The 61,442-nt window shown below is 40.5% G+C and overlaps 1 long non-coding RNA gene across 1 annotated transcript; it reads left to right on the top strand.

Annotated features, from left to right (window-relative positions):
- The first annotated feature begins 9,657 nt into the window (after positions 1–9,657).
- Positions 9,658–48,575, top strand: LOC113971821. Its single transcript, XR_003535666.1, has 6 exons — positions 9,658–9,753; positions 33,759–33,871; positions 35,625–35,732; positions 37,340–37,962; positions 39,812–39,854; positions 48,091–48,575. It is a non-coding gene; the product is annotated as an uncharacterized LOC113971821 (long non-coding RNA).
- Positions 48,576–61,442: the final 12,867 nt, after the last annotated feature.

Here is a 61,442-nt window from a genome sequence, read left to right as displayed (position 1 = left end):
GATAGCTGTGAATTATTGCATTTTTCACTCAACTACTCTTGTGGTTTTGTACAATTTTGGGAAATACGCGAAGAAATCATTCTGGAGACGGTTTTAATGGGATAGTATAGAAGTTTGGATTCATCTGACTGCCAGATGCTGAGTCATAAAGAGAGAGAGAGATGGTTCAGAGGTAATGGATTATGGATAGAGTTTGTAGGATTCAGTATTTATTATTCTTCAAAATCATTGATTTACATCAACAGTGATTTTGCTTGTCCAAGATCACTGTCAGTTATAATTTCTGATCAATGTGGGAGAGTATCTGACCCTGGCACAGCAGCAGCACGAGCTGTACAGCTGCTGGTGCAGGTCTGAGGGCAAGAGGGAGAGAGACAGAAAAAGCAGCCAATGCGTGTAGGAAAAAAACAGCCTGTGCTGTGAGTCTGGAGAGTGAATAAGGGGGAAAATGGATAGTTTTTTAACATTTATTGATTAAATCCTGCCCAGTCTCTTCATGGGGCACAGCTGTCTGCTATAAAAGTAAAAAGCCAGCACAGATCAACAGCAGAACCGTGCAGGGAGGAGTGCAGCTGCATGGCTTCAACAAATCTGGTGGTAAATGTGCGTGTCAGAGCAAAAGCTCTGGGCTCTCCCAGGTGCTGCCGGGGCTGTGAGCTTGGTCTTTATCACTGAGCTACGGCTGTTGGTCTTCAGGGAGGTAGCTGCTGTAAGGAGAGATGGAGCGTATGACTCCACCTCCCATTAGTGTAGGATTCAAACCATGTCACTAGGCTGGCTGGATTTCTCTCACACTCACATGCATGCACACAAACAAAATGATGATGATGGCAAAACACAAGATGGGAAGTGCAGCTGTCAGGAATTTCTTGGTTCACATGAGGAAGATGGAGAGTAGCCAAGAGAATTGAGAGAGGGTGGGTAAATCCCTCATAAAGAAAAACAAAGTAGACAGAAATCCTAAAAACAGGAGGTCTTTTAAGGCTTGAGAAAGGGGAAAGAAAAGAAAATGGTGTGGAGGCAGAGGATGAGAAAAAGGAGAGGAAAATGAGAGAGAAGCTGGAGAGTTATTGATGCTGCAGGATCACAGACCTGATGGCTGTGTGCTAATTGTGCTCAGTTTATAATAAGCCTCTAACTTCAGCCCCAGCTGCATTCAGATGAGCAGAGAGCACGTTCCATAGCACTTGTTAGGGAATGTTGTTGTGCTACTGAGACATAGGAAATGAGCTAGTGGTCTCTGTGTCCACCTTCTAGCAGGAGTGAGCTGCCACAAAACCAGAAGTCATGAAGTTCCCAAATGATCTGGTCTGCTCAAGCTCCATTTTAATTTCTGCTGGAGAGCTGTGAAACCAAGCCCTCAGATAAAGATGAGAGTGAATCTGGGTGAGGCAAGTACCTGTGGGCAACTGGAGGGATATGATGGAGAAAATCACTCTGGTTGCTAAATCTGTGCACATGCAAAGGAAATAATTTACAACTGCAAAGTGTCACAGTGGCCTCTAAAATATGTGCTTGACAAAAGGGCTACTTAAAATAAAAGGCATTTGTTAGTTCTGGAACAAAGCAGCAGTATAAGTTCAGAGACACTTCTGAGGACCACAGAAGATTTCCTTTGCTGTGCTTCCATTTGTAATAGAGACACATAAGGAAAAGAGGACTGAGAGAGCTACAGTCTTAATTGCTGTATGAGGTTGCTGGAGCTGCATTCCTGAAGGAAGAAAGGTTCAGGAGAAGTCAAGAGTGGAAGAGAAGCAGTTTGTCTTAAGCAAGAGCATGAAGAGCTGACTTGGAGGGAGCCCCTTGGAGTTGGTCTCAACCCACCTGGTCTTTGACTGCCAGGTTGAACCTGAAGGCCAGTCACCTGATGGAGGATGCTGGGTTCACTTTGCAGCAGTGCCTGGTAGACCACCAAAGTGGGACCACAGGACAGAGAAGTCAGTGCCAAGCACATGTTTTTCAGTGTGCCTCGGTTTCTCTTTTGCAAGTCTTCAATTTGACAGCTGAGAACTTAATTAACACTTCACTGTGCTAGAGTACTTTTGTCTCTAAGCTTGGCTAGGCATATGCCTGAGCCCAGACCAGTCCAAGGCTTGCTGCTCCTCTGGAAGTAATGATTCCATATAAGGTGGTGTGTGCAGATTGCAAACCAGTATATGTTAGGAGATGGCCATGATATGGCTCATCCACCAGCCTGAAAGAGCCAGCCTGGGGTTAGTATCATCAATGACAATTCACACACAGGAATTCCTCCAGTTTACTTTCATAGCTGTCCTGGACTATGGATAAGCTAGTGGGAGATAGCTCAGTATGCCCTTTTATCCCAAAATGTCTCACCTAACAGAGATAACCTAACAAGTTAAGTAGTGGCACCATTATTGGGAAAAAAGCAGGGACATTTTATAATGGAACCTGTCTCCAGCCTGGTATTTCAAGATCTGTTTTGAAGAGTAAAATGTGTCCAAATATGTCCTCTACAAGGTGAACCATTTCCGTCCCTGCCTTTTGCATGAGCATGATAATTGGAACTCCTTATCTGTACTGAAATGCACCTGTCTCCCTCTTGTCCTCTCTCCCTCTCCTGAGTTTTCAGTCCAAGACACCAAGTTCTTTCAGTCACTTATCAGGCAGGTACGTATGAAGTGCAGCATTAGTTCAAGGACATGTACTAATAAAATAAACATATCACAAAAGGCACCACCTGGTCAATATGCTTAACGTTTTCTGCAGCAGATAAACTCAGAAGGAACTGATGAAGCAACAACTATTGTAATTTTTACATATTCATCCACTCAGTTGAACAGGATTCATCCCTGGTCAGTCCTCCCTTGCTGTTATATCACTCCAGGGAAGTGTGTTTTATTCAACTGCCTGTGAAACCTGACTGTTAATGGGGGCCTAAAGTGCACCAAATTGGCCATTGTCAGTCCTATAAAGATGCATAAGTGCATATTACTAATTTTATAGTTTGTGTGTAATTTGAGCCTTTCAAATTTCCCTTGGAAGCCTCAGCTTAGTTATGTATCCTCTCCTTAAGCAAAGGTGATGAAGGTCAGAGAAGTGCTGTTGGATTGATTACTGTAGGGTGTTGTTGGGGCTGCAACTGTACTTGAGTTCAGGACACAAACTACCAGAGGCTGTGAAGGTGTGTTGATGAAATATCATGGCTGTTGCTGGTGACAGTCTGCTGTGTTAGATGGGCTATTTTTCCAACTCGGTTCGGCTTGCAGCCCACGAGATGACAGCACCTGGCAGCTTTGATCTGTACTTTTAACAGGGCAGCTGGAGAGGACTCCAGGCTAACCTAGGCCATTTTGAGGGCTTACTCTCAAGCCTCTACCACGTGCTAAAAGATACAGTCTTATCAACCATGTCTCCAGCTCATCAAATATTGCTGGTTCAAGAAGGAACCATCAGAAGACAATGTGCCTCCCTGTCTTGTGTTCTGCCTGACCACACTGGGATTGCCTATACCAATGAGTGGGTGGTTCTAGCCTGGCTGAGCATTTTCCCAAGCAGCAGATCTGGGTAAGTACATGCTAGCAATATGAAAATCACTTTTCAGAACAAAACTGTGTCTTCAGGGAGGGAAAATCATGGTCTTTTATGGGAACATTGGTACCTAAAATATATGTACTTGGACTATGATGTTCATAGCATGCTACAACACTCCTCATTTCTGGGCACAGAAATTCTGAGAACCCTGATCATCTTGGCATGAATTATTGAAATAAACAGAATGAATGCTTAAAAACAAGAAAATGTGTCTGTGATCCAAGGTGCTTTTCGAGCATCTCATTGTTTCCTTCTTTACCGTATTGCCTGCTGTGTCCCGAACACTGCAGATAGTCTTTAGTTCCATTAGCTCTGTACATGAATGCTTAAGCTGACCACCAGCATCCTGTCACTAGGAACAAACTTCCTGAAGGTGAATTATTACACAATTATGGAACCTTTTCTGAGGCATTCAGTGCTGATCACTGTGTGCAGACAGGACTTTGGCTGATAGGGACTACTGGCAGGGCAATGTGAAGAAGAATCTTTTCTTGGAGCTGTCTTGAGTAGGAAAGCAATAGTATTAAGTTGTTCATACTGAAATAAAGTCACAGATTTTGCTTTTTATCTTGAAGAAACTGCAATTCAATATCAATTCGGATGTAGCATGGGAAGGTAATGAAGAGATCAGAGAGAGCGGTAGTATCTGAACAAGGTTGGAGCAAAGAGGCATTGGATAAATTCTCTTTTCTATTTTCTGGAGAATGTGTGTCATGTCAACCTGTTTTATGTTTCCTAACAATATTATGATTAATGTTACTGATACTGTAATCATATATATGATGTGTGGGACTAACAGAAAGAAAAGGGGTTTCCTGTAGTAATAAATATGTTACCAGACCAGAAATGGTCTTGGATTATGGAATCCAAGAAACACTTTGTTTCTTGCTACTTGTCTTTTTGATCTAGTATTAAAATAGGTCATGGCTGTGCCACACAAACTGCTGTGCAAACATACCACAGCAGACCTTCAGCTAAGATGTCACAGAGCCATCATTTTCATTGGAAAATCAATTTAATGTCTTTCTGTCGGCTTTTTGATACTTTTTACCTGGGACAGACTTCTCAAACTACATGAAGGAATGGTTTAGTGGGATGTGGGGAGAAGTGATGTGTGATGTGGGGAGATGATGACTCATGGACATTTTTTACTTTGTCAAAAACAAGTTATGCACTTCACTTCATTAGGAAATGTCATTTCTCCTCGGGGATTTGAGGGAATTGAGTAATTTGGATATCTTTGTGGAAAGATGGGCTAGTAGCTGATAGTGGTTTTGCTGTAGGAAAAGAGGAAGGTTGTGTATGTGTGTGAGTGAGATTATTATCTCAGATAATTCTGGGTTCATTGACCATCAGTGTTGTTAATATTGACCACTTTTAGCATTGGGAAAAAGGGAGGGAAGGCCAAGCTTTAAAAAAATAAGAGGAAAAATAATTGGAGATATAAACTAGTTACATGCAATTGAGCCCTTCATCTCCTGTCATATAATGTATCACAAAGCCTTCTTTATGGATGTTGAGAGATTTATGAAAGGGAGTGAGTTGGAAACAGAGGAGAAAGTTGCAGATTGTGAAGTCCACCATCTGAGGGAAGCTGTGTCTTCATCCCTCACTCCTGCCAGAGAGCAGGCTGCTACATGTGAGTCAGATCTATTCTGGTAAGTCAGCCTGGATCAGATATGGGACAGAAAAAAGCTGCTCCTCCTGGAGCACAGTGTTATCTGGTGGGTACAGCTACATAAAAGAGATATAGCCATTCTGGTCAAGAGATATATTAACTCTTCATCTTCCCAGGCTTCATTTAATGGAATTTGTACAAGGGCTGTGCTCACTTCCCGGACAGCCTGCTTGTGAAGGAACTCAAGAAGCCAGGGCAGAAAATGCCCTCTCTAAGTCTTACAGCCCAGGTTAGTCCAGGAGGCAGCAAATATGAAAAAGTCTTGTGGACCTCTTCACTGTGTAGATGTGGAGACCTGCAAATGATAGCTGTGGGCAAATGAGGTCATCAAGGTGTACCCCTGAAATCTGGGTCAGAAGCCACATCAGCATGAAGACCACAGCCAAGGTCAGGGCTTCCCTCTTGCTTACCTCCCCATTTCTACTAGGCAGAGTGCTCTGAATTAAGGGAGAAATGGAACTTTTTGGTATTGGAGATATCCTGCAAGCCAAACCAAAATAAAATGATACAATGGGTTTAATAGAGAATAAGCTTCTGCACAGCTGCAGACTCCATCAATCATTATGTTCTTGGCTCTCATTTTGTAGTCAGACCTTCAAAGTCAGCTTTGGTTTATTTGACATAATTACTATAATAGTACCCATCAGCTTGTTAATGTAGAAGGCTCAGGTATTTGGCATTCAGGTCAATATGTCATACATAGATATTCCCTGTATTTGCACAGTGCTTGTTAGTGTAATGGCTCAGGAATGGACTAATGTCATATGAATAATTTCATCAGGGCAAGATTATTTAGATCTGCTCACCCCCAAACTCACATTATTTTTAAAAGCCATATTTAAATTCATAGGAAGCAGAGAAGGCTGCCCATATGAAAGGCTGCCTCACAGCAATCTGGGGTTTTAAAGAAAGTAACCCTTTGAGAAGGTCTAACTTCATTTGTAATTTCTTTATCTCCAACTCAGTGGAGCATGAAAAAGATCCACTTCCTCTCTCAAACCCAAGTACATGGGTGAAAGATAACTCAGAGAAAAGCAGCAATAATAGTCTCACAGACCTGTGTGCTGAAAAGTGTGGTCATATCTTGGTGTCTACATTAACAATTCAATCCCTACCAAGAATTTAATATGCTAGTCAATACTCATCTCAGGTTTATAGAGCTATAGAGAATTATAATGGGCCCATAAATACCCTTCCCTAAGTCACTATTAAGACTCTTACTGGTTAGGAAAATATTTGAATTTTCTGTTTCAGGCCTTTGCCACTAGGTTCATGTCATTTTTGTTTGCCTTTATAGATATAAATAAAAAAATGTGTGTAATTGTGACTAGCAATAAACTTACATAATGAGAGTTCCTTTTCTCCAGAATAATTTCCATTTTGCCACAGAAATAATTTTTTTTTGCATAAACATTTGAGTGGGAGTTTTTTTGTTATTCTGGAAGAGACAACAATACCATTGCCTTTTCTATGCAAAGGAAAATCAGTCAAGGAAGAAGTTAAATGATTTATTGGTTTCTGTTAGAGTAGTGATGAAAGGTATATGCTGGCAGATGTGACCTTGGAGGCCAATGTTCTGGGCATGCTGGAGTCCCACAGGACAGAGGAATAGGACCAAGCATGAGAGAACAGGCTGTCCTTTGGGCTTTGGACTGTCTCGGGTCACAGGCTGCCCTATGCCTGCAATGTGCTGTGCACACTAAAATGTACTTAAATATCCCTGTGTTTCAGACTGCAGGGTAAGGTACCTTTGTAGTGCCTTGATTTATTCGGAATGAGTTATAAACCTGCTCCAGAACAATGCCTTGAAATTGAATTCACTTCCACTGGGAGGAGACAAGAAGTTGAAGAAGTACAGTCACCTATGTGTATTACAACTAAATATTAATTTATTTATGTATTAATTTTTTGACTGAATTTCTCAATGAGTCTTTTTGGGCTTTCTCTGTTCCTTTGTAGGTGTGTCCGTCAGCTCAGGGCATGGTCACAGGAGTGCTGTTTAATAGTCTGTACATGTGAAATGATCAGAAACTTGGAGAGTGGTAAACAAGCAATAAGAAGTCAAGGTAAACACTTCACTGCCTTTTGAAGGGTCCTTATTGAAAACTAGCACGTAGGGTGAGAACTTTATCAAAGAGCAGATCATCACCATTAAACTTCAATTCAAAATACAGTAGTGCTTCAGTGTTTTCAGCTCCCCTTAGCTGCATGTGTGACGAGATGATGGCTGTCTATTTTAAAGTGACTTGAAAGGCTTTTTTGATATATTTGGGACTGAAAACTTTGGCAGAGTTTTCTTCTGATATGGACATGGTTACAAGGCTTCATAGCCTGCCTTACTTCAAGATCTGTCTAATACCCTCATAATTACTTTAAATGGGCTAGGAAGAAGACTGAAGTAGGGGATGTGAAGACCTGCCCACTATGCACGATCCCGGATGGGAGCCTGACTGATTCCAAGTTTACAATAGTTTCATTGCATTTTCAATATGGAACAAAGGTACTTCTGTATTTTAATGTTTGTTTTTTTATAGCTCTAATTCTAATTGTGTAAGGGGAAGTTTTATGATGCGGACATGTTATATTACCATTTGTATAACACCAGACTAGTAAGAACTGTTAACCATAATAATACAAACATAGTGAGCAAAGGGTAGAAAATGGGGAAAGGAACAGATACAGCCATAGTTGCCTGCTCTGCTTCAGAGAGCATCCAACTGTCCCAAATCTAAGGATCAAACAAAAATTTTTCACATTCACTGAGATTTTATATAGGCTAAATTCACTCTAGGCTTAGATGCCCATCAGATTGCATCAGCTTTTTCCTCTCTGCTGCAACAGGAAACTTTGATTTGATTTCCAAGGGACTCGAGTTTGGGTTTCTTCTAAATTAAGTTGTTTGAGTATTAAGGTTACTGAAAACTGTGACTGTAACTCTTCCAGGCTCCTCCATTCAATTTTGTGCTTCCAATTTCTGTGTTTCTAATGGAAGGGGTGTTTACTACCAGGCATCTAACTCGAACTGATTGGCAAGATTCTGAGAAATGTAAGTTGCAAAACATTTGATATGAATGATTTTTTTCTCCATCAAAAAGGTCTTATGTCAAACGTGAAGACAAGTCTCTGCTTTTGCTCTTCCTAAGTACTGGATGTTAGACATTAAACATTGAACTGGAAATCCAATTACATGATTATTAATCAAATGCATTTTTTCAACTTGGGGAAAAAAAGGCCAAATGAAACATGAAACTCCACTGGGAAACACTGCCAATTAAAGCAATTAAAAAAGGATGTGGAATTCTTAATTCTTACGCTTGGCTAGAAAGTTGATTGACTGGGCTTGACTCTCCTGGGAGTGGGTGTGCTGGGCAGTTTTTTATTTGCTTCTTGATATCAAATGCTTCTGTTTCCTTATGAGGAATAATTAATTTTCTTTGCAGGAAAATTTACTTATTATGATATGGGTAGCAGATCAAGTTTAAAATAGTTGATCTGGTTAAGCAATGCCTGTCTTAACATTTCCGCTCAAAGAGAGAAACACATATTCCTTTCACTTCTATTCTGCAGACAGACTTTCTGACAGCTGAAGTGTAGCCAGTAAATTTCTTTTCCATTAGTTGCAAATTGTACAACAATATACTAAAGTAATTACACCATAAATCTTCTTGCCTTGAAGTTAGGCTCTGCAGTACACACTCATAAAATAGTGCAGTAGCAAATAAAATCACTGCATCTGTGTATATTTTTCTTGCAATAATTTTTCTGAGGGTGGTCTAAAACATTGACAAATGTGAATTGGGAGGAACTGGAAAGAATTCAGTGTTTTTTGGTTTGTATAAGAGAGGATCTATAGTTCTTCAATAATGAGTGCTTCCTCGAAACCGCACATGGGTCAAAGAAAAGATTATTGCGAACTCTCCTTAGATGTGGATTATGAACTGAATATAATATTCCCTGGATCATCTTGGGTACAGTGAGTCTTTGTGAAGATCTGAGTCCAAGACAGACTGTGTGGAAGCACCTAAGGAGTCTGCCTAATGTAGACGATGTTTCTAGGATAAATCTAACCATTGCATGGCTCTAAAAAGCTTTGAAGATCAGAGAAACACAGGTTTCCCTGATCTCAACAGGTGAGAATATTTGTACTTAAAGAAGTAACTGCCAATACATCTATTTTTCTGAGGTCTCTAGATAAGAACAGACAGGTACTGTACTAAGCACCTGAACGTGAACAGTCATCATTTAGCACTCAACACTGTATTGAAATCTGTGGCAATAAAATTAAGGCCTCTTGGCAGTTTTGTTCCCAAAGCCAAGGGCTGCCATGGAGATAAAGCTGCCTGCAACCCTTCTGATACTCCTTGTGCAATAGGAAAGTTCCTTCCTTTTTCGGCAGCAACTGTTCCTTTTGGCAGCAACAATCCTGTCCCACCCCATTCTCCTCCTCCAGGTGGGCTACCAGATTCACAGGAAGTCATATATTGCTGAAGAGCTCTGGATCCACTTCTTCCATTGCCAAGGTGAGATAAGAACCCCAGGCTGGATTTATACGAGAGCACATAAATTTTAATTTGCTACAGTGTGTACAGATCAGCAGTCAGAACGTGTGAGCTTTGCTCTCTCCCCAGAGCAATGTCGATGCAGCCACTCACTCCTCCCAAATAAGGGACAGCATTTATAGAGTTATTTCCAGGGTTATGTCCAGGTTATGTGTGGATCATTTCCAGGACCATCTACTTCTTGTGGTTTGGTGGCACAGAGGGACAGGTGGATTCATGGCTGATTGCTGGAGAAAAGAGTGCAGGAAAAACTTATGCTGAAAAAAACAACATTGGGGCTTCTGATCCTGTAAAACACTGCAGCCACAGACCTCTGCCAAGGATCAGCCATGGCAGAAAGAGCCCAGACAACCCCCAAGTGAATGGGCTTTGCCATTCTGTGAATAATTACCCTCATATAGGCAGCAGCTTTAACTGAGTCTTGAAAACTTGAAACAGGCATCTGACTGATTCATCTGGAAACTGGGGATGTTCAGGAGCACCGGAGAAATATTTTCCCTGCACACCAAGGTCCAGGAAGTACATTTGATTATATTCACTATATTTGGTGTGATTTGCTGCACTCAGATATTGAGCTGCAATTAGGTGTTTAGAGACTCATCATTAATCTTAACTCTGTGCTGCCTATCAATCTCTTCCCTTACCTAGCTTATGGCATTATTCTGAACATTTTGATGAGGAAATATCCCTGCTTTGTAGTGGTTGCTGGTGGCAGAATTTCTGTGTGCATCTCTTGTCAATATCTAAATCTCTTTTATTCAAGGCTCTTTAGAGCACTTGTCTCTCAAATAATAATTATTATGCCTCTTGTCTGATTCAGAGATCTGATCCCTGCCGAGTTGGTGTCCTGACATTAGACCACTTCCAAAATTGCTTGTTCCTTGATACCTGAGCATATTCTTTGATGAAATCTCTCTTCCAGCTCATAGAATAGTTTCGTTTGGAAGGGATCTTAAAGATCACCTAGTTCCAAACCCCCTGCCATGGGCAGGGACACCTTCATTAGACCAGGCCAGAATACTTAAATGTGGCTTTTGATTTTCAATGCTTTTAAGCATCCAGTAACTGGATGTACTTCTTCCTGCCTGCATCCTTCTCTCTGGAAGCTTTAATCTCGTTTAGCCCTGTTCTTACATGGACACATGGTGATATCTCCTACTAGGGAGGAAGACCTCAGTATGTCACAGGTAAAGCTGATCTTTATCCATGTTGTGCTCAGCCAGCCTGAAGAAATGACACTCTAGAGGTTTATGGGAAATATTTTACATACATCTAATAATCCTGTTGTATTCTGTATCACAGGTGACACTCCTTTTGAAACCCCCAGGATAGTTTCAGGGCTATGAACCTGAGGATTGTTTACAAGAACTAGTAAGAACAAATTCACCCAAGATAAGAGCTATAACCCAATCCTTATGCTATACCATGCTGAATATCACCATGAAAGAGAATGGGGAAGTGACAGGCAGAATCCAAGCAGTTCAATTATTTCTGTCCATGCACAAATCACAAGCACTCAAGTACTTTTTCATTCAAACCCCATTTTCCCCCCTCTCTAGAGTCAACATATATTTTTCCTGGTAGTAGAGCTGTCCAATCACTGGAGGTACTATTGTCACTCTTCTACTTCCAAAATTAGAGGCCTTCCTCAAAAAAAAGAAGAAAAAGTTGCTATTTTGTTATTCAGTCAGAGTATGGGATATACTGGGGAATGTGATGTGAATGGAGTTATGGAGAGATCACTTGACAATCCTAATGTTTTTGAAATCTGTGGATCTACCTCATAAGTTAGACCCTCTTGTGGATGAAAAAGCTTTGAATGAAGTTGTAGGCCAGCATATTTTGTGCAGTTTAACATAAATGAGTTCTGAACTTTTCTTTCCCTGGAAGTATCTCTAGGACATTTCTTAAGCTTACCTGAAGTTCAAAAGTTTTTGTGTCTCTGTTTAAACAAATGTGGGTTGTGCTCTACTATGTTTTTGTATAGATATAGGAGAGATGGGAAACTAAGCTGAGTTATGAATATTTCTCCCCTCCTTCTTTGATGAGATGTTGTATCAGATTGATTATAGTTGTCCCCTATACATTAAAGTTGAAAAATATCCATATTAATAACTCCAATCACTTGCACAGAACACTGCCACAACTTTTAACCAACAAACTAAATCCTGTGGACATCTACAGTATAAAGAATAAGAAAAAAAAAGAAATAAATGTTTCAGGCAAGTATGAATTTCCTATTATAAGCATTTGCAGTTACTTTGGCAATAGCCAGACTTATTATAAATGCTATAACTATATTATGGAAAATAAATAGTTGGAAGAGAACAACACAAAACTAGCATCCAAAACCATCATGAGAAGAAAAGAGTTTTAGAAAGGATCAGAAACCCCTCACTGTCTAAAGTCTCTGCTGTGCTTTACTTTCCACTGCTGGATACAGAGAAGCAAATCCAAAGTATTCACTGCATGTCTTGCCTTGGTTTTATTTATGTTTGGCATCAGGATGTAGCTGTACTAGCTCCTCCCGAGTGAGATAAGGTCATATTCATCATTCAGTGTTTAAACAATCCTTGTGTTTTAAATGTCTTGTACTACACATACTACTAGACACTTAAACTGTAATCTCTGTTGGGTTTCTATGAAATTTTTCATTTTTCCTGCAGCTGATGAAATGAATGATGATGATGTATTTCTTACCAAAAGCATCTGTCATTTAAACCCCACACCTCCCTGAGCTTTCAGTTGTGTTCAAAGTCAAAAAAAAGCCTTTCCCCCCTCAGTTCATGAAGAATGACAGCAGTGTTTAAATGGAGTCCAAAGAGTACCTGCAGATATGTGTTATTTGGGTTAAAACCTGGACTGCTTTGTCAGATGTTCAGTTTCCTGTAGAGTTCAGGCTTTATGGTAAGCTAGGTCAATTCTATGTAATTTTGGACACAACTTTTTCCAATAGCTCCTAGGAAAAAAGGCTTATTGGGCATGGAAGCTAGGAATTTTTGCTCTATGAAATTATGTTTTCTCTGTCTTGCTCTCTTTTTAAGTAATGCAGAGATATTAAACACAAAATTCAATTTGTTTTCTAGTTCCATGGTGGAATTCAACTAATTTAAAAAGTATGAAGCAAGTTTAGATTGGCCAGTTCTTGAAAACTCCAAAAGACTAAGGTGTTACCTGAAATATTGCTGATATTTATAATGCAGGTAAATAGATTTTGTACTATCCAGTTGATTATCAAAGCTGGGAAAACCCATGGAAAAAGACTGGCTGTCTGGGAAAGGTAGAACTAACAGTTATAGGCAGAGGTTTTTCTAGTGTTGATTCATAGTCTCCAAAGAGTTGCCAGCCTTACCAGATGCTTTCAGAAGGTTATTCTATTTTTTTTGTTGGCCCTTTTTACCCTCTTGATGTCATACTTTATGTCTCCTGGTTGTTCCCACAGGGAGAGTAGAGGGACCTTCCAGTGGAAGGTGGCACTTTGGCAAGGATTGAGAGAGATGAAGTTGATTCATGCTAATAGACTCTAATAATTAATGGCATTAAGAGCTGGAATAAACACATTCATCCTTATCGTGCCTTGATCCAAAGGACCTACTTACCCATTTCTCATGTAAATCAGCATGTCAGGACATTTCACAGAGGGATGTTTGTGACAAGTACTGAGCATCATTCAGGAGGGAGATGCTGATTTTTCCAGAAGAGGCTTCCCTAGCATTTTTGTTTGACTCTTGAAAATGACCATCCACTAAAAGGAATCCCAGGAGGACAACAGCTGCTTGTTTCAATGTAGTTTGTACAGTCTCATTCTCCGTGGATGTGTATTTATGTCATACTTCTGAGCATATTAACCAATTTCAGCTAAATCAGATGAAAGGGCCCAGATGAAAGAGCAAAATTTGCTTCTTCCACCTTCTTCATGACACAAGAACTGATTGAGGAAAGCTCTGACATGCTGGGAGGAGCCTTTGCCTTCCCTCCCCCCAAGATGTTCCTCATAATTAGCTCAGTTGTTGCCTGTCAAGGTCTGGAATTCCATCTGATGCTGAAAATGTCGAGGCATTTCTTGTGTTCTTCAGTATAAGAAACCACAAGCAACAAATCTAACCATCAGCCATCTTTTATCATTATGCAGCATTATGAAAATCATTTCTCCATTTCGATAGGCCAATGGTGCCATTGATTGCTCTATTCTCTGGCAGTCGGCGCCAGACTTATCCTTTAAACCACATAAAGATTATCTCGGTCTCCTTTCAGCTCTGTGATTTCTTTCTTGTCATTCACTGCAAGAACACAATTTGGACTACCTGGTTTTCTGCTCTCAAGTATTCTGTCAGGCTTATGTTTTTATAGGAACTCAAGACATTCTTTTGTTGTGGCAGTGAACAGTAGGGGTTCAAATGGCTAAGATGAAACATGAAAATCTCCTAAAAAATATCCCCCATTCTTCTCTACTGTAATGCTGGATCCTGCCCTAGATGTAAAGAAGATCAGAAAAGAGACCATTCCTATTTGCTGGAGGTTTCAGGGATCTCTCAGCAGACTCCTTGGGGCTTTGTTGTGGTTAAGCAAACATATTTACTGCCAGAAGGCAATAAAATTAAAAAAGTCCATAGCAAATAGTGACAACTGTTTATCATATTTGAGGCCTACAAAGCAACTACAACTGAAATTATCTCCAAGCAGACACCAAATAGAGTTTGTGCACCAAAGCTCCTTGTGGATCCCAAATCAACATCTCTTCCTGTTGGTTGGAACAGCAAGAGCCTGGAATTAACTTGGTTATGTGGCATATTATACCAGATTTAGAACGGCGTAACCCAGTTCAGAAAATTATCAGACCAACTATGGAAAACATTTAAAAATATGGCCTAATCCAAGGATTTAAAACCTACACTTGAATTTAAGCACATTGCAGAATTGTTAGAAATTAGAAGTTTCCCTTTTTAGTTGCTGGGTGCTGAAAACTCTGGAGTATCTATCTCACAATGGCAGATAGTGAATAAGACAATTTTCTTGAATTGGTGCCTGAAACTACTAAGTCTGTGAGCACTCCCAGGAAACCCATCCAAGGATTGATTTGAGAATCAGCACATCATGAGACCCTCTGGGAGCCTTGTTTCAGTCCTTCATAGATTGTAAGGCTCCAGGCAGCCAAATGTAAGTCATTAAAGCTCCTTATTCTATCCATTAGTACACTCATTAATATTTCTCTGTAACTTGGGACACAACATTTCTCATGACAAGCTTAGAAAAGTTTTCTCTTCCATCTAATTTTGACCTAGAGACAGCTGTAAGGATGAAAAGCTCACCACTGAGTGGAAGAAAAACTTTTTTGTAAAATTTGTGTTTGCAGAATCTGTCCTTCTGGGCAAAGCAGTAGAGGCGTTTTACTTTGGAGATTAAAATCTTCCTTGACTGTAGGGACAGTTAACTTTGTCATTGGGCTCAGTACTTCAGTTGGGAACTTATTGAACTGCTAAGAGTAACACAATGAACTTTTCACAGCAGGTCTCAAAAGAAAAAACAAAGAAATACAAAGAAAAACTTCTTCTGGGACCTTAGGAACTGGATAAACATGCTGCTAAATTGTTCGTAAGCTCTAGAAATGTGTGCCATTAGAAGACAGCCAACTTGAATAATTCCTTTTGGGAAGAGAAACAGAATTGCGGGATCACAGAACATCCACCCCCTTGCTCAAGCAGGGCCACCTAGAACCAGTTGCCCAGGGCCATATCCAGATTAATTTTTAATGTCTACAAGATGGGATCAAAGTTGTCTTCCACTGCATGTGTATATTCATACACACATAGACGTATTTATACACTTTTTGAACTTACATTAATATAGATTATATATGCACACATACATACAGATAAACTATCATATATGTATATATGACCATGTCTTTTAACAGCAACATCTGGATGCTTGGCAGGAATTTGATGATTTACATTTACAGACATATTTTGTAAACTTCAGGGAAAAAACCCTGAACTATTTTATTCCACTGAGAAAAAACACTTCAGTGCTGAACACAGCAGGAGTGTTAATTGCTACCTGAAAATGGTGGCGTTGTTCGTGTTTTAAAACAAACAGTAAGCAGCGGGTCCTCATCACTTATCATGCTGTAATTTAGCCTTGAGGTCAGAGGTTAAACATTTGCATTTTTGCTCTTGGCCATACATGAGAAAACTCATTAAGCAGATTTTTTTTATTATTATTACAAAGTTCATTCCTTCCTAAGAGGATTTTATGGGAGAAAAGAAGTAGGGGCAGTGGGAAGAGGCTTGGAGCCCTAGAGGATGTACACTGTGCTGCCAAAGTCAATATTTCCTTTCTGGAAAAGTCAATATTTCCTTTCGGAGCCCTCAGGCTCCAAAAACAAGTATAAGAACTCACTTTCTGCAGGTTTTTGAGTTAACTTCTCATCTGGGATGTAGGGCTTTGGTTTTTGCTTGCATATCAACACTACTGGAATTTGACTTTCTCTTCGGTGTTCTCTACCAACTTGGATAGTTATGGTGCATCCCTAATGATCATAGGTTAGTTATTTCTCCTCTTTCTTGTTCCCTTGTGTTGACAGGCGTTGGAAGCTCAGCAGCACTCTTCTTGTCAAAGTCTGGATGGGGCAAGGCTAGAGCAGTGTTGTAGTGTATCTGCTGAGTAGAGCAATCTAATTAAAGAAGACAGAGCAATATGGTCAGAGGGGTGGGACGGAGAGGGCCTGTGGAGACAGTACAGGCTGGAGAGTGTGCATTGAATACCACATGTTTTGAGCTTTTTGCTTGGAGGACTCTCTTGGGGTACTTGTGGTGCCCTGTTGCTGCAGGTGTGGAGGACAGCTGGGCCCAAGGCAATCCTGTGCATAGCAGCACTGGGAAGGGTGAGCAGAGCCTCTTCCCCTTGATGTCTCCCTTCCTGCTGCATCCACTCACAGCCTGCCAGCCCTGGCAAGTGTGTGCTCACCAAGTGTGCTTGAGGCCAACAGTGGCTGACAGAGAGGCTTCTGACGATGCTGGGAGGCCAGGACAAGGACTTTCCTGGCATTCCAAGACAAATTCTCCCTATGGATTCAATGAGACTCTTGGCACAAGCAAAACTCACAGGATTAAAATGCACAGGTCTTCTGTCTCTGCTTCCATGCAGTTCTACTCCTCCAACACTTGTAGGCACCTTTCTGCCTCTGCCTCAGCTCAGAACTCCTTGTTCTGCTGGGACTTCTTCACAGCTGAGGACTTCAAAGCCTTTGCTTAATTTGTGTTTGCACTTCTAAGTACTGAATGAAGGTGTTAGGCAGAGGCAGGTTCTTTCGGAGCATTTGTGTATAAACATGAAAGTTACAACCTTCTGCTCCTTGCTCCTTTCATCTTTTCAGGCTCACAGATAAAATGCAGTTGGGTTTTTGAACTTTACAGAAAGTTTTAGTAAAGAGTGACTCAGACTCAGAAGTTCTTCCACTGAGCTCCTTTTCTTTTTCTCCATTCTATTGTTTTGTTGTTTTCTTTTTTTCCCCTTTTTCTTCAGCCTCCCTTCTTACTTTCCCCTTTTAATCCTTTTCAGTACAAGTTTCAGATGGTTTTGATGGACATCTTGTTGCACTGTTGCTTTGCAATGCATTAGGATCCTGCACCTGGGGGCCTCAATTGTTACAGCCTCCAAATCTGTCCACTGCAAAGTCCCTGTCACCTCTGCTGTGGGCAAAATTTGTGGAAAAGAGATTTTTTCAGTATTGTGTTGCCAGTTTAGCTACAGATAGCCATGGGGAGAGGTACTAAGGATATTTCTTCATCGACAACAGATAGAGTACAGAAGATTAAATTTCCCCCTTTTCAGATTCCCCTCACTCCTGATGTTTGGGAGGGTATTCAAGGTTAAGAAATATTTCAATCAAAAGGTGAGAATTGGAACAGGATTGGCGATGATCTATCTCAAAGGGGGATTCCTTTGAATGCTGCCATATCATCTAGCAACACAGAAACAACTTCTGCTCTCTCAGGTTCCCAGAAGTTTTTGGCTGCCTTTTTTTGTCACTTTTCAGGTAGTTTGGTCTATTTACACTAGGTTTCATATATTGCTACCAACTCGAAAGCAGCTTTGGCATATAAAATGGCACCAATAATTTAAACTGCTGACACATATATGTCTCGGTTACAGTACCTGGGTAACTACAAGAAATATGTTAATATCAAAACCAGAGGTAGGATCAAGGAGTCCTGAGATATTTTGTACTTTACCCACTAGATCAAAGGTATAGAGCAGCTCTAAATATGTAGGTCAGTGAAACATGTTATTTATTTTGCTGAGCCTTATGTTAGTCCCAATTTTCTTTTAGCTTTCTGACCCAAATCTGAGCAATGAACACCCTAGTTACAAATATCTTCTTGCACATATTTAGGCATGAGGACTTCCATGAGTGAATCGCTCTGGTGAATTTCAGGATGAACCCCATAGGCATAAAGCTCCTCTTGGAAGTTTTAATGATTTGCTGTACTTGACTTTTGTGTCAGCTGCAATCTCATAATTTAACTGACAATAATGTGTACTGCTGCAGCTGTTTGTATTCCAGTACTTACTCTATGAAATATTGTCAAAAATTTGCTTTTTCAAAGGTTATAAAAAGCTTAGGTCCTGGAGGTATGCTTTTATATTTTTTTTCCTAATGTTGGGAGCAGTAGCTTTAATTTAACTCTTCTGTGCCTGAAACACAGCTTCCTGAACTCCATTATAATTACTTCAATGGCTTGACTTACAGTGCTCAGCCTGTATGTGGAGACAAAAATATCCTAGTATGCTGCAAAGTGATTAACTCTTCTATGTGATTGCCAATGTGACATTCACTCCCAGAGATCTCTACAGTTTCCTGAGATTCAGATACTGGCCACATTGATTAGACTGGGCCAAGGATACAGGATGTTACGTGGAATTTTTATATTCTTTTAAAAAGTATTTCAATGAGGATTTTCCTTGTTCAGATTGTATCCACTGCCTTGGCATAAAAGTACAATGCAAGCTTTCTTTTGAGGTCCACAAAGAATTCCTTAAAATTATGGTCAGATAGTTGCAAGCAATGAAATTATCATCTCTCAGGTGAGGGGATGCAACTTTTTGCGTACATTTTTGCTGACCATTTCCAGAAAAGGTTGTTTAATATAATCCATTTTATGCTGCATTGCAGGATGTTGGAAGCGCTATAGCTTTCAATTTCTGTGGCTCAGCTAAGGGAAAGTAAATTATTTAAATATGTATTAGTATCAATATAAATTCAATATATATTAGTATTGAAAATCATTGTTGGTTGCTGGGGATGTGTGACCATACCTTTGCTAATGAATGATAAAGAAACCTTAGAAATCTGAATTTGTTGCTGAAAGGAATGCCCTTCAGATGCTTTTTCCCCCATTAATTTTTTTTTAATTCCTCTTGTTACACTTTGCTGAAAATCTTCTCTGTGATCTCAGGGGGTTGGTGGAGGGACAACGTGATGATGCTTAGCTGAAGAAGTCCCATGTCTCATGAAGCTCACCTCCTCCCCAGCCTCACTTGGCATCTGGACAGCAGCCACCCACATGTGGCACATTAAAGGATTAAGACCTTAATGACAATTTTAAAATGCTGTTATTAAATGGGGACTTCCATCCTGTAGAACACTTGAAAAATAACATTTATAAAACTGCTTCCTGAGCAGTATATTCCCTTTTCCATTATCTCATCTATTTATGTGCTAATAGTAATTCTTCTACCTTTCTGCTCAGTCTCTACTTGAGCAGTTCAACATTGAACTCATGGTTCTGTGTTTTGTGCTGTAAGATTTTACTTATATTTTAAAAAAACGCTATCTCAATAATTAATTAGAGATAAATTATTGAGAAAGCAGCAGTAGCTGCAAAGGGAGAGTGCTCTGTATATAAGAGAGACTTTTAAAACAGATATCTTTGCAATATCATAGATACATATATATATTTCATATTCAGTTACCAGAAGGAAACCTATGTTTGTCCAGAATTTGATGCTTCATGTGATAACACAAACTACTGAAAAAAGAGCATTTCCTCTCAAATCATATCTATAACCAACATCTGTTAAAAATACCTCCTAAGTGAAAAATATACTAGTGTATCTAGACTACACTTCTGTGAAGGAATTCTTGCAAATCTAGGAAGAACAGCTTTGCTATCAGGGAAACTAAGAGAAGAGCAGATATACTTTTGAAATTTTCTGCTAATTTGAAAATATTTATAGAATCTGAATGTTCACATGTATTAGTAACAGACTTGGAGTTATTACAAGAAAGTTAGTGAAACTTCAATGCCTGCTGATAGAATCTTTAACCAAAGTTTTCAGTATGTTTTCTGATGCAAACAGGACTCCTACTGAGCTTAGTATCTTTTTGTGCATCTCTAAACTGCACTAAGGGTTTGGATATCTTGTCTTAGCCCAAGATAATGGAAGCTCTGCTACATCCCTTCCAAGCCACTGACTCAAGGAATGGTTCAGGCTGGAAGGGGCGCCTGGAGGTTGCCTGGCCCAAGCTCCAGCCCAAAGCAGGGCCAACTCCAAAGGCAGGTCAGGTTGCTCAGGACTTTGGGCTGAGCATGGAGAGTCCACAAACTCACTGGCCCTGTGTTTCAGTGGTTAAAGTCTTCCACAGTGAAGATTTATTTCTTTGTATCCTTGTGGTCTTTGTCCCTCATCATATCATTGTGCTTCTACAAGAGGAGCCTGGCTGCTTTTTCATAAAATCCTTACAGGTAGAAGAAAACAGCTACCAAATTCCTCCTTAAGCTTGTCCCCCCAGAGTTAACATCCCCTGTGCTTTCAGCTCCCAACCACACTCATGGGCCCTTCCCAGGATGCCAGCAAACCATGTTACTTCTTGTATGTTACTTCTCACAGTGATGAGAGTGGACTGTTTCTGCAGCTCCAGTGACACACCAGGTATGTCTGAGCTCTGAGTAATGTTGGCCAAATCCAGAAACATACGTAATTTTGTTTCTAGATCTCTGAACAAGTCTGCATTAGTAATATATGTTGTCTACTCTCTCACATCTCTGAAGAGAACTGGCTTTGAAGGGCTAAGTGTGGGAGGAAGAGTCTTCCTCTTTAATGTGACTGTAAAATATTTCAGAGTTTAGACTATGGAAGTAATTTCAGGGCCTAGTTCATCACTGCTTCTCTCTCCCAGAAAACCCATCTTCAAAGAGCTGCTCCAGGGCCCGGAGATGCCAAAAAGAATATTTCCATTGAATTTTGTCCTCTTTGCTTTCTATTCTGAAGGAAATCCAATTTTCAACTAAGCTATCAACTACATTTGGCATAAAACATGGGCCAATTTCACTTCTCAGCCACTTCAAGGAGAGATGATGCCAAGGCTGAGCTTCTGTTTTCATGGAGAACGACATAAAAACCAGGCTCCTTGTTAGCAACACAAAAAGCTCCGTATGGGGAAATGAGCTGTCTTTGGAATGGCACAACTGATATTTTAGCCTCAGGATCCTTTTCTAAAGGTCACAGCACAATTTTATACCCAGAATATTGCAATGCATTTAAATATCTGAGATTGAGGGTAAACAAGATCTACTAATGTAAAACAGAAATGAAGAAATCACATCTACCTTCCTCATGCCAGAATTGACTCATCCAAGGACTAACAATTCCAAGCAGTGGGAAAATAAAACTGGCCTTTCACTGCCATGACCTTGGATTTCAGACCTTCCTCACTACATAGATGGATGATGATAGCCTCTACAGGGAGATGACTGGCTTAGTGGATGGGAGGAGAGGGGTGGATGTTGCTTATCTTAACTTTAGGAAGTGTCTTTCAACACTGTTCCCCATTAGGTCCTCAGAGACAAGCTGATGAACTAGGGGGCCAATAAATAGAAATGACATGGGGTGAAACTGGCTCAATGGCTGGACCCCAAGCGGTGACACCAGCAGTAAAAAGACCCGCTGGAGATCAGCACTAGTAGTGCACTCTAGGGGTTGAACCTGGGTCCTATATACTGTTTAATATTTTCATTAATTGCCTTTGTGATGGGACAAAGTGTACTCTCAGCAAGTGTACATGATACAGAACTGGCAGCAGTGGATACCCTGGGTGAGTGTATCCCTGTTGTTCAGAGGCACTGAAGAAATAGGGGAAAAAATGAGCCAACAGCCATCTCTTGAAGTTCAATACAGGAAAAGGCCGTGGTGGGATTGGTTGACACCAAGTTTAATGTGGGGCAGCAATGTGCTCTTGAGGCAAATAAAGCCAATGGCATCCTGGGCTTTATTAAAAAGCATATTTCCAACAGGTGAAGGGAGGTGATTCTTTCCCTTTATTCAGCACTGTTAAGACACATCTGGGGTCCTGGTTCGAGTTCTAGGCTCCCCAGTGCAAGAGAAATGGACGTGCTGGATCAAGTCCAGCAGAGGGTGATGAAGATGATCAGGTGATTGGAGAATCTGTCACATGAGGAGAGGCTGAGAGACCTGGTGTTGTTCAGCTTGGAGGTGAGAAGGCTCAGGGAGGTCTTATCCATGTGTACAAACACCTAGGGAGGAGTGAAGAAGATGGAGTCAGAGTTTTCTCAGCGATGTTCATGGACAGGATGAGAAACAAAGGGCACAAACTGAAATATAGAAAATTTCATTTAAACATAAGAAAAATCACTTTTACTGTGGGGCTGGTTCAACACTGGCACAGGCTTTCCAGAGAGGCTGTGGAAGATTCATTCTTAGAATTGTGAAATACCCAACTAGACACCCCTGAACAACCTATGGCAGCTGACCCTACTCTGAGTAGGGCTCTGGAGGATCTCCAGAGGTGCCCACCCACCTCACCCATTCTATGATGCTTTGATTGGAGTATGCAACCAACTTCTTTTTGCAACGAAGAAAACAGGATGTTATCTAATGTCAAGTATCATCAAGGCCACTAGGAATTGATAAATCCTGAATACTGCTTTGAGACAAATTCAAAGCAAGACTTCACTGTAGCTGAGAATATGTGTTTATAGCACAAAATTATGATGGGCTCATCATCATTTAATTGTTCCTTGTTTTACAGCAAAATGCAGGCTTTTTTTGCAAACATTTTTGTCCTAGGAAAAACATCTTTGTTAAAGTATTTGAATCTTCAAAACATGCCAATCAATTTATCTGTAAGATGGTAAACCCTGCAAATCCCTCTCATGACTATTTCTTACTAAAGAATCAATGAAATTGAAACTATCTCAGTGTGCATGTATTGACTTTTATTCCTAACACTGATTTAACTGTAGAGGCCTATTAAAGTAGAGATCAAAACATCTACCAAGGAGTTCACTTAGCTCTTTAAAAAGCATACAGTACTTAGAAGAGAATATAGGAAAGTGATAGAAAATACAGGTTTACAATGTAAATGTAAGGGTAATAGGTGTTCATTGTACTAAATCTTACTGAATAGAGAATGCCTTGAGTGAGAATAGGATGAAAGACAAAGTTTTATTGCACTTTTGCCTAATAGAAGATGAATAACTGAGTTCCACCAGAAGTTTGAATCAGTATTGAATGTGAAAGCTGGATATGAGTCCTAATCTGATGTCTTCATCATAAAACAGTCCTTCCTTGTGCTATACAGAGAGGGGGATAAGCTGTTCCAAATAAACTCTGGACTGTGCACTTGAATTAAGGAGCATAAAGGAGGGGAAACCACTGTGCAAGCAGCCATAGAGTGGCATGAAGATAGATGGTGTCTGGGATGAGATGGGGCTAAAAGAGGAGAAGCAGCATTATGTTTTCTTCCATTGCAATGAGTCATGTAAAGCAGGAATACACACATAAACTGAAGATTTTTTTTGCTTTCCACTGCCACAAAGAAGGCATGTAGCAGCTGCACAATTAAAGCAACCTGGCTCCTCTCATGAACAGGGAGCAATTTCCTTGCTGAGGGAAATGCACTCACGTGTGCACACACACACTTTAAAATGGTTTAAAAATGTTGTATTTGACTTCCTGGCCAGTTTGAAAATTCTCTTCAAAAATAGCTCTCATGACTGCAGGCTGGCAGAGCTGTTTCTGCCTTGATTTAAATGGGAAAACTCAATTAGAGTTTGAATCTGTTGCACTGAAATGGAATTGTCTCTTGCAGGCGGAGCTCAGTCACGGACACAGAGAAGCATGAATGAGAGGAGAGGGAGAGAAGGAGGTTGTGCCTTTGTGGAGGGCAGGTTGTGGAAGGCTCTGGCCTAGGATTTTCCATGTGTTGTCACTCTGGAAAGGAAACTTCATTGCCTTTCTCCAAACATGTTCAAGGAACAGTTGCTACTTCTAGGCTTTTGCTCTCCAAACCCCTCCATGGCTGAAGTATCACTGCTGGGTCTGGGGGTGGCAGGAACTGGGCACTGAGCAGCTCACAGGCACAGAGCAGTGACTTAGCTAATGAGGATGACCTCCCTTTGCTTTACCCCTCTGGCTTTCAACCAGTCTCCACCCTTTCCCAGGCTCTTTCCATCAGGATGCTATTTGTATTTCAGTAGTCTAGAAATGTTTGTGAGGATCTTAGCAAGGCTGAAGTTTGGGCACTGACAAAATGGCTTTTGAGTGGCAGGTTCACCACAAGATCACCCCCTCCATCCCTCCTTGCCCCTCAATGTCTCCCACTGCAGTCCCATGTCTCTCCCTGTGGTCTCCACAGCAGGCTCTTTCCAGCTGTGAGGGAAGACCCTTCAATATTGCCTCTGCTCTTGGGAGCCCTGAGCTGGCCCCAACGTTTTTCTAATCATTGTGCATTGAGATATATGACGAGAAATGGTCTGCTCCCCCTTGCCTCTCTTATCTGGGATCTCAGCCTGAGCACTGGTTTCCACTTTCTCTCTGAGTCATTTATGTTAAACTGCTCCTTGTAAATAGCAACTTCCAGCACAACTTCTTTCATCCGTGGCTCGTATTTGTGTGTGTGAGAGAGGAAACAGGTTCATTTACATCAGAGCAGCTGGCTCCTCTGATCTGCCACCTGGAGACTTGGCTGACAGGGATGTGTGTCTGCAGGTGGGCAAGACCCTTGCTCCCCTGGCCATGCCTGTCTCTGCCCTTGTCACCCTGCTGTCAGGGAGAATAGGTATCCCTTGTCCCAATCCTTTGGGACTTGCTGGACGCTGTCAGTGGATGTTATGGATTGGGAAGAGGATGCACAAGTCCTAGCAGTGCAGCAGGCTCCAGGGGTCTTCTTGCAAAACCTGCAGTGAAGAGATTCAAGTGTGTTCATTGAAACAAACCAGGAAAAAGGCTTGTGCATGGGTGAGATGGGGCAGTGGGCAGGCAGGGTTCAGGCCTGCTCCTATCCCATACCCTACCCCGACTCTGCCATTTGGTACCCAGTTATGGACACCCAGCTGGAGGTGTGGGCTGTATTGCCCTCTGTGGGGGGAGAAGGACAATAGTGATAGCAGGTTTTTACTGAATAACTGTTCTGCAATAAGCTGTTGCAGAAGAGGTGTTTAGGCCTTCCTTTGGGTATGTTGTGCAGGTGAGACCAGATGGAGATGAAGGAGTTCTGACAATCACACACTCAGAGGAGCCCTGTATAAGGGTCAGTGCCCTGCACTGACATGTGGTTACAGCCTGTCTGTCCTTTAAGCAAATGCCAGTTAATGCTGAAAACTTCCCCACTGCAGGCTCTTGCTGCTCTTGCCTGCACAGATGGATGCACCTGCATGGTCTGAACAGAGATGGTGCTGCATGTGCTCGGGTTACACTGTCTTTGGGGCTGTTGAAATGCTCACACTGAGGCAGCCCAGGGATGTTTGACCAACTGCGACAGAACTCTCCACAGTCCAGAGAGACATTCCATGGACTTTTGGCTTCTACCTGATTATTTTTTTTCCTATCAATAGGTTGGGATTTTCACTGGTGTCAGTTTCAAAAGAGCAAAGGAGAGAGTTTGGAAACAATGCCATATATGATTTTGATGTTTGGAAAAGGCAAGGTCAGTTAGCAAGACAGGAGCCCTTGTTCTGTGCTACAAGGGAATTTTCTAAGGAGGGCTTTCACAGGTGTCTGTGACACTTTTGCAGGAACAGGGAGGAACCCATCAATACCAAAGCTGGGATCAGGCCAGCAACTACCTGATGTTCCCAGGACTGAGTAGGGTCCTCAGCAAATGTCAGAGCTTGTCAGTGAGAAGGGCAGATGGTTCTCTCTGTAACAAATCCCATAGATTTGTGAAACAGGTAGGGAAATTTTCCAGAAAGGTCTCCTGAGAAAAATTAAATGAGCTGTGGGGGCAAAACGGTGAGGATAAAGAACCACCTCACAGCTCAGGCTATGGCTCCTGCGGAAAGAATAGTGACTGCAATACCAGGGAGAAACCCCAGGATGGAGATGGGGATGAGATGGGAATGGGGAGGCTTGAGAGGGAACTGTTCCCAGCCTGCAGCTGAAGTTTTAATGATCTCAGAAGAGAAAGAGCTAAAATGAAACAAAGAGCTTTGCCTGCCTTGATCTTATATAGAAAGAGACACAGAAGAGAGGGCAGGCACTTCCAGCACGGCTTGTCTGCAAAGCCCATCACCCCCCAGGGCAGGTCTGCTGTCTGCTCTGCTGCTGGGTCACTTCCCCAGCTAATGCTGCGGAGAGGAATCCCAGTCCCCCAGCCAAAGTGAGCGAAGCGCTGGGGCCAGCTGGAGGCAGCAGAAGGGAAGTTTCGTTCTCCCACTGTGCCCATGGAGACGGGCTGCCAGCAGCCAGCAGTGACCGGTTCAGAAGGACCAGGTGAGGAAAAATCCATCGCTGAGCGGAGTGGCAAGTGGTGGGGCTAGCTCTGTGCAGCCACAGAGCCCTCTTGTGTTGTCTGCTGGGTTGCAGCCCAGGCAGATCAGTCTGTTCCCTTCACAAGACCCAGCAGGGTAAAAAATGGGTGTCTGAGGGTTTTTCCACCTCTTTTAGGAGTTTTCAGCTTGTGGGTGTTTCTATAAGTCAAGAATGGGATGAATGAAATGATCTGGGTCCCCCTTGTCTGTAGTTCACAACTTCTGAAGAGTCATACAGCAGGATGAGGAATTTACTCTGGAGCTGTTCCCATGGTGTTAACCATTATTAATTGATTGACTTTCCAAACAATACTATGGCTTCTTGCAGAAACCCAAGCCCCAAGAACTTATTGTTTCAGCCTAAAGAAATCTATAAAAATTGTTTTTCTTACAAAAACTCGTGTTCATTTCTTTTTTCCTGTGGAAAATAGCTACTTTTTTCTTTTTTTCTTCTTTTTAAAGTAAAGTCTAAAAAACACCCTTTGGCTGAACTGTCGAGTCTCTGAAGACTTAAAATTCAGGCAACCTTCCTTCAGACAATATTAGAACCAAAATGGGCTGCTTTACCCCAAGTTTTTTCTTCTGACCTGTGTGATCATTGCTATGGAAGGAAAAATTTTTAGAGGAGAAGAAAAAGGAGAAAAGGTTTTACCAGCCATCTTTTCCTTTTATAAAATAGGGCTTATAGTCCCTTCCGTAGTGCTTTATGCTTTCCTGGTGCTGCTGTGGAACACCTAAGTCTCTGCCTCAGTTTAAGGCAGCGAATAACCCCCTTCACTGCAGTCTCTCTTTAAGGGAAGCCACCTCAGGCACAAGGACTTTGTGCAGTGGAGGCTAAGGAAGTACCAGGAAGCCCTGCTCCAGTGGAGTCCCCAGGGAGACAGTACCGTCTTCCCCTGGCACTCATACATCATTGGACGGGTTCCCAGAAATTACAAGCAGATTAAACATTGCAGGATCTTTTCCCTTGCAATGGCACAGGTATGCTTGCCTCTTTAAAGGTTTCAGGAAGTATAAAGTCAGGAAGGACTATTAGATCATTTTAATTTGCTCACTGATGGTTTTGTGTAAAGTCTTAACTATACATTAATCACCAGCAGGTACCACCAGCAAGGAAAAAAGATGCCATCAAAGCTAAGAATGTTTTAAAACTACTGTGGGAGGAAAAAAAGGGTGGAAAATGCTTGTGAAAATATGTACCATGCTGCAGAAAAATGCAAAAACTGTCCTTACCTCTGTCTGTACTAAATTACAATCAATCTGAACAGGGAGAAAATTATTTCCTGCGTTCAGAACCAATGGTCTCCAAAACCTTGATAATGCAAACAAGGACTGTATGAGTCAATCATCCAAATACAGTGCAAGGGAGGTCTTGTTTTCAATCACATCCATAAACAGCAAACAGAGCTGTGTGTCAGAATCTGTTTTTTTCCTATTTACAGTCAGTTGAATAGACTCTTTTTGTATATGTCTAATATGCTCCTGAGGTTAGGAGGAGGTTATGAGAGTTTAGGAAGCTGATGTGTGTTTTGAAATTTCCTATACACTCAGCTTTTCCTAATGTTTCAAGATGTTGTTACATTAAATTAAATGATTCCAGTGATGATGCTATGTATGTGTCATCTTCTATTTCAATAATGAATCTTATGTTTTGGCTGCTTAGGATTAGTTTTTGGATAACTATTTTTCTCTACATTGTTGCCAGCATGATCCTATTTGATCTCAGTGTTGGAAACAGAAATATAAGAATGTGGACTTAGTGTTCCCTTTAGTTTACACTGGTGCCACTTTTAACCTGAGCTGTTGCATTAGCACCTTACTAAAATATTTGGATTTTTTTTAAGATCTTCCCTTCAAAATTTAAGTAAGTTAAATCATGAAAATATTTTTACTCATTACAGATTTGGGAAATACTGCATTATTTCAGAACAAAGATCCTGGGTCTCGTTTTTTCCCCATCCTCAGAAAATGTGTTCATAAAATATCAGAAAGTATATAGATTTGAAAAACAATCAAAAGAGCTGACTATTACAGCATGATTTTTTGCTGTTGTGTTGTTGTGTCAAGACAAATAAGGTGCTGCCCAGGGTATTCCCTGGTATAGCTCTAGTAGTGCTTTTTTGGTGGGAGACAGATCCTTAGCCTGGTCCATGATAAATAAAGTTAATATTTCATCTGTTTACTGATTCTTTTTCTCATTGTCTTCTTGCAAATCCACACCTTCTCCCACCAACTGTAATTGAATTGGCTCTCTGTATTAGGTTCTTAGATTCTCCCACCAAATGTTCTCTGTCTAATGTTATTTCAAAACACCAAGAGCAAGCAAAAGCAAAGCCTGTATAGGAGAGGTCACAGAATATCTTCTCGTGCCAGATTGTGTTATAGCTATCCTGAAAGCTACCAGGTGGGTGTTGCAGACACACATATTCTTCATCTTTTGAATTTGAGGAAAATTTAAGGAACTGCTACAAGGTGATCCCTAAAACCTTCCAGACCAGAGGACAAGAGAAGTCTCATTTAAACGGATAGTCAGGGAAAGGAGCTGAAGTGCCTATGTTGATTCTCACCTCTAGGGAAGTCTGTAAAATTGGCACAGATTTTCAGGATTTGCATCTGAAACATGAATTTTGCTTCTCTAATCCTACTTAACTCTTGGCATTGGGTATGTGTTCATGGATTACTTAAAAAAGCTATTATTTGGAAACTGTCTGTGTGTGTTTCATGTTACCCTTGCCAGAAGGTGTCTCACTTGCATGATCATTGCAAGAAACTAGGTTCATTTACACTCTAGGAGGTATCTTTAGGTGCACTACATATTACTAGTTTGGTTTAAGATGATGTATTGCAGCCAGTCAGTAAGATAATTAAGAGAATATATTAACCTAACCGGGGTATTGTGAGTACAAGGCTTGAATAAGCACAGTACATCTCACAAATTCTAGTTAGCAGCAGAAATATTTTTTCCAGGGTAGATTGTATTGAAAAGAGAGAAAACAAATAAGGAAAAGGGGAAAATAAAGTAGGAGGATGAAATAAAAAACTGACTAGTAAAGGGAGAGAAGTTATTCAAGTACTGCAGTGATTGGAGGAGGTGAAGGAGATGGGAGAGGATGGGAGTTTGTGTATAAGGGAGAAATAGAGCAGTGGGGGAACACACTCTTGATGGAAGAGGAGATGGTAGTAGAAGGAGGAGATCTGAAGGAGAAGATCTCTGGTTAGAGGAAAGGGTGTAACTAGAAAGGGGGACCAAGTGTCTCAGGCTCGTGCTAACAGCTCTGCCAGTTGTCACATCCCTGGGTTGCACTGGTCCCCTACCCAGCTGAATCCCATCCTTGAGAGATGTTGGGCCCTGCCCTGGCAGGAGGCTTTGTAGCTCCAACTATCAAGTAATTAGCTCACTTGAGAACAGGAGATATGATGGAACAAGGGGGAGAGAGAAAAGCATAGTGAAGAGGTTGCTTTAATGAATTTGGCTTTCCTCATTGAAAGTTTGAAGACATGAAAGGTGTTTTAAAGGAAGCAGGAAAGCTTGCTTAAGGAATGGATTATTCAGAGCTTAAAAAGTGCTGATTACAAATTGCTCTGTGTGTGCTTTAGGTTGTTAAGTGTAAAGAGCTCTTAATAACTAAGCTAATAAACTCCTCACTGTTTCACCTTGATATTTTTATTTATGTCTTTAGAAATGTGCTAACTTGCTGCATAAATAGCAAGGCATATTTTGTCTTGGAGCAAATGATAAACACACAAAAAAGTTTCTTTAACATAGCAAGAAGTGAAGATTTATTTCATTTATTTTATTGGCCTTTGGTATCTTTTATGTTTCCCATTGTCCACAAGGGAACACAAACTTTACCAGCATGATTTTTGTGGAGTATGTAGCAGATCCCTATTTGCATCCAAGCGACACATGAAATCTGCCAACACTCATGTAGGAGTAGGGAGGTATTTTAAAATGTGAATTAATTTAAAATGCTTTAGGATTTAAGAATTTTTTAAAAAACCTCAGCCAGTTAACTTGATTCCCTAATTCCAAATGAAAGGTCTTGTCATCTTCTGTTTCAAAACCAGTTCACAGACTGACTTGCAAATAAGATCTTTTCCCGAGAAGGTGAGAGTTTGCAATAAGTTCCCTTTGTTTGGCAGGCAGAAAGGTCTCTTGAAAAAGCTGTTATCCACATACTTTAAATGCCTTCCCCCTGAGGCAGGCAGAGCCTATTTTGACTCTACTTATTGATCTGTTTTATGAAAACAATTACAGTAGCATTCATAAGCTTTGAAAGCCATAAGCAAAGATAATGCACATACTTCACTTAATTCAATAAGTTTGGTAGGGGGTGTAATATGCCTCTTGGAGCGTAGCTTGAGGAAATCATCTTGATTAACACTGCTTGAGGAGGCTCTGATAATGTATTTAATAATAACAGCAATAAAAATAAGGCTTAGCAAACTACCTGGTTTATGTGGTGGTACAAAACCCCTGCTCTCTGCAGTCATGCACACTGACCTTGGCTGGCCCCAGACCTCCTCTGGGGGCCTCCTCTCCCATGCCTGTGGGAAGAGTGGGAAAAAGTGCATCCCTGCCCTTCTCCTTTCTATTGAGATAGCAGATACTTCAGGCAGGAACTGCCTCTGGCTGGCTCTGCACAGCACTCACTGAAGTAAGGTCTCATTTTAGCTGTGGCTCTCAAGCATTACAGGAGTACAAATAATTTTATGTAATGATTTCATTTTGTTTCCAGTCCCGGGCTTTGTCCAGAGACTCACAGTGGAACTATTAGGCATGTCTGGAGTTGTTATGAACCTCTTCTCCCAAAAGTGATTTATCTGACTGAGTGTAATACAGTGTAATTGTACGCCAGCCTCTGACTATTCTTCTAGGAAAGCTCAGCTCCTGCCCTTCTGAAAGCCATCTCAGGATAAATAAAGACAGGACTGCTCTAAAACCAGACACTGTCCCTTCAGGCTGGGCTGGCATTGTGGAAAGAAAAGGCATGCTGCCTGGATGCATATGTTGTACACCCACCTCTAGTACCATTCTCCTGGGACCTGCCCAGCTGCTCAGGTCATTTGCCACATTTTCAGACTTTGACAGCATGTCCTGTCAAAAATGAAAGGCCCAGTGGATTAAAAGTGTCCAAGAGACCACGAGCAGTCACGAAGTTGCATGTTCACCTCAGCCTGTTCTGTTTTCTCCAACTTTAAAACAAAGTTTCTTCTTACCTTTGGAAAGGAATTTGAGCCACAAGGGTGGAGAAGCAGTTGAATTTGAGTACGAGTATAGCGCTGTTTCCAGCCAGAGATGGTGAAAACAAGCACGACAATGATCACAAAAGCATTTGAGAGCAGAAGCCCAGTCACTAGACGAAATCCCTCTGTAACTAATTGTCTTGAAGTTCTGTAGCTTCAGTGAATTTTAAAACATATCTTTTCAGGGTGTCCTCAAAATATTGGCCTCTGGTGAGAAAGATCCTCATTTGCTGAAATAATCAGTGCTTGGCATAAAACAGCCTCAGAAGCCTAGAGGCTTCCCTGCTTGATGTGCAGCAGAAATACCTTTCTGGATTATGTGCCCATTAACATGACCTGACTGATGCAGTTAAGACACACATGTTTGTCCTGCCAGAACATGTGAATATATGTGATAAAAATTAACATTTGGGCAGGGATCAAAACTGCATGAAAAATACCAATTTTTTCTTTCAATTAGTTTTGTACTTGAATTCTTGCACCCACTTCCTTGCATACAAGACTACTCCCGTGAAGGGGCTACTGGGCTTTTGCCCAGTGCTCAGCAAGGTAAAGTCTGGCAGATTTGCTGTGTGCTGGCTGCTGTCCCTCTGTCACTGAAAGATGGAGGCTGCATGGTCCAGGGTTGTGTCAGTAAGGACAAGAAACATGAAGAATGTCTACACAAGAACATTCATACTGACAAATACAGAGAGCATCCTTTCTCCCTTTTCCACAGCCCTAGACTGAATGAATTTAATACCCTGCAAATACCCTGGTAGCTGTGGGGCTTTGCTTCATACAAGCAACTGACAGTTGGTCCAACAGTTGTGCTGGGAATACCACACTCTCTCTTTTCTCCCCTCCTCCTCTTCGTCCTGCCTGTCATTTTTGTTTTTTGCTTGCTTTTGTTTCTCCTTCTTGACATGGCAGAGTTATCATATTTGGGATATAGATTTCTATTTTCTGATCATGAAAAGCAAGAGAAAACTTTAAAAATGTGATTGGAGGCTCAAAATTCAGAATCCTAAGCTTGTTCAAGTGAGCAAGACTGGTCAAATAGTGAGTGCCAGTGATCTGCTCTTTTGAAGCTTATAACTATCGTAATGGAATAGACTCTACTTTAAAGCATATAAAATGTACCACCTCAGAAACACTTCACACTGACAGGAATGAGACATGCAGATTGGTAAAATCTGTCCATGTTTTCCCTGGTGTTTTTCTCAAGTACAAGCATTTGTTTTGCTTTGACTTTAATTAGTCCCTCATAGTGCCACTCTGACAGACTGAATTAGGTGTCAGTAATAATATACTTTGCAAATGCAATCATTCTGTATATACAGAAATTCCATGCCAAAGCTGTGATTGTTTTCCATCTCTATTCACTGCACATCATTATATAATAATATTCTAGAAATAAATGCAAAACACTGGCTAGATCTTAAACTGTGCCATTTCTCAGTTGTTACTCCTGGGCTGTTACTGATGGCTAATCCACAGGACAGTGTCTGCTCCTCAGCCAAGTGATAGAAATGTTTAATATGGGGGATAAAATATAGCAATTAGAACCAAAGACTACTTAGAGCTGATCTGTTTATTTCGTGGAGCTGATCATGAAGTGCAGGCACTGAGATTTTTTGCAAATGTTTTCCTGTCTGCTATGTTTCTTAAGCTATGATTTTCAAAATGATACCCAAATCCACTATACTGTCCATGTGCCCCAATTATGAGTCAAAATCAGTTCAAGCCAATTCCTTTCATCTGATTGTGTGAACTTCAGCTGAGATACTCGGTCTGTCTTAGATTGCAGCCATCGTGTGAATTGAAGGTCTAGGGCTTGAGCTCGAGCATGAGTTCAAGCTGCAAGCTAACATATAGGCTGTCAAGTGAGACTTTAAGATCATAATGGACCTTTGAGGTATTTATAATATTAAACACATAATTTGTTCTAATTAAAGCTGTTTGCAGTCCAGCAGGTAATCAAAGCAGAGCTTCTAGTCCTGCTCCGACTCCTGTCTTAACCAGAAGACACCAAGAAACAGAGGGCCTGCCAATCCCTTTGCTGATTTTCCTTATCCCAGGTAATGCTTATGGTTAAATAGTTGTGTACATTTTACTGATGAGACAATGGAGAATCACAAGAAAACAGAACAATATTTGATCAGTATTTGTAGCCTGTAAAAAGCAAACCCTTCCTTTTTTACCAAGGAAAAGATGCTGATTGTTACTTCAGTAGATGTTTTTGCAGGAAGTTGAGGAGTATGCCCCTATTCCTAACCAAAGTCCTCTTTCAAATTAGATTTTCTTGTAGCTGACAATGCAAAAGGTGGAAATGGTCACTGTGTGTCAAGATTCCTCTGTGCCATTTCAGAAAGAGGTGCCATGTAAGAAGTAGAGTACTATGTGCTTTTCATAAAAAATTTTAATAGGAACACTTTGTTTATTTTTCTTCATGTTAGGTGTACTTTGAATTTAGAAATTCACTCACAGAATTTAGAAAATTCTGGGTAAATAGCAAGTCAAGTGACATGTTTTTATCTGTTTGTTTTTTCATCTTTGTAAAAACGGAGTTATGTCTTTTTCTGTGTTCACAAGTTTCTTCTTCTTTAAAACCAAATTACATACTGCAGGGAAATTAAACAGGAGACACATTTTTTTTCTCATGTTTTGTATTGTCTTGTTCTAAAATGTGCTGCTCATGAGACCATTTGAAAATATTCCATATGAATAGGAACTCTGCAGAAATAACAGACTTCAATTTGTCTAGTGGGCTGTTGCCTGAAAAGAGAGAAAGTCTTATTGTGGCTTCTCAGTGGTGGCTGCTTTCTCAATAATGAAACATGAAGAACAATTTTCTTACCTTGCAGTTATACAAACCTTTTCTGCAAACAGTAGAAAAATGAGAAACTTCAGAAAACTTCCCAAACAAGACTTCTAACCATTCTTCAAGCCTCCCAGGCATCAAGGAGCTTTGCAGATCAATGCCATTATTACATGAATGAGAGGACTTTGGAAAGCTATCCAACATAGACGGGGGTCTATGGTTTGTAGCAAATCCTATTGGAAATGAGCATCCCTTATCCCTGTGTGACTTCCTATGCTTTTCAAAAGGGAGTACTTTGAGAGGTGTTTGGGATTCAGCATTTGTGATGGAATCTGTAACAAAACTCAGCATGGGAACTGCAAGAAGGTGTTTAAGTAGTTTAAGTGAGAGTCAGAAACTGGTTTAAAAAGCATTTCCTGAAGGTACAATCACTTCTGGTACCAGAGTGGAAACACTTATGTATATTTCTGCACCCTGGGGCAGTTTTCAAGGATGTAGCTAATGTTAAATCTGAACTCAAAGGGCTTTAATTTTTCTGTTTGATGGGGAGCATTCATTATGCAAATAAGATACCCTTTGGTCAGCTGTCTATATCACAATTTTTTTTTTCTATTTTTGCAGGATGCTAGTTTAAAATGGAAATTTCCCCCTTGAAGTTACTTCTTTAGTCACAGCTTTTTAGTGTGCCTCAAAAACGTGAAGTGGGACACAATCAGATACAAGCATGATTAGTAAAGCCCCATCCTGGCATAAAATGAGCCTTGTCTCAGTTTGGCACTGTCAGTGTCATAACTCCTCCCTGACAGGGAAATTGCAGCAATCTCCACTTGTCCTTGACCTCCTGACACAGGTAAAACATCCTTGGTTATCTCCATAGCTGGCCTCTGGTGTCCAGCTAAATCCCATACTTCCTGAGGTACCTTCAATCTAGGTTTCTGGGACAAGGACTGTTTGGGCCAGGGTTTCCTCAATGTTATAGCAGTAGCTAATCCCTGTACTCTGCCTTACAGTACTCTGGCTGTCCTCCTGGCATTTGATGTGGTAAGAGGGACTTCCTGGCTGGCATTTCCTGTGTGACCGACCCATGGGGAGTGGTGGGAGACATGGCCATGTGAGAGGTAGGTGGACATTTTGGCCTATGCTGTCCTCCATTTTTCCCATCTGGTGGATTCCATAGCTTTCCTGAATGTGGACATGCGTGCAGGCATGCTTTGTCTCTTTGGTTACATTAGGTAAGCAAGGGCCTTATCCATCACCAGCAAAATCAAAGAACTAGGCAGAAGATAATTTGACGACACATCCTACGCTTGTAGGGCTCACGTGCCATGACCAAAGCCAGTGGAGTGAGAGGATTTTAGATCTGCAGATGTTTATTTTTTCTGCTGACACTTTTCTTCTTCCAGCACTGCAGCCTAAAAATCTTATTGGGAATTCAGGGGGTTTGACCCCCATCACTACCACGGAGTCTAGGAGCCTTTAGGAACCAGGCTTTAACCTCTGAGGAAAAAACAGACCATAAGGAAAATGAAAAACTGAAAAGCAAGAAAAACCCTTTAGTAACTTTTATTCCCCATAGACTACACTGTCTCAGAACATGGAGGCAGGAACTTGGACATGCATCTCCAGGAGCTCAGTGAGGGTCTGGAGCAGCCCCTCCCCAGCAGCAGTGGAGGAAAAGAACCAGCCTCTCTTTTATGCTGCCTCTTGTTTAGAAGAAATCATAAATAATCTGACTTGGTACCTGTGATACACTCAGATATTTCCTCTCCAGACTGAGTTTCCTTACCCATAGCCCTCATTACTTGTGCTGGGCTGGTGGTAAAACATCTGCTTCCTAACATCCAAAAGGGATTGGTTGTGCAGTGTTAAGGAGGGCTTTCTCTGCTGAGTTTGGCTTGCTTAATTAACAGTTTGTGAAATGCTTTGGATCCATCTGGAGGAAAGATCCTCCTGAAATGGAGCTCGTTATTCAAACAATGCAAACCGACCTGGGTGAACAAGGGCTGGGGGACCAAACCTTGTCCATAAGGAAGATGCATGACAGAAGATGGGCGGCTTGCTGAGGGGAAAGCAGGTGGCTCTTGTAGTTGAGTGGGAGCTTTGCTCTCCTGGGGAGGTGAGCAACAGCAGGCAAGTGCTGAGACTGACAGGAAAAGTTAGTGGAAGTGCTTTCCTGTTGCTGGGCACAGCTGCAGCAAAGTGCTTTGCTGTGCTTGAATACTTAGTGTTGCTGAGCTTGCAGCTGGAGGTGGAGAGCTCCAGAGCCAGGCAGGGAAAGTGGTACACAGTGAACTTTGCTTTTCGTCCAACTCTGTAGAATGATTGGGGTACATCGTATCAGGACTCCAGGCTTTCAGGAGCATGGGATGAAATCAAACAACTTTGGGAGTTTTTTAAATGGAGAATGCAGAAGTAGCTGCCGAGAAGCTCGGCATATGGATGTGGCTCGGTCTCCCTCTTTCCCAGGCATTCTGCCTGTCATGTGCTGCATGTGGTTGTGTCTAAGGGCGGTCAAAGCTATTAATTCCCACTTGCCTCTCTCTTTAATGACTGGGCAGAGGAACATTGGGGCAGGACCCTTAGAAGTGTGCCAGGCAACTCCCAGGGTAATGGTCCATAGCATTCACTTCACTGTTATGACTGCTTTCTGCTTGGGCTGAGCCCTGCTCTGCTGGGCCACTTTCTCCTTAAAGATTCCCCCTCCCTCCTGTTTTTTTTTTGCCAGGAACAACCTGAGTACAGTGGTCAGAATGGATTTCTGTGTTGGCAAGCATATTTTGGAAGGAAGAGAAGTGCTATTACCTTATCAGCAAATCATTCCCACAGGCATTTTATTCACCTGCTGCAGAAGACAAAGTGAGCTATGGGGAAAGCTGCTGAGGTGGTGGTGAACCAAAGCTGAGAGCTTCATACAGTGAGTGTGTTCTGTCTGGCATCTGCATCATGTTTGGTGCAGTTGTAGGACCCTTTGAAACCCAGCATCTTATTTTTCTGACACTTGGAAAAAATAGATCCTGAAGGAGGGACAACAAGCAAACTGAATCAAAACATACTTTCCCAAAATACGCATAAATTTTCTCTTCCAGTAAGAAAATACCCAAAGGACGTTGGATCTCAGCAATGAATCCAAGTCTTAAGAAGCAGGATGCATAAAACAAACAAGGCTGCCAAGGTCAGCCACATGCTTCTGGTGCCTTCATCCTTGGAGGAAATTCTGGGGCCACCAGGAAATTCCATGTTCCCGTGACATTTCAGAAACATATCAGAAGGAGGGGAGCAAGGACCTTTGCCCTTGGTCTTGCTTGGATGGACGAGTGCCACCAGTCTGCTGTCTCCGGAGCTGAACAGGTGCAGTTCCTACACAACTGGGGCCTGCTCTGTTTTTGTCTAAATAAGGGTGGGGAGTGTTTTTGAGCTGGGGTTCATTACTGTACTGGCTAAAATAAAAACAAAGCTGTGCTTTCCTTTTTCAAAGCACACCGCAGGCCTTCTTCACTTTCTGTGCTAATTTTGTTCTAAGGGAATACCAGTGACTTTAGGGAATTTCCTGGTATCATCTCAGAATCAGACATTGATATTGCTGGTTTTAGGACTGGGTCGATATTTTCTCTTACTTTCTTTTCAGAAATGACTTGGTGCAGTGCTAATGTTGATGACCAGACATTACACAAACATGCTCTGAGTTTCACTGTGCATTCATAGCATGTCCAGGCTGTCCTTCTGTTTGGATGCAAAAAGCCATGAAAGAGCATTCATAGACATTAAGATGTATTAGAAGAAGCATTAGGAATGTTCAAGAACTGTTTTTATGATTTTCTTTTTGAAAAGAACCAGGTGCTTGATTAAAGGACCAGAAGCTGGCATTTCAAAAGCCAGGGAGAGTCCTGACCTATCCACAAAGCACAATGAAAGAGAAGAAGAAAGGACACCAGGGAGTGACTTACTTTTTCCTTTATGCCAAGGAAACATTCTGGTGTGATGACTTCTACAAGGTTATAGAAGACAGTTGTTATTCCTTCTTCTGTTGGAAAAGATGAGGTGTGTGGCAGTACCCTGGCAGGAGACACTGACCCTGTGGCCCATTCCTGGGACTTTACAGAACCAAGGAACAATTGCACAGAGATACTCAGTGCCTTTTGACATGAGTTTTCATCCCTCCTTGTAGAGTCATAGATGTACCTGTACCTGAGGTCATTTTTCTCTCTGCTGGATGAAATATACCTAAAACAGACAGGTAGGAATTGCAAAAATTCCATTTTCCAGGTGGCAACACTCATAGTACTGAGACCTCATGAAATGTTTCATGCATGATAGCAACACATAAGTCTTGTATCACCCCCTGTGCAGTGATGCCAGGGCTGTGGGCAAGAACTATAAGAAGTTATCTCAGCTGAAAATCAGAGCCATACTGCAAAGTGGGATGAAGATAGAAAAAATCTGTCAGAGGTCAGGAATAAAACTCTGTAACTTGACTGTCAAAGGGAATCAAGCTCCTGCTCCAGTGCAGTATGACATGAAGATGTGGTATATGACAGAACAGGGCAATCTCAGTGTGCTGTCTGCCACAGCTACCTGGCAGGTATTTTTGTGTCTCTGACTGTTCTGTTGTTCCAAGTGCTCTCACACAACTTTTTTTAGTTACCGAATTGGCAAATTCTGCTTCCTTGGGTGTTTCCCACTGTCCCCACGCTGAGAGATGTGAGAACACTGTGACTGCTGCAGGATGGGCCCATATGCTGTAGAGCAGATATTGCTCCCAGGCAGCTGGGATGGGTTGCTTGTATACTGTGAAGGTTCCTATCTTTTGCCAGAAAAATTTGATTGGTGCTTTATTATTAAAGTAAAGATTCACAGTAAAATTCAGCAAATGGAATAAAACACTATTTGATGAGTAATTTGAACATCAACAGTAATAAAATGTAGTGTTTTTTGCTATCAGTGTCTTTTTCCCGAGTTTTCACAACTGTAGATCTAAAAAAACCCCAAGTCCACTCATCTTTTAATACATTGAAAAGTCCAGAGAAAGATTTTAAGCTGAAAATCTATAATAATTTTACTGAAATCACTCCAGATTTATAGCTGAGTTCACAGTCTTACCTCAAGTCCTGTTTCCTTTTACGGTGTATTTGCTATCTGTCATTTCAAGAAACTTTAAAAAAAGATTTAAATATTTTAATCTCTTTTTTCCCTTTTCCAGGCAAATTTAGTATTTATGCTAAACTACCAGCAGTTTGGATAAGGTAGGTATGAATTCAAATTGTTATAGTCTTTCAAAATCCAGCCAGTATTTTTGTACACAATATAATTTAAACATAAAATGTTCAAATTTCATTGCTATTCATAAGTTGAGCAATTAGTACATGGGCCAAAACTGAGGTAAATTTTAATAATTTCACTGAAGTCAAATGAACTTGGACTAATTTGCTTTAGATACAATCTGGCCCATTTTTCCCTTTAGTGCTTTATTATCCTGCTTTATGTTCCATAACACTTCTTATGCTGGCCTCTAAATTTCTTTGCAAAAAACACAGGATTTTTTCAGCAACCTCTTTGATCATAATTTCTACATATTGTTATTAGTGTCAGGAAGAACTCATGATTTCTCTCATAATTAAAAAGCCATGAATGCCACACTTCCATCTTCTCTCTTCTTCCCCCCCCCCTTTTTTAAGAGGATTTAAATAAAAGCTATAACAAACCCAACACTGAGCAAATATTAAACAATGTAGAGCAGAAAAATGCAGTGACCTGGGTGGTGTTTGCACTTTAGGAGCTGAAAAAAATACATTCATTCTTTACGCAAAAGATTAGTGCTTAATCCTGTTTTCATGGTGTCAGTGGGAGTTCTGCCACCATTCAACAAGGGATGGATCAGATTCTTAATATATTTGGTGAAATGGCTTGGCCAAGGATTGTAACTTTCAATACACAAAAGCACACATGAACTGTGGCCAAAATAAACTGAAAATAAAAAACCTGTCTCTGGTGGCTAAGATGTGTCTCAGATCCTGCTTTGAAACGGGGGTTATTGTGTGTAAATAGTTGAGCAGGTTCAGTAGACAGGCCACAGAACAACATTTTCCCTGGGAATATTTGATGTAATGTTCAAATTTTGCTGCACAGAATAGGCTGATCTGCAAAGATTCTGATAACACAGGAAGGATACTGGCAAGGCCAAGGGACTTAATGTGGATCTCAAGTCGTGTCCTAGAGACAAGGGTTCCATCTGCAAAGGAAAGCCTGTCTGCTTCTGAATTCTTTCTCTGCTATGTTGGCAGGAATACTTTATTTTCCTGAATTATTTTTTGATAAATAATTTTTGTGTTGTGGTGCCCCATGTACTGACCTGAAGGGAGGTTGTAGTGAGGTGGGGGTTTGTCACTTCTCCCAAGTTATAAGTGGTAGGATGAGAGGAAATGAGCACAAGATGCACCAGAGGAGGTTTAGATTGGCTATTAGGAAAAATTTCTTCCCTGAAAGAGTTGTCAAGCCCTGGAACAGGCTACCCAGGGAAGTGGTTGAGTCACCATCCCTGGAGGTATTTAAAAGATGTGTAGACATGGCACATAGGGACATGGCCTACCTAGTGCTGCACTTGGTAATGCTGGATTAACAATTGGACTCAACGACATTAAAAGTCTTTCACAACCTAAAAACTCTATTATTCCATATATTGTGACAGCTGATGCACCTGCATTTCCTCAAGGTGTTTTCATGCTGTAATGTCATTGCTGTAAGGAAGAATGTGCTTCCAGAGAGATCTTGGCACACTATTTAAGTTCTCAAATTTCTTTCTGTTTTAGCTCCATACCTTTCATGATGAAATGAACAGGAAAGAGAGCAACGTGGTTACAGTTTTGATTCTTGTTAAGCACAAATTTTTGTTTTTAATTACTTTTTAAATTTCCTTCTTGAATTGGAAGCAGAAATGCTTTGTGGTCCAACCAGATTCACAGCAGTGTGATTAAGCACCATTGCAGCCTTGTTGTTAAGCATCCTGTTGGGGAGAACTGTCAAATATCTTGAGTTATAAAGATATAAGACAAGGCTGGCTCAAGACTATAGAAAGAAGTGATGAACTGTTCCTGTGCTGTATCATGTAAATTCAGTTCCAATGCAGTCATGCAGTGGTATGATTGGATAGTGAAAGATACCGAGTGGTCTCTCAAGACGCTGCCTTTAGCAGCAGAAATCCTGCTCAGCTCAGAGTCTAGAAGGATTATACCATCAGGCATCACTGCCTATCTGATGATTGTTTTGGGAGGAGGTGAGCATTTTTGCACTGGTTACCTGTGGACATGACAGAAGGACCCAGCACAAGTGAAAAATGTGTTGTCTGTTGGTCTGCACAGGAAAGTCAGGAATGGAAAAGCTCCCAAGGCTCGCCCAGATCTGAGGTGGTTAAGTTATGGTGGTGGCTGGTGGGGCATTGCTATTTGATGCAAAATAGATGAAGTTCATAACATTGTAAACCTTGTTCTTTGGACAGTGTGTTTCATTTTCCACGTTTGCCAGCTGGATAAGTTCCTTGAAAATTACATTTGCCTGGAAAATAAAAATAGTAAAGACTGGTAAAAAATTGACAGCAGTGTAACAGGGTCATGCAAAAGAGAAGGTTAAGAATTTCAAATAATTGACTTTTGCAAATCTGTGTTTTTTCCTTCCTTGTATCTGTCAGCAGCTTAACATAGAGAGACACTCTACAGGAACAGAATCTAGGCAGTAAAGCTGTCCTAGTGAGGGGTTTGGATAGGCAGAAATGATCCTTGTTGAACCCAAGGTTAGTGAAAGATATAGAATCTAATAGAAAAGTACAAACCCTAAAGAACACAAAAAATGGTATCTGCATTTTCCTCTTTACAGAGGAGAGTTACAGATTTAAAAAAACATCTTTTAAGAAAACTGTATTTCTCACCTGTAGTTCCTTCTTCCTCCCGTTGAGATGGGGACTAGATGTACCAGGAGTTTTGGAAATACGCTTGTAAACACTGTCTTTGTCAAGATCTTCTAGAACAAATTTCTCTACTAGTAAAGTATAATTATACATATCATTCCAAGCCCATGAGTAGGTGTCCGCGCTATTACTTTTGCTTAAAGCCAAGTACATACTTGAATACTTATTAAACACGGATCTACATCTCAAAATGGACTAAAGGAGGGATAGCTGAAGAGATATTGGTGAGACCTTTTGAGATACTTAAGCTATTCCCCCTTTTTTCTGACTTGAAGCTAAATGATTTCTAAGAGTCTGGTCCATTTGTGCCTCACTTAAGAGTATCAGTGTATTTGCAGTAGCTCTGCTTATCAAACAAGCCCAAGTAGTGTGAGGTGGTAGTGAATGTAGGAACTTTAATATCGAGTCTTGATAAACTCTCCATTCAAGAGAGCTAAAATGGACTAGATATTTACTTCATGAGAAGAACTGAAAAAAAGTCATCCTTTATCTTGAAGCATCAAGAATACCATTTTTGAAAATCTATTACTTCGGATCTCAGCTTTTCCAATATTAACTCTAGTTTTGCATTGTCTGGTTTATTATTTTACAAGATGTCCCACACTCTGTTTCCATTTTCGATGCTCAGTTTTACTGAAAACAATGTGTTCCCATAAAATAAATTTGGTCTGGCACATTTTCTGACAGAAAGATATGTTTCCCTCAAAAATCTTTAACTAGCTTTAGACTTCAGCATAAAAATGTGATTAATCAAAAAAGCAATCCAAAAGTTGGCTCTCTAATGCCAGTAAGGCTACTGAGTGCTGCGTGTGTTGCAATTGCCATCAAGTAGAGCAATGAAATTGGAAAATAATTAGGGTGCTTACGTAGACAAAGTTGAAATCCATTGATTTTCCGCTGTATGTTCCTTTTTACAGGGTCCAGAACATTTTGGGTTCAGAGAATCCAGTCCATGGGCATTAAATAATTAAAAAAACTCTAAAAAGGAAAGGAATTCCTTTCATATTGTTGCCTTAAGGCTCAGGAGTACATCTCTGCCAGGTATGGTGTGGCAAATAGGGCAATCAGAAGTTTTCTGGGAAGTGGCTTTTACAAATTGCATAAAGTCTTCTAAGGCTTTTAATTTTCCTTGGTCTGACAAGCACAGGCATGTGAAATCCAGAATTTCCAATGATTCTTCGAGAACTGTAAGCTGATTGATCCAGAATTGTCTTTGATGTAAAAGAATTGTTTGTGTAAAGCCTGAAGTTTGTATCAGGTTTGTATAAACTGCGCTGGTTGGGTGCACAACTTCTTAGCTGTATCTTCCAGCAGAGGTGGGCTCTAATGAACTTCATGCTGTTCTCCCCAGGTACCAGTAAGAGTGAAAATGAACAGGTGGATTGGCTTTTGGCTGGCATCCCTGGACAAAATGCAGGAATGCACCAATTCTTTCTTCCTAGAAAAAAAAAATCCCCTCTGCAAAGATTTTGGCCATTCATCCTCTCTGTGTACAGAAATCATCCATCCTTCTCAGCTTTTACTGTTGATTTTCTAGGACTGCTGCTCAGTCTGTGAGATGAGTGGTCACACCAGTTGCTCTACTGAAAGCACCAGAGAGTCAATTAAAGTCACTGAAAAGGAAGTAGTGAATTCACTCAGTCTTTTGATCCAGCTTGCTTTTATGCAATGAAATTGAAAGGTACAGATAACTTTCAGAAAGATGATTAACTTCAATCAGGTAGATAAGCAAACCTGTTAAATCAACAACTATGGCATGTCCCCAAGTGCCCTTTGAATAAAGACTCATAAGGATATAACTTAAAAGATGTTAATTATTAATTTTTGAATTTCTGGTTTAGTTAGGATCTTGAAAAAATACAATGATTAATGACTAGCTAGTCAAGTGCCCGTAAAAATTTATTAATCCCCTGAGAATGATAAATCTTCTTTAAATTAATACAGACTGACAGTGAATGATCACGTGTTCCCCAGACCTTTTGATAAATGTTCTTCCTTTTATTTCCAATAAACTTTGATACATGAAACTGGATAATTTATTTCCACTAATTTATCTTTGTTCTCCTGGGTATCAACTCCTCTCTTTCCATATTTTCATCCTAGAGAAACACAGTGGAATCCAGATCAACATCAGTAACACCAGGCATAATAAAAATCAACTGAAAAATACGATGTAAATTCAAATTAGTAGCACAACAGCTGCTTGGTTAGATTAGGAAAAAAGTGGTAAAGAACCACACACTATGTCTTCTGTAGTATGGAAATGCTGTACATCTTGACAATGAATAATTTCCTTTTGTCTTTAATTCCACTATGCTTCACTGGTACACTATATTGATAGGGGTGGGAAGAGATTGTGTTATATCAGGTCTACCTACCAAGAATGAAAGACCAAGTTCTGGTTGACAGGATTTTACTTGAGATTTTTGCTGCATGAATATGGATTAGAAAGCTATCAGGGCAGAGAGAAAGCCACCTTTTTTGTTTAGGTGGTTTGTCAGAAGACATTAGCTTTTTGCATTATGTTATTCATCCATCCATCCATCCATCCATCCATCCATCTGCTTGCTAATTAATAATATTCTTTCTAGAGCTATATTCATAGAGTTGTAAGTATTTCTTATCTATAGCTTTTTTTTTCAGTTTCAATTCAGTCCCAATACGTAAGGGGAATTAAAATTCATAAGTGTACCTTTTTCTTTTTGATTTTGCAAGTGATTAGGAATCTGCTCTAGTCATGCCAGACATTATTCTCCTGACATTCTTTTCCAGTAGCAAAGCTTTCTCCTTCACAAAATATGGTCTATTTTAAAAAAAACCTGGTGTACTGCCTCATTATAGAAAATAGAAATGTAGGTGAGATACAAGGAGAAATCACTCCAATGCCAGCTACTGCAGCCATGCTCATAAATAGAGGAATGGGACATTTCCAAAGGAGATGCTACCCCTGTATAGACAGAAGTAGAAATGAAAGTATGTATATATATACACACATATATGTATATATATATATATATATACACACATATATATATATATAGAGAGAGAGAGAAAGTATAGAAAGGCTCTATAGCTGGAATACTTGCTCCTAAGAGGAGATTCAGAGGTGTATCTTGGAAGGCTGAGGACAGTGTATGCTTTTTGAACATCACTCAGGATTCTCTGGCAAGGGGGTTCTTTGGAACAAAGAGCTTTAAAATGCTTTTTAAGGTGGGAATGGAGGTTAAAGAACCTTCCAGGATGAAAGAAATCTGCCAAGCAAGCTGCCTTCAGGAAGAGGAATAGTGACTTTACTTGGGAGCTGGAGATCGCAGAATCACAGAATATACTGAATTGGAAGGGACCCACAAAGCTCATCAAGTCCAACGCTTAGCCCTGCACAGGACCATCCCCAAGAGTCACACCATGTGCCTGAGAGCATCGTCCAAGCACTTCTTGAACTCTGTCAGGCTTTGTGCTATGACCACTGCCCTGGGGAGCCTGTTCCAGTGCCCAAGGGCTGAGTTATGTAAAAATGATCTGTTTGGACTGGTAGGTCAAAACCTAAAGGCTTTGACATGGACAAGATGGATCAATCCTATATATAAATTAAACCAAAGGTCAGTTCTTTTCCCAGCTTATGTGTCATTTCAGAGGAAAGAATCTTGCAAAGTACAGTGAACAGGATGTACTGTGTACTGCACTGTACAGATGGGAAAATGCCACAATGATATTCAAACTGCAGAAACTAATGTTTATTCCCAGTTTTCACTCAAGCTGTTTCAGCTAAATATACTGCAGGACTGTTAGAAAATCTATGATACAATATAAACCACCTACTTTCTTTTTGCAGAGTTAATGGGACAATTTTAAGTGAAATTTCCTTCTAAGTAATAAATTTGCTTAGGGATTAACATTTTTTTTTGCTTAGGTAGAACATTTATTCCCCAATGATGAACTGCTTTGATCATTAGAATAAGCTGTGACTACAGTGTTATCACATTCTCCATCATTTATTCAAGGTTGTTGAAAGGAGAATAAACCTCTTATGAATATTAAGTATTCAGATGTGGGTTTTTTTACTACCTTCAAACTAATTCTATTAAAGAAAAGTCAGGAAACAATGACCTCACTCTAGCTGGTCCTTCTGTGTCTACAGTCAGATCTCTACATCGTTCTTTCAGCTACGACACCAAAACCCAGGGAGATGGAAAGGAAAGATGTGGGGCTCATTTGTAACATGAAGGATGTTTAGCTGACTCCTTCATAGGTGAATGTCAGCAGGTTAATCCATCAGCAAAGAGGAGGGGAAAGGAGAAGAATATGTCTGGGCTGCTCTGAACCAACCCCATTAGGGCACGTGTTTGCTGAGGCAAAGACCACAGCAAAGCAGAACCACTCGGAAAGGCCAGGGCAGAGATGGATCCAGGATTATCCACCATCCTTTAAATAATAGCCTTCATTCAGTGGGGAGAATGGATATTGTGTTCAGTCCCCATCAGAAGGGGACAATTTTTGTAAGTAAAAGATGCTTTCAAAGTGTAATAGATCAATAATCTATTGTCAGCCAACGAGCTGTACACAATGAATGCTGTGTGGAGAAATCCATCTGCAAACATCTCCTACATCATGTGTTTATAAGTATTTATGTATAAAAATATTTATGTATAATATTCCATCTTCATTTCACTGCATATCACAGTGGTCTTTCCTCCAGCATCTGCCTTCTGCCTGAAAATTTCCAGTATAGTGAGAAATATGTAAGATGAAGAAATAGACCTCTAATGCAGACCCTGGAAAAAAAAAAGGCAACTTAAATCATATGCCTTAAATCCTAGTTAGTAGAGTAGCTACCCACAGAGCAGTAGTTAGTTGTCATGTGGGGAGAGATGGGAATGGCTTGTTGAAGTGTGTGCTTACTTGCTGTGGCACAACAGAGAGTGCTGTAGGGCACAAATGCATCAGGGCCCTGGAGTGATGGTCCCCTCGAGAAGCACAGCCCTATCTTTCCTTGCCAGTGCTCCAGACCATTTTCAACCATAGTTATATCTGAACAGTGATGTAAAGCCATGGTGATTACTGTGCAGATGCAGAAGGGGCATGGTTTGGCCCATATCCGAGCCCATATTGTACTATTTCCAAAGTGCATTGGGACCCTATGAGACATCATATGGCTATAAATATACAAGTTAAACTTCCATATAATATCATGTTTACTATGAATAGGACTTGGGAGAATAAGACAACTGTTGGCTGCTGCAATTTATCCTTACTTAATAATTAATCCTTGAAAAAGGTGAATTTTTTTTTTTGTCATCTATGAAAGTGGCTCTGGCACTATTGCATCTCTCTGCAAATATTTAGGGAAACAGGGTCTTGGGATGGGAATGTACGCTGTTTCACATTGATAGTGCATTTGATCAAATCTCCTAATGGAAGTGCATGATTTTTTTCTTTATAGTACTATGTTCTTGGGGACACGAGAACATTGTTCTTTTGAAGTGTTGCTTTTTAAAGCCTGGATTATTTCCTTGCTCTTACAGCAGCATGTTCCCTGGCAGTGAGCTGAAGATACACCACTGGTGCTACATGCCTTGTCCTGGTTGCTCTTGCAATTACTCTTCTGAAAGGGGTTGAAGTGCAACACTTCTCAGTGGGAGATCCTGGACTGGCAAGATGCATTAGCTTGGTGAAGCTGGGACCACAAGCAGTGCTTCCTCCTTCCCTCCTCCTCCCTGACTTCACTAAAACCAGCCTTTCAACCCTTGAGGAGAGGTTTGGGTTAGCAGCACTCTCCTTCTCCTCTCCTGCTGGCTGATCTTGTGCTGTTGTGGCCACGTGGCTCCACTTCATGGCTTGGAGTGTCAGAAGTGACTTCTTTGGGGGTCCTCCCTGAACTCATGTTACTGGTGGACAACAAATTGATGTTCACCAACTAGATCTTGGATTTTGGACTAAACTTGAATGGTTTATCTCAAGTTTTAATCAAGCTCTGATTTGTTCCTACAAACTCTCACTTCTAGATTTCACTCCATGTAATTAATATAATGTCATTGCTTCAAAGCATGTCATTTGCTCAGTAACAGCCCCAATTACTCAGGGGTACTGACTTTGGCCTTTTAAAATGCATTAGCTACAGGAATTGCCATGACCCCAATTACTACAAATATGTTCATGGGTCAAAGACCCTGCAGGCAGACTTCTCCTCCCGACTAATCATTAACCAGGAAAAACATTGTGGAGCTGGCATTGATTTTTCTTGAATTACTTTAAAAGGGTGACCATAAGACATGTAACTTGCTCCTTTCATCCTTAGAGGACTTCCAGAATACTAGTGAGTTAAGCTGAACGGGACTTCTGGAAGGGATCAACCTAGCGGAAATGGAGCTTGAAAATACTTTGGTAGGAAACATCTGTCCCATTTTCCCCACCGTTATTGGTCATTCCTTTGTCACAATGTAATGAAGAAGAATTTTTTCATATCTAATTTGCCAGAAGTTTGAGAGACCTGACACGGCAGCTAAATGTGGCTGAGGGAAGAACCACAGATCAGTTCTCGTTTTGGCTATGGCCTTTGCAACAGCTTTCTAGATACCTTTCAATATTGAGGGGGGAGGGAGAGAAAGGTGTGTTTAAGGTGAGTGAAATGAAGAACATCTCCCCAGAGGCATTCTGTGCCTCTGACTGTCTCCTGAGGACACAAGCTTAAAGGGAGCTTGAACTCCTGGGACCTTTTAGATGAGCTGTCCCTAAGAGTTCAAGGTACATGGAGGTTACTTTAGGGTGCAAACACCTGGAGTGCTGCCTTAATATTCATACAGATCATTGTACATGACATTCAAGGTAACAGATCCTTAACTGTAATTTTGTTAAGACAAATAACCTGCAGACTACTAAGTATTTCTGCAAAAAGGGGGCTTTCTTATGTGATCACCTATGTTTTTTCACAGGTGCAGATAGCATTGCTGCATTTGTAGTCAGATCCTACTTTGCATCACCAGGAAATACATTCCTTTACCCATGCACCAAATTAAAAAACCATACACACATCTACAAAGTCATTTATGTAAGCATTACAAAATTGTGATTGTCAGGAAGCCTTGCATTAAAACCTTCATTCCTGATTAGAAGATGGCATGCTGAGTGCTTCAACCCACTTTGCACTTCAAATCAAGCTATTATTAGGATATCTGTCCGTTCAGTCTTTCACTTAATGAGAACTGTTCTTTAGAGATGCAATGATAATGCTTCCAATATAAACTTTCAGCCGAAAGTGTAATTTTATTAGGCATCTCCTAGCAAACTAAAAAAGTGAATTCTGCTTTTGCAAAGCTTGAATAACGCTGAGAACATTGATGTGAGTCTGGATATTGCCATTTTCCCTTCAGCATAGCTTTGTAACTCCCACATGGAGCTTGACCGGTCTTCTGTCCCTGTTGGGTCAATGTAATGCTGTAATGCACATGGAATGTGTGCTCATTAAGATCAGAGGATCTAGCCTTTGGGATACCCAGCGGAGCATGTCACAGAATCATAGAATAGTTTGGGTTCAAAGGGACCTTTAAAGGTCATCTAGGCCAACCCTCTGTGAAAAGCAGGAACATCTTCTGCTAGATCGTGTTGTTCAGAGCCCTGTCCAACCCGACCTTGGATGTTTCCAGGGATGGTGCATCTACCACATCTCTATGTAACCTGTACTAGTGTTTTCCAACCCTCATCGTAAAATATTTCTTACTTTTTATGAGTTATGGGGAAGGAACAGGAAATATAGGGTTCAAGGGCTGAAAAGCCTGTGGGATTTACCCATCTCCTTTCTGAGTTTTGGGAAACAAACTAAGGCGTTTAGCCAAAATGATCAGGGAAGCTGGATTTCTGAAGGGCAATGCAGACAGCAGTGAATGAAGACAGGACTGCCCCTGAGAGACGGGTTGGCAAAAACAGCCAAGACCCACTGGAGACAACTTACATATAGCCACATGGGAACCATCAACCAGGTTGCACTGAACTTTCTTTGCAGTAGTCCTGGGAACGACCAGGCTTTGGTTTGGTGCAGTGGTTGTTGATTTCAAGAGTTTTCAGTGATCTTTAAAATACTGCACTAATGTACTGGAGATCACCCAGTAAGAAAAAATTTTCCTAGTGTTCTCAGTACATTTTATCATCATTACTACAGCAAGGTCTGCTCTCATCATCATAAAAGGAGAGCCCTGCAGCCATCTATGATGCTACATTTCTCTGCAAAGAGTATCTGCTCTGTTTGGTGGTGATAAGAGTCACTACCCATGCATCATGCTTGGTGAAACATTTTGTCTTGTTCCTTCTACCTCAGCTTCTGGGGAATTACTGCTTACGTGATAGCTAGCAAAATAATAGGGATTATAGAAACAAGAAAGTGTTAAAGGAATAGTAATTTTGTTTACTGAATTTCTTAGTTTGAAAAATGTAGGGTCCAAATATGTGTGAACTAAATCTGCAGCCTACCATGACTAAAGTTTTATAAATACTAAGATGGAGGCAGATGGATTGAAAATTTTTTGGAGTTAAACCTATGACTATTACGCAAATTCTCTTACATGATCTCAGATCTTTCTTGAACATATATAGTTAAAGGGAGAACACGATCTCTTCACTGCAGATAGAAAAGATAATGCTGTATGAATAAATAAGAAATCATTAAATAATATTTACTTTCAATATCTACATTCATGTGGATTATGCTCATTAAACAAGAGCAGAGAATTTTTTTTACTACAGCTTGTTCTTCAGCCATGACTTGTTCAATTTTATGTCACCTGTATGTGAAGAGTGATTTATTCTGAGACTTTTGCAACACCATTTGTTTTACATTTGAAATGTCAGTGGTGATCAAGGTGTCTTCTGTGAAATGTCAGCAAAACAAAATCCAGGGAGCTATTGGGATGATAAGAAAAGACCTCTGATCCTAAAATGAGACCAAACCATGCTGATTAACGTTGGGATGATTTGTTTTGCTCTAGCACCTGATATGGATGGGGGCACCTGTGATAGAGTGAGTGTCACTTCATTATTGATAAAAGGCACTATTCATCAGCACAGCCCCTTCCTTGTGATGTGACTTCAAGCACCTGGTACTGCAAGAAGAGCTAGTGTGGAGGACACTGACCTCTGGCTCTGGGTAAATCTGTGTTTGCATATTGCAGACCTCAGAGGCCCAAAGATGCAAACCCTCAATGTGCAAAATTTCATTAACTTGCAAGGTGTAAGACAGAGTCCCCCAGGCCAAACTGCAAATCTGCAAATCATGGTGTAATGTAGAGGTGAATAATAAAATAGTGGAAAAGTAGAACAGAGGGAACAGTACTGACAGTTCCCATCACTCCTTGCGGAGGCCGCTCCAAGAGCCCACTGAAATACCCAGGAACACAGCCTTGATCTTGGGTGAATGGGAACACTCTGGAGCCAGCTTCTCCAGACCTCCTCAGGAGATGTGCTGACATTGCCACAATCACAGACTGAAGGAACAAAGCTGCCACAAGGAAGAAAAACTGTCTTCTCTTAGAAGCATTCGGGGCTACAATAGAGTGACTGCTACTGGCCTAGTGTGTACACTTCTGCTCTGCTGCTTCAAAAAGGCAGGATTGTAAGAGCAGTATGCATGTCAGTTTTATAGTATTTTGAATGTATTGCCTGACTGTGGTTTTCTTAGTGGTCATGTTGCTGATTACTTCCATTTTAATAATAATGGCTTATTCTGTTAAGGGAATTCTCTGTGCTTTAAGAAAGAAACGTTAATGCAAATAGTCCATGGTTTGCAAGCTTTCTCAGCCTCTCCCTATCAAAGTCCTGTAAGGATTTGAGTTTCCATGTACTAAAATCTGAGGGAAAGGTTCATATATGCTCTGAAAAAACATCACTCTGGGACTCACACTGCTTCACACACTGCCAGCTTGTGCAGTGTTTTCCACTCCGTGTAATAAATGATAACAGACCAAATAGTTAAGAGATAACATGGCTTGCCAAAAGTGTGTAGACATAACCAAATTAAGACACTGTGCACCCTGAAGTTTTCTGGCTACCTTGGCAACGCTAATGAACTTTTAATGGTTGAAAGGTTTAGAACAGTTTAAGCTTTTCTTTTTTAAACAAACTTTGAGCAACCTTTACTCAAATTAAACACAGTCCCCTACCTCTTCTTGCTTTCGCAATAGATTTTCTTCCTGGGCTGAACTCAATAATGAATTATTTCCTCTGATTCATGGGTAGACAATCCTTTCTGAAGTCATTTCAGTTTGATACTGAAAATGAACCCACAGCGTGGAAATCCAGGCTGAGTCAGCCTTCACACCAGTTTCTGTGAAAGAATCACCCTAATTTCCAATTATCCAAAGCAGTGGCTGCTAAAGTATTGATGCTTCTAGTTACAGACATCAGAAATTAGTTACTGAGGCAAATTGCCTTGCTGTGCTTCCATTTTCAAATGTAATTCCACTGAAGGGACTCTCAGTTTTCTCATTAAGACCTTTTTCAAAGGGCAAATCAACACAGAGAACTTTCTTGGACATGAAGTTCTGTTGCACAGTGCAGTTTTATGGGGTAGAAATTAAAGAACTGATTCAGTCTGAGGACACTACTTCACCCCTCTCTGAACAGGTTGTCTGCAGGGATCTTGGCTTAACAGGACCAGCCGATGGACCTTGTCAAGCACAGTTTTTTTGGTACAAGTAATGAGTGCATGATGAGCATTGAGAAGTGCTGTGATTACAGGTAGGGTTTGCAGCTGAACTCCAGAGCTCCTACCCTAAAGTCAGTGCAGACAGACTGATTCCGGTGCTTCTAGAACGTTACACATGGGAAATCACTGAATGATCTGTAGGTAGGGCCCCATACATTAATTTGTTTAGCCTTATTCTTGTGCTTCTACCTTCCTGAATTAGACATTAGATTGTCTGTAGAATGTGTTATTTAAAAAAGAAAGTCACAGATCAACACCCTTATTGGGTGCTTATTATATGTTGGTAGAAACACTGAGCAGATAAGTATGAACTTGAAGTTGTCTGCCAGCAGCTCAGATGTCTTTGTGTGGCTGAGAAGGAGCCCACATCCTACTCAGCATGGGTAGCTCCTTGAAGGGAATTGTCTGAGTCTCTTCTTGTGTGTGAAATGCAGCAAATAGGGGCAAGCTCTTCTCATCCTCTACCCTTGTCCAGGAATGCAAAGTCACCCAGGACCAGGTTCAACATCTCGCCATGCCTGCTCTAATTAAAGGTAGGGTTTCAACCCATCTCTTGATGAGAGCAATAAGAAATGGGAAAGCTTTGGTGAGGTGCCCAAAATCAAGTCCTGCTTTCAGATAGTCCCCTAGGTTGAGCAGGAATGTGCTCGTGCTGTTGATCTGTTCAGCAGCTCACATGCCTTGCATCAGCATTTAAAGAAGCTGCAGAGCTTAATTTCTGAAGACTTTTGAACAAGTAGGAGTGAGAAATCTCTGTATTAGGCAACATCTGAGAGATGTCTTGGAAGACCTGGGTACTTATATTTCTCTGTACATCTGGACATAGGTTGCACAATTTGTTCAGCAACTGCTCTCAAATGTAATAACTTCACCAGTGTAATGAGTCAGGGTCCCTGGTTTTGTGTAAAGGTACTGCACGAACATAAATAAACATAAAGTGCACCCCATTGCACTTACCCAGACAAACAACATTCTCACACTTGCAAACCATTCAGAGCTAGCAGATGGTTGCTCTGCTCACAGTTACCAAGCCTGTTACCGGCATGTGCAGGGTTTGTGTACGTGTTTGGAATGCTATTCTTCCAGAGGTGGCTCACAAAGCAGAGGAGACCTAAAATCCCATCATCATCTATAGAGAAATAGATGCTAGTCTTCTAGGATCCTCCTGATGGCAGCTCTATGGTTTTATTTCTCCCATCCTAAAACACACCAGTAACACTTCCTCTCAGAAGACCTCATGTATAGGTTTAGCACAGTTTGAATGGGAAGCACTAAACATAATAATAGTAATGCTGACAAAAGAAGAGGGGTTTTGGGTCAATCTCAAGCCATTTAATAATTGAACAACTCTTTCTCAGACACTTTTCTCGATTTATTTTTCTATTTTCTATTTAATATTGAACATTTTCTTTTAATCTCTTAATTAGTCCATCCATAAATATGGATTGGTCATTACATATTGAAGTAATATCAAGTAATCTTTGTTATATTAACTTTCACCTTAAAAGCAGCCATTTCTCTATTTTGAATTAATTCTTTGTGTATTAAAGTTTAGCTTAGAACTTTTATGTGATACATGGTTTAAAAAAATTACTGCAATTCATTTTTTTGGCTCACTTTCTTTAATAGTGCGTTTGAAACTTATCAAGTTTTGAAACATTTCTACTTCAATTTGCACTTTATGCTTAAGAGAAAATAAATTTTGCTTGCAATCCTAGCACACCTTAATTTATAAAAAAAAAGTCTTGTATTAAAAAGAATCAATGATATCACAATCTTCATGACACTTGGATGGAGCCAGGCATTTCACTTGCAACAGAGAAGTAGCAGTATACTTATAGTGTTCCACAGTAAGTGCAACAGTGGTTTAACAAGATTTGATGGCAAGGTACACTTGATAGTTTACTGCATGGAGGACAGGGTCAGACAAAACTGTCAGGAGAACCATCCGGTAGAGTCACGAGGTTCAGAAAGGATACCCTTGCTTTCTAAAATCCTTTATTGAGGGCAGTTTAGGTCTGACTGGATCCAGACTTATTCCCAGACTTGGTCAATGGTTTATGTCTAAAGGATTATATGTGCACAATCAATCTTTTATATCACTTAGCTAAAATTTCAAAGTTTAGCATGCTGTTGATCACTTCCTGAGAATCTGTTACGGCAAGAAATCTCCCAACCTTGACAAGTAATCTGGAGATCTGTTCCTGCTCAAGGGGACAACTTGGCATGCAGCATCCTGTGCAGGAGAGCTCAAAAGGCCCTGAACTCTCTCCGGTTTATGAAGTAAGATGATTGACTTATAGTCCTATTTGATACCAGCTGTATTTTGGGTGCATGCCCAACCAGCCCTTAGATGTTGAGCAAGACTTATGGCCATTAACTGCTATGCTGTTACCTGCAAGGCAGATGCAGCCATCACCATCACCACTCTGGACTACTGCCCAAGCAGGAAAAATCTGTGTGCGTGTGTATGGGGCCACACTGTCACACTATAAAAGAACTGCCTGTAATACGTGTATCTTATATTTAATATTTAAGACATCAAATATAAAACAGTGTGCAGGTCTTGGAATGGTAAAATAGCTACACTGTGCATCTGAGAAAATCCCTTCAAAGATGTTACCTTCCTTCCAGTTTTCTGAACCTCAACGAGACTTTAATGAAGAGCTTTCCCAATTATGGTGACAGAATAAAACATAGATTTGTGTGTCTCTGTGGTATATGTTCCCACAGAAAGCTGAAACACCAGCTCTGGGGATGAGATGCTGGAGAGACACTCACTATATGTATGTCTAGTTTCTTAAGCTCTTTCACCAAGGACTTGCAAGGTGTTACTGTCACAAACAAAATAACAGATAAAAGAAATTTGGGTTTGCTAAAGCTGGTTTGGTTTTAGGTTTTACCTCTATGTAACTAAAGAAAATGTATTAATATATATCTTTTAAAATTTTTTATTTTAATCTTAAGAAAATAAATAAAAATAATACATTTAAATGTGCAAGAAAAATTCCATTAAGGAACTATTCAATTTGGGGAGATTTTCTCATGCATCTAGTAGGAGAAGAAAGTGAAATTTCTTTCAAGGCATCTTAAAACCAAAGTTCTCTTAAAGCTTTTAAGAACTAGGATAAAAAAGGACTGATAAAATCCTCTGAGCAACTATATTCTAGTATTTAAAGTCAAATCCTTTCAGCAAATAACCCAAAGTCCTGCAATAATGACAATTAGAATTCAAAACTAATGCTATCCAATGAAATCAAAGGAAAATATTGGGAGATATCAGTCTAAACTATTAAATTTTTTATTTTATCTTGATTATCTGGGTTTATGTGTTGCAATATACTGTCAAAGGTGATTTAATAAATTCCATTGCATTTCTACTGCCAGGTCTTGCCTCCAACTGAGCAAACTGTCCAGAAAGGATTCAGCTCTAGTGGAATTCAGTGGTTCCTCTGGTATGTGGAAAAATAAGGGACTATATCAGATCCACATAACAGAGAGAACATTTTAATTGAATCCAGCTATAGCCCCATCAAAATCACCTTTCCTTCTTGGTTTGAATCAGAAGGCCAACGCTGCTAGATTTCTAGTTCCCTCTGGGAATCTGCTCTATAGAGACTCTTGATTTTTATTGCTTTAGTTGGTTTCTTCCTCAGGAAAAGTTCTCTATTCATGTCACTGCTCTGACTGCTGCAGAAAAAATGGAAGCAAAGCAATGTTGTTTTACTTTCATGTTTTCTGCTTCTGGCCAGCAGCCAAAGCTCTGCATTGTTCAAGCCATTTCCTTCAAGTTTAGTACAAGTCTTGGGTCACACCATTAACTAGTTAAAGTCTAATTCTGATTCAAATCAGGACCATTTTGGGTCCATCCATCAGGTGCATATGATTTAGTGGCTAATGGGGGCTGCAGGCAGAGTAAGATTTGAGAAAAAGCATCTTCAGACAGCATGTCTCCTTTCTTCGTCTCTGAGAACTTCATTTTGGCTGTGACATTATGACAAAGTACCAGACTGAAGGAATAAACACTCTTTGGCATTCAAAATCAGGTGACACAACATCTCTGGTCAGGAAATCCCATCATAAAACTTTCCTCTTGGAGAGAAGAATGCAGGCTAAGGGACTACAACAGTCACAGAAACACTGAGATGATGAACAGGCCCTTTGTAACCTTCAGAGGACTGGCTTTTTACACATTGCTGCAATATGTCAAAGTATTATGCTGGTTATTTTGAGAGGCGAAGGGATGATGGGACTGATGGAGCAGAACTCAGCGCCTACATTATTAGCTTGTAAATAGGAGAGCAAGAGTTCTTTCTTGTCACCCCACATCCCGTCCTATCACAGATTCATGGAGCAGGAGGGTGAACACTGGCTGCCTGAGGGGCTTCAAAGACTTCTGTACCACTTCTGCAGCAGTGGTCTGCAGACAGTGTGCAAGAAACCCTCTTGGCACTGTGGGAACATAGGAAAAGAGAGCTTGCAGGGCCAGAATAGCAGCTTCAGTTCTTTTCACTCTATTTGGTCCTGGAGGAAAAGAAAATCCAAGTTAGTAAGAAAAAAGTGATGAAAAAGTCATCCATTTATACAAAAACACTGTTGCTTGAGCTCCTGTCATTGTCTTAATCTTCACTTTTGGAAAAGAGTATTGGCTAGATTTTCTTTAAAAACAGAGTCAAAGACCTTCAGGGTCAAAAGCATTTGCAATTGTACATTTCTAATCTTTTTTCTCCCATTCTTGTTAGTTTAGGAGAAGATAAAAAGATTTTTGTTTAAATGTATTTAACAAAGAAATCTCAGCAACCTCAGGTTGGAATTTGAAAGTCTGGATTGAACTGTAATGAATTTTTAAAGATCCATTCATAATGCCTTAAAGCATTTGTGTATGAGGAATGTTTTTAGTTTTTTCCACAGTCCTTCCAAGAATGTAAGCATCACATCCTTTTTCTTTAGACTGGTGGCTTATTTTCTCCTTGATATATCTTCTCATTTAGAATTCTAAACCTAATGATTTTTTTTTCTCATGCTGACAAATAGAATAAAAGGCTCTACACTGTTTCCGTTAACATTTTAAAATCTCAAGCGAACCTGAACACTGCAAGAAGTCACTTTAAAAGAGTTATAATAAATAAATGCAACAGAAGGATTAAGTCCTTCTCCTGAAAGTAGAACAAAATAAAATGAAGAAAAGCTCTTCAAATAACCACTGAATTTCCCCAGGAGGAGATGAAACACTGACTGTTATCTCCCAGTCTGTTTATATTAGTCAAAGTGTTGAACCCTAAGAACCTGAACATCTCAGAGTTTGGAGATCAAACAGGGGGCTTTAATTTTACCTTGTGCCTGACCATTGGCCTTGTAAGTTGCCCAGCATGTTAACAGCTGCCTATTCAAGCAAGATGCATAGCATGGAAAAAGTCTCTTATGCCACTGACTCCATTCCCTCTGTTCCTAGGTAGCTGTGTGCTGTGCATACATCTGCTCATCACAGCCAGTCAAAATGTTTCCCCAACCAGTCTAACAAATATATGTTCCTTGCTACACAAATCCCAACTCACTAAAAATGGGAAAGACTTCCTTGTGGTGCTCCTCCTTCACATCTGCAAGTATGCCTTTCCAGTATTTCCTTGGTTTTGTTTTTATCATTAAAACAGTTACTAACAGAAACACTAGAGTGAAGGTTTATAACAGCTTGCTTTATACCATCTTGTTGGTTTGGGTTTTTTCCACAGAAATACAACTTTCCCAAATTTCCCATTATTAATAGAAATTTTCCCAGGCTTGGTTATATTTAAAAGTGAAATTATTTGGAAAGTTTGAGTAAAGTCTCATAAGTGGCTTTTAAATGAGGCGAGAATGAGGAGCATAGGAAACTTGGTAAGGTCACAGGACATGATCCTGCTCTCACAGACAGCAGCAACTATGTTCCCAAAATCCTCCCAGAGGATGTAGAATCAGCGACAGGGACTGTTGCTTTGCGTTCTTTGTATAGACAGAGTTGCCAATGAGTCTTGGTGTAACACTACTGTAAAGTACAAATCCCAAACTCAGCAAGGCAACACAAGCCTGTACAGCTCAGTAGGTTCTGTGTGAACCACTTAACTAGGCACATGATCCAATAGTACAAAGATTTTTAATTGGTTCTCACTCCCAGCACTACCCAGAAAATGTGCCTGTTTATCATGGATAGAAGAAAGCAGAACATCACCAAGCCCAGTTTTTATGTCTTTCCATAACTTTGCTTTTTTCTGATACACTTTCATTTAAAAAGGAAAAAAAAGAAACCAAGCAACCAACCAACAACAACAAAGAATCAAAACATTAAAAAATCCCACAAAACCCACAAACAAACAAAAGAATCCTTTGGTCCCTGTGAAAAGATCTTTCAGTCTTTATGCTGGAACTATGCTGACAGTGATCAAGGAAATAAGCTTGGCTTTGTCTATATCCGTGCTATGACAAAAGTCTGTTGCAAAATTGGCTTCATGTTCTATGCAAGAACCCCCAGGTGTCAGTCCTGTGTAAGTGGCCAAGAGTGAAAAGATTTTGCAAATTTGACAGTCACTTTTGCTAAGGCATCTGTAACCTTCTCTATTTTTCTGTACTGTTCCCTTTCTCCAGAAGAGAGCACTCCTTCTGCCACACTGTGTGCTCTGTTTCACAGCAGGCTCAACCAGAAGAACCTGGGAAGATCATCACTGGACCAAGACTGCAAAGATATCAATGTATATATGTGCAAGGTATATAACTAAGGATCCAAGATACAGTTCAAGCAAGCAAGCATACCTGATAAGGATTTTGAATAGCTAACTCTTTTCAGATCTGTGAAAATCCTTATTTACAGAAATGAGTAATATGTTACATCCAAAACTGACTATCAGTATCAAGACAACCACATTATCCCAGAATCCAGAAAAATGGCAGGAGGGTAGAGGAAGGACAACATCAGATTCCTGTTTTAAATGGAATTGCTCTAAGTTCCCCAAAAGTAGCTAATTCAGGAGCCAATGGTTAACCTCATATAGACAATGCAGGTAAAATGTGAAAGAACTGCATGAAAATCTCTGCCTTTTTGTGCACTACGATGGAAGGATGCTGCAAGCTGCCATGCAACTAGAAACCTACTACCACTGGAGGATGGTAATTGCTACAACAACCTTCAGCTTCCTCATTACTTGGATCAGGATGTTGCAAAAGAAAACCCTTCAATCTCATCACAGTGACTTCAGCATGTGAAACAGGATGGATGCAGGAGGTCTTAGCCTCTAAAATATATATATATGGTATATAATGTTATCTGTTACATCTGCTTCTTCTTTTAGTATAATCATTCAAACACTATGAGCAAACCTACATATAAGCACTATGAGCAAAACATACATAGTTTGTTTTGTAAGCAAGGACTATGTGTATCATACCCCAGTATCTTTTCCTCTAAGCAAACATTTTAAGTAACTATGATATCAAGAGATGCTGGCAGGTCTCCAAGAAGGATTCAGGATGGAATTTAAATAGCCTGAGTTGTTATGGTTCAGCAAGCAACATCTCTTTTGTCTGGTAGATCCTACAGTTTCTTAATAGTTTCTGGATATAGAACAGTAACATATCACAGCTGGGTGCCTTTGGCTTACTGTAAGAGCCATCAGCACTGGGGATTGTGTCCATGGACTTTAGCTTGGAATTCGTGTGCCCTGCCAGAGGGAGCTGAAATAGACACATGTCTAGTAGATACCAGAAGTTATATACTACATGATGATCATTGAACCACAAGATCTTTCTGGGTCTTCCTGAGTTCTTACTCTCAATAAAAGACAAGATCAAGAAGAGAAATTATGATATTTGTCTTGAGTCTTGTGAGAAATTAAGTGATAACCCTTGGGAATGATAAAAAAAAAGAAGGTTAGGGAGGAAACTTTCTGTGCCATCGTGATTCAGGACATTGGTTTGGTAGAGGAATCTATGTAGGCTTAGCAGAATCCAGTGGATAACAGCTTCCAGGAGACATACCTGCACTACCGCTCTTCCTTGGAGCATAAGTGATTCACTAGTTCATGTCAGTTAATGAATGTAAACACTTGTCAATCATTTATTAGCAAATTATTCCCCTTGAAAGTCAGGATTTTTTTCTCTGATAGATCAGCTTGGTTCCTATGGCTGAAATTGAGCACGACAGTATAACCTGTATTT

The sequence above is a fragment of the Neopelma chrysocephalum genome, unplaced genomic scaffold (assembly GCF_003984885.1).
Source record: "Neopelma chrysocephalum unplaced genomic scaffold, ASM398488v2 Primary Assembly neopelma1_85, whole genome shotgun sequence".
Taxonomy (NCBI): Eukaryota; Metazoa; Chordata; class Aves; order Passeriformes; family Pipridae; genus Neopelma; species Neopelma chrysocephalum.
Note: the sequence above shows the minus strand (reverse complement) of the source record. Positions and strands in the feature narration are given on the sequence as shown.